Here is a 60,948-nt window from a genome sequence, read left to right as displayed (position 1 = left end):
TTAAATTGATAGAATGCAATAAAATAAAGTAGCAATAAGAAGTTTATTTCATTTTGGTTAAGTGTTCTAACTAAATCAGTGTGGCCCAATTAAAATTGCCTTTTTAGTTTTTTGTTTGTTTGTTTGTTTTGTTTTTCTCAAAACAAACACCTCTCGTTTGATCAATCTGTATCTTACGTCATTTGTGACTTTTGGGAAAACAAGGGCAAAATATCAACAACAATCCAGTTAAGCATCCTGTTCTGAAGATAGTCAAAGGACAACAGAAAATCTATCACTCTCAGGCATTCTTTTAACTGCTTGCATAAGCAATCTCTGATTGCTTTCAGTTGCATTGTTTATATGTGTGTTAAATAAGTGAATGAATCATTAAATTGATCAGTGATGTTTGAAAGACAAGTTGAAATGTACTCCATGCAGGGCCTTTGGCTAGTTGCAAGACATGGCAGTTTGTAAGAGCTTGCATGCACTGATACATTACTACATTTTAAGGTTTAGTAATTGACTGAGACCTGGTTCATGCAGTTAGCACAAGCTTGTTAGATTGGATCAGTGAAAGAGTTTTACTGATTTTAAATTTGATTGGCTCAGTTCATGGCCCCAAGTCAATTGGACTAGTCCCAATGTCCCCAATGTCTGGGGCCCCACAGTCTAAACATCCCAAATGAAACAACTGTTTGAAAGAGTTGCACAGTGCTACAAAGTTCAGTAATACACTGAAGTCTGAATGCTGGGGTTTTCAACAACACAAAATGTCACAGATCAAAACAAGAACAATTTGTAAAATCAATGAAATTTTATACAGGACAGTACAGTGCAGTATGGCTTTTTCCTATTTACACAGGTACAAAAGGTCAATGCCCAACCCAAGTCAGTCATATCTTTTAAATTTGGGTCATTTGCATTAAATGTTTCACTCTTAGATGTAGATGTACTGTCGGTCATAGTGACATCACAGTGAATATGTTTGAAGACAAAAGCAATCATTGCATCCACTCATCATTTTATCAGCGTTTGGCCATCAGCGTCATCACAGGTCAAAGATCAGGACATCTGAGGGCCTCGAGTTCTCTAACAGACATGCAAACAAAACCAAACCATCTAGCCTTGAATAAAGTCCAACTGGAGCAAAAAACGGGGAGTCCGATAGTAGGACGAAGTCTGGAAGGTTGCCTTGTATCTCCAGTTTGATCTCCAGCCCCGTGCTTTTTGGCTATCCTATTTTCAAGCCTGCTTTTCCTTCTCTCAGCCTGCAGAGATGGACCTGCTTCATAGTTGTGGGGTGACTCTAGCTATCCATTTACAGACAGAGTACCGGGACTATGTGAATGTGTTTCAGTGGGTCTCCTCAGTGGCGGATCTCCACACCACCTTCTTTGTGTTTTTTCCCATTTGGTTTTACCTGCGCAGAGATGTTGCTGTTAAACTCATATGGGTGGCTGTGGTTGGAGATTGGCTGAACCTGGTCTTGAAGTGGTGAGATGCACTTTGGTTTGTGTATTCTTACTTGAAGAGTTTCTTTTGGGAAACATCACTGAACTAAATGTGAAGACAATCGTGATATAGTGCTAGCAGCCTACTCATTATTCTTGTAAATGCTTGAAATGTTTGTCAAGGTTAAATTAGATATTTGTAACTCTTCAGAAAAAGTGGGGGAGACCAGGGCAGTTAAAAGTAACATAAGTAAAAAAAAAAAAAAAAGAAATTTTCCTTCATAACTCACACATTACCACAACTTCAAAAAAATAATATACTGTTTAGAGTATAATTTTGAACATACATATACTCTAAATATATATATATATATATATATATATATATATATATATATATATATATATATATTTAGAGTATATGCATTTTCAAAATTGGCCAAATGGGCATGAAAAGAGAGAACTGCAACGCTGGCAACGCTGTGTCTGGCTTGTTTACAGCACTCTGCGCATGCGTCAAGCATGAGTGAACGTGCTTCTCTCATGGACAAGCCATGGAAACTGCGGATGTCAACATTTATAGTGAATTAGGCAGCCTGATCTCATTAAATTTATGTGAACATGACAACATATTTTCATGAGCTGTATGACACATTTGACTAAAGTTTTCCAGTTACATGACCAGCTGGGTGTGCCAAAAGTGAGAAAAATGGTGTCGTATTGAGATGAGGCTTTAGATTGAATTTTAGATGGATGTTTTATTGATTAAAACATACCTCCCTAACCTAAAACCTTTACCTGAACCTAACCAAAAGTGTTTTAAAATATAAATGAGACGTTAAAAATGAAGCGAAATGCACATTATCTGAAGCAACCACATTGTGTCACGTCAGCTCCATTTCATGGCTGGACTTAAACCAAAGTCCAAATGCTCTATTAGGTGAGCTACTGCACAAGCCATTTGTCTTGGAATAAATTTAGATACTGTATGTTGGTGGGTCTGTAATAAAAGTGTTAAAATTTATAATTTTTCAAAAGATGAGTTAGAGTGTGTTGGTATCATAAAAAAGCAGAGTCTGAGTAATAGAGAGAAAAAAAATGCATTTATAAAGTCAAAATAGCCATTGAAGTCATGATTTTAGTGAAAAGAAATATAATGTCTTGGTTACTGTAGTAACCTCTGTACCCTGATGGAGGGAACGAGACGTTGTGTTGACTCCAGAGGAGGAGATGGCGGGCGAGTTGCGACAGGAGAGGAGAACATACGCCGCCTTGGCAATTTATACGCTACTGTGTTGTTGGACCAGAACTACACGTGCTTGCCCTGGATCAATGAGAATAGCCTCTGCAGGGAGAGCAGTACAGCCAGAAACTCTAGGCAGTTGATGTGCCAACACATCTGTGTAAGGACTGTGTAAGCCCCTGTTCAGAACTCGCAGGTCCAAAATTGGCCGCAACCCACCGCCTTTCTTTGACACGATGAAGTAAGGGCTGTAGAACACTTTCCACATCTCGGCTGGAGGGTCAGGCTCTATCGTGCCCTTGCACAGAAGGGTTGTGATCTCCGCCCGCAGGGAGGCGACGTGTTCGCCCTGCACCGAGGTGAGGGGGATGCCGCCGAACTGGGGTGGGCGCCTGGCAAATTGAATCGCATAGCTGAGTCAGAGGGCCCTGGCCAGCCACCGCGATGGTTTGCACTAAGGGGATGTGCCTGGGGGTGGGGCCTTGCAGCGGCGGGAGCAGACAACGGCACGTCGAGGAGCGTGCTTCGACCCGAGGTGGATGCGCTGAGGGGCACCTCAAAGCACTTAACTTGCTCCGCGTACCCGGCGTAGGGCGGTTTAGCGACTGAGGAGGCGGGGTTCTTGGGCCGTCTTCGAGACACGTCACAACTGGCAGGACATGGTTGTAGGCGTGGCAAGGTCGGGCGCGTGAAGGCGGGGGGCCGCGTTCAAGGGACTCTGGCTGCGAGTGCTCGGTGTCTGGCAGCCATGACAACAGCTGCCATAAACACCAATTATGTGACCCAAGGAGTGAGGAAACCGCTGTTTTTTGACAATGTTCGCTTGGGGTGCGACGAACACAAAACAAAAGGAAACAAAGGATTTACCTTCCGGCCCTCCACCGGAGGATGGAGTGGTCTGGGTACCAGCTCTGTAGTGGACATTTCTCTCTCTGGTTCATCTGTCTCAGGGGCGCTTAGGAGCCTTTCGGGTCCTCGTGCCAGGCTGTGAGGCAGGGGGCATCAGCTTCCTGCAGGGGGGGCTCTATGCTGGGGCTGAGAACTAGTCTCAGGCTGTGGCAGAGCCACCTGGGCTTTCGCTGCCGCAGGGGGACGCCAACAGCAAGCAGATGGGGTACGATGTGCTGTATAGCCTCCATCTGTTTCTTCACTGCTGAGAACTGCTGTGCAAAGTCCTCAACGTTGTTGCTGAATAGGCCGATCTGGAAGATGGCACGTTGAGAAAGCAAATTTTGTCTGCGCCCCTAATCTCGACCATATTCAGCCACAGGTGGACTTTGCCTGCCTGAGTGCTTGCGCCGCGACCTTTGTCACCAGGGAGGTCCACGAGGATTTACCTGGAGAGACCGCACCCACTGAACTCCCCAAATCACCTCCTGAGTGCTTGCGCCGCGACCTTTGTCACCAGGGAGGTCCACGGGGATTTACCTGGCGAGACCGCGCCCACTGAACTCCCCAAATCACCTCCAGTGCCAGCCTGGCCGGCCTCGTACCCGTGGGTAGAAGGCGCAGCCCGGGGGGGCTGCTGAAGTGGCTGTCCCCCAGAAGAAGGAAAGTCAAGACCACAACGTTGCCATGGTCATATCCTCACCATGAGAACACGAACATCCACAAACGCTGACTCAGCGTGATCATGGCCCAGACACGTGAGGCAGCGCCCGTGGCTGTCGGAAGTGGAGAGATAACGAGCGCATCCAGGAATCACACAAAGACGGAAAGGCATCTTTAAAAGCAATGTGTTGCACTAATAGAGGAAAATATACTCTTTTCAGAAATATATACTCTTTTAGTATTGCTGTAAAGGCGCCCAGGGGCAGAAGGCGAGAAAGCCGCTGGAATGCGCTGTATATCCAACAGCATATGCTTCTTTCAGAGGTGAATGGAACAGCAGTGGGATTCAGCTTGCTCGTAATGAGAGTGGGTATTCCAGCTCTTTCCAGGCATTCAGTTTGGCATGCAAATTCCATTCGCCAATTCTCATTGGCCTTTTCTCAAAGATTGAGGTGATTTGGGGCTCTCAAGAGCGACCCCTAGTGTCACTACATCAACACAACGTCAAGCAAGTGACAGAAGTGGAACACACGGTTGTTGTTGCGCCTCTAGTGTTAATTTCAACTGGAAACTGCAGGGAATTGTACCTGGAGACACGTATAACAAGTTTTGCAAAAATGTACAGTATCTAGATTCAGTCTGGTCTCATAGTGAATCTACCAATGCCAAATACAATACCATAGAAGAAAGAAAGTCATAAGAGTTTGAGACGGCATGAGAGTGAGTAAATGTTGAGAGAATTATCATTTCTGGGTAAACTATCCCTTAAAGTCTCTTACAGTTGTCTCCTGTTTCATTTGCCACTGGTCTCCCCTATTAAAGGTGTTTTTGTATTACCCCTTTTGTATAATAAACCGCCGCTGCAGATAGATCCTCGTCCTGTGTCTGCCTTCATCCACAATCGTGACAGAAAGACCGACCTCTAATGGATCTAGCAGCGGTTTTCCTCGAACTGGCCCGGGCAAATTTTCCCATCCGCGAGTACTCACGACTCTTCTCCACGGTCGCCATCCACACCGGGTTCGACGACGATGCCCTGAAGACCATCTACTGGGTCGGGTTACCGTCATCCTGGCGAGGAGAGGCGCCGGAACCCGGAGACCACCCGTGGAGGGAGTACGTGAGTCTCGTTCTGAGAAAACTCGCACCCGAGGAACCACCCCTCGTGATTCCGGTTGTCGAGCCTGAGCCCCTGCCTACCCGAATCGATGAGCCAGTGCTGCCAGCTTCTTCCGCCCGGAGGAGGAGGAGAAGGAAAGCCTCCGCTCTCCAGCTCACGTCTGCCACGGTCAGCGAGCCAGCGCCTATGCCTGCCACGGTCAGCGATCCTGAGCCCACGTCTGCCACGGTCAGCGAGCCAGCGCCTACGCCTCCCACGGTCAGCGATCCTGAGCCCACGCCTGCCACGGTCAGCGAGCCAGCGCCCACCCCTGCCACGGTCAGCAAGCCAGCGCCCACGCCTGCCATGGTCAGCAAGCCAGCGTTGCCGGCCTCGACCGTCCCAGAGCCAGCGCCTGTAGCCTCGACCGTCCCTGAGCCAGCGCCTGCAGCCATGACCGTCCAAGAGCCAGTGCCAGCAACCATGACCGTCCAAGAGCCAGCACCAGCAGCCATGACCGTCCAAGAGCCAGCGCCAGCAGCCATGACCATCCCAGGGCCAATGCCAGTAGCCATGACCGTCCAAGGGCCAGCGCCAGTAGCCAGGACCATCCAAGAGCCAGCACCCCTCGAGCCTTCCAAGTCTCTCGAGTCTTCCAGGGCTCCTCCTCCCGATCCTCCCAGGGCTCCGCCTCTCAAGTCTCTCGAGTCTTCCAGGGCTCCTCCTCTCAAGCCTCCTAGGGCTCCGCCTCTCAAGCCTCTCGAGCCTCCTAGGGCTCCACCTCTCAAGTCTCTCGAGTCTTCCAGGGCACCTCCTCCCGAGCCTCCCTCAGCTCCGCCTCCGGCCTCTGTCCTGTGGCCACCTCCCAGGCCCCCTGAACCGGCCCTTGCCTTGTGGCCAGCTCCCGGGCCACCCAAACCTGTCCCCATAGCGTGGTCGCCTCCCAGGCCACCTAAACCGGCCTCTGTCCTGTGGCCACCTCCCAGGCCCCCAGAACCGGCCCTTGACTTGGGGCCAGCTCCCAGGCCATCCAAACCTGTCCCCCTATTGTGGCCGTCTCCCAGACCACCTAAACCTGTCCCTACCCGGTGGACGCCCCCCAGGCCACCTGACCCGGTTCCCTTCACACACCCCCAGAGACTGCTTGCCTGCCCTCTCGGCCTCCCTGGTCTGCCAGTCTGCCCTCTCAGCCTCCCTGGTCTGCCTGTCTGCCCTTTGTGCCCCCGTGGACTGTCTCATTTCCCTTTTTGCCCCCGTGGAATGCCTAATTGCCCCTTTTGCCCCCATGGACTGCCTAATTGTCCCTTGTGCCTCCTTGGTCTGTCTCTGTGTCCCTTGTGCCTCCTTAGTCTGTCTTTGTGTCCCTTGTGGCTCCTTTGGTCTGTCTGTTTTCCCCCTTGTCTAGCCCCCCTCTCCTTGAACACTTGCTTATTTTTTCTATTCTTGTTAGGACCGTCTGGAATCCGGTCCTTTTGAGGGGGGGCTATGTCACGTTCCTGTGTTGTCTGCCCCGTGTTGTCTGTTTCACACGCCACTTCTCACATTCCCTGTCACGTTCCTTGCGGTCCGGTCCGTGTTTTCTGTTTCACTCAGCACGTCACATTCCATGTCACGTTTTCCTTGTTGTCCGCCCTGTGTTTCACTGTCTGTGTATAAACTACAATTCCTGGCCTCTCTCACTGCCTGCACTCTTCATTGTTCTCACCTGTGTCTCGTTTAGTCTTCATTGTGTTTGTGTATTTAACCCTGTTTGTTTCTCCTTTCCCCTGTTGGTCTTTGTTTAATGTAGATGCCTGATGCCCATGTTTTCCGTCGTTGTTTTCGCCTCTGTTATCTCCTTGTCTGCCGTCCATGTTCCTGTTAACTCCTTGTGTGCCTTCCGTGTTTTTGTTTACCTTTTTCCCATCGTGGATGTTTTTCTTTGTTCATGTTTTTGTATTACCCCTTTTGTATAATAAACCGCTGCTGCAGATAGATCCTCGTCCTGTGTCTGCCTTCATCCACAATCGTGACAAAAGGAGCATTTAAAAGAATGTCATTAAATTACTCTGATTTTCCTTTGTGCAGCTATTCTAAACAACATTTTATAAATTAAGAGAAAATAAACAAGAGTGAAATGATTTCTAATTATAATTACTTGTCATATTATTTTGTGGTATATTCATAAGGGTGCTGTTCGGTGAAAGGCCTTACTGGTGGGTGCATGAGACAAATTTTTACGGGCCTTTAAAACATCCTGAACTGCAACAATTTCCCATCACATGTGAAACCGGACCAGGTACTGTAATTAAGTTTATTTTTTTTTGCTAATGACCAGTTGGCTGTACATTATCTCATACTTATTTCTTTCTAAAGTATTATCTCCACATGAAGTCTTGTACTCTGTATGGTTATGCAGTTTAAACAAGGTTGCTCTTTTAATCTCCCATGTGGAAATGGGACTGTCCCCTGGTTATCATACTGTTCCAGGTCAAGGGCCATTTATGAATGAAGTCATTCATATTACTCACTAGTACTATTACACATTCTGCTAAGTGCCTATTAATTCATGACCTGAATTGGTACTCTAGGCCAGTTAAAATGGTATACTAATTAGAATTTTACCTAAATGGGTGTTGGTATATGCATTGGTAGTCACATTGTCAACAGTACACTCTTAGATAATTCCATTTAAGCCATTTTTTTCCCTCTAAAGAGGGAAAAAGACTCCTAGACTGCAATTAAATTAATTGGAGAGCAAATGGAGACATTGAATTAAATCTGCTGCTTCTCTTTTTTTTTTTTTTTGCTTATGAACAAAATACCCCAGTAATCTTATTTGGATTTCCTCTAAAGTTTCAGAATAGGTATCTGCAATGTCGAAACCGTGCACAGATTTGCAAAGAAACCAACGTGCAATATTACAATATGAACTAATTTCTCATTCAATTCTTATTTTCTTATTTTCATATTGGTGTTAATTTTTATCTGCCAAAGCTCTCACAATATCAACCCACAAATGAAAACAATGGTCACACTGCATATAATGTCTTGTTTACTTCCACGTGGTCACTATAATGTGGTTCTCGCTCTCGGTGGGGCACGTGGTGAGTTGTGATTGGATGCCATGGAGAATAGCGTGAAGCCTACACACACGTCAGATTTTGCCCATGGGCCGCCAGTTGACTAGCCCTGCCATAAACCAACCCCTATTCTTAAACCTAACCCTAAGCTCCCCTTTCAAAAATTATCCTTGGTTTTACCGCATTAACCATAGTATCGCCATAATATTTTGTAGTAAAATCAAAGTAACCACAGAATTAAACATGGCTACTATATTAACACCATATTGCTGTAGTAACACCATGGTTAACTGCATTAAAACTATGGCTTTTGCCAAAAAATGTGGTTACAACAGTATAACTATAATAAAACCATTTTTTTACCCTTGATTAAACCTTTCGCTCAACACCATGACCAAATCACTGCAAGGAAATCATACTTTAAATGTATTTTTATAAGTAGTATTAAAGGAAATATTAAGAGTGGAGACATGAAACAGGATGGGAAAAATTGTGGCAAAAGGCAGATTTGAACCCGGGTCATCCACACTAAAAAAGCAGATATACACCCCACGCCACTGCTGTGGCACTAGTGCTGCAGTTTGATTTCGACTATTGGTGTGCCTATAGCTGCGCTGTATTTACACCATGTGCATAAAGTCACTCCATTAAATTTCCAAGTCTAAAACTTTGCTTAGCTTTTGTCCCATGCTTACTGCCCATGTTTGTTTGGTTCTCATCTTTCAGGAAGCCCATCGGGTCATGCCATGGGCTCTGCAGGAATTTGGTATGTGATGGTCACAGCAGTGCTTTCCATTGCTGCTGAAAGAAAAATACCTGCTCTACATTATAGGTAGGTCTGAGGCGAGGGAACAGATCTGTGCCTGGATTATCTCAGGAAAACTTGTTGTTACAGTATATTACAGTATCTGACTGTAAATTTGCCTTCAGGTTTTTACAGTTGATGCTGTGGATTCTGCTGGGTTTGGTGGAGTTACTGGTGTGCATGTCTAGAGTCTTTCTGGCAGCCCATTTCCCACACCAAGTTGTCAGCGGAGTTATTTCAGGTAGGTATCTTCTTTATTTTATATAGCTTGTTCAATGATTTGGGAATAAAACTAAAAATATATTGACTTCTAAAGCCACTTTTCGTATTGTCTAATCAAACCTTTCTTTGTCTGACACAACAATGCAATATATTTCAGTCATAATTTTAACATGATCAGCTATAATATACCAACAGAAATAAACTAGTCCCCATAGGTTGCGTATTTTGTACGCAATTAGCATTAAATCTCTTAAACCCTCATACTCCACATTAATAATCGGTCAGCAGGCTGTGGCTTTCTTTGCTATAGCAATCGTGCAGCCACATTCACTGCCCCTACAACTCTTACTGCTTCTGACATATCTACTAATTGCAGAAAAGTGGTAGTATGACATTCCGAACACGGCCAACGTCTTGTTCTGCTTTTAGCACTGGCCACGTAATGATACTTCATCTGAGTCGTCTGGTAATTCTTAGGTAATCCTTCGAAAGATCAGCGGCTACTGGGTCAGAATTGAAGTAGTTTGAACTTCAAGCAGCATGTCAACAAACTTTCCATGAGAGCTAGCTAGCTAGCCAGCCGCAGTGACCACTCATCAGTGCCATGTATCATGTGTCTGGCTTTAAGGTGATAGTTAAGACTTCATGCGCTTCTGTGGTAATTATTCTGATTAAACATTTTAGACAATTGACAGCCCTACTAATTAGATTTATTAATTTTTGTATCTGTTTTTGGAGCTTGTCAGACATGGTCAAAATGACCTCTTGTTGTATGCCAAAGAGCTGCTTAAAGAACCTTATTTTGCATTTCCACTATTCCTTTAACCTTACAAAGCATCAATTCTGCATGTTGCAAAGAGTCTTGAATCTGTGGCTCTTGTGTGTCAGGCATAGTTGTGGCAGAAATATCCTCCAGAGTGCAGTGGATCTACAATGCTAGTCTCAAGAAGTACTTCAGCGTAACTCTGTTCCTGCTGCTCTTTGCGGTGGGCTTCTACGTTTTGTTGAAAGCTCTAGGTGTGGATCTGCTGTGGACATTGGCAAAGGCCCAGAAATGGTGCATCAATCCCGACTGGGTCCTTATGGACACCACCCCCTTTGCCAGTCTTTTGAGGAACATGGGAACCCTTTTTGGTTTGGGGCTAGGTCTTCACTTGTCGTGCTACAACAAACGCAAGAAAAACAGCAGTGCCACCTTCAGTGCAGGATGTATTTTTGTATCATTGGTACTGCTACAGCTTCTGGACTCAATGACGTTTTCCTATAACAACCAATTAATTTTCTACCTTCTGTCATTCTGCAAGAGCGCTGCTGCTCTGGTGGTGCCCACTGCACTTGTTCCTGGTGTGATATCTTGGCTTTCTTCAAAAAGCAAATATAAAAAGAACATGTAGCACAATATTCAAATGGTTCAAATAATTGAATGGTACATCATACATTAAGTTTGACTGACACAGATTTGCTGTGCAACTGCTAATGCAAATTTTTCAATACAAATGCAGTGGTCAAAAAAACTTTTTTAGTGAGCATGACTGTTGTACACTGTTATAAAAATACCTCAGAGAAGGCATGTACAGGATGGGTGGCAACAAAACGTTCATGTAAACTGCTGACCGAAGTCTCCTGATTTAAGTCTGCTCGGTGGTTCTCAACTGGTTTTGTGTAAGGAGACAGATTGTACATTAAAAAATCAAGTTGCAATCCAACATACTCTCCAAAATGTTTAGCATACAAAAGTAAATGAAAATTCCCCTAGTTAAAAAAATTTAAATGTATTAATGTTCCAAATTTTATGGCATGTCATGCAACTTTTGTGCATTGTCCAAAACCATTAGCAAAATACCTTAGTTTGATTGAATGCAAAGACTTCAAGTGAACAAAATAAGACTTGATAAGTAAAAAAAATGGATAAGCCAAATGTATTTCACTATCCTAAGGATGCATGATTATACAGTTGCATTTTATTATAAATGAAATGCATAACTTCTTTACAACACAGATTTCCTTCATATTATGGCACCTGCTTATCTTGTTATCTGTAAATGGGTTTAAAGCAGGCTAGCTTATATGCTAAACAACATTCATTCAATTCCCATGTTCAAAGGTCCCTCAGTCATGCTCTGCACAGAAGGTACATGTTTTGTAAATTTTTCCTGCTGACTGTTGTTATTGGGATCATTCATCTCTATTTTAGTTTCAGTACCATGAACCTCTAGTGCTTCCCAATCTAACAACAGAACAAAAAGCAAATTCTACACATTAGATTAGATTAATTTCCTACAGATAAGGTTAGTTTAAATTCACAAAAAACTTCCTAGAAGAACTTAATGATGAACTTTTATGTCCAGGCAATGTTGAATCACCCCTTTTTAATATTATGTAAAGATTAAGATTTTTTTTTGTTTATGTAAAAATATGTCTTTTTTTTTAATTGATGCATTAACCATTCCCATCAACTAATGTACAGTACAGTGTGCACTGTTTATTGGAAAGTGAAAACAAGCTGTTTTGAACAAGCTGGGTAGAACCTTAAAAATCATTGGTGTAACCTAATGTAGTCAGGCTTATTCAGTCATACTTAACAATATCTTTGATTTAAATAGAACGAGCTAATTTAGATGTTACCGCATAAAGCAGTTTTTATGTGACACGACATATCTTTCTTTTTTTTTATTTAATTTCTTTCTTTTTTTGTGTGTAAGTACTTGAAATACTTCAAGACTCTAAGATGTCTGACATAGACATTATACTGACAACGTTATAAACTTGGAACCAAACATCAGTGTTTACTGTAGCCTACTAAAGTAGGATATCTCCTGACATGGTTTTAAGATTGATACTCTTTCATTGAGTACTGTATCTTCAAATCATTATACATAACTTTTAAACTTTCCTTATGCATGCATGCAAAAATATCATTGTAAAATTATGTCTTTCACTTTTACTTATTTCAGACTTGCCCATAATGTGACATAATAAATGTTTTTAAGTGCTGATAATGTTCCTTTCAATTTCGCTTATGCATTTTAACTCATCACATGTGTTAATTTTTCACTGACAAGTGAGACCTTCCTACAGTACTGAAAATAAATGAATTAACCTATTTAATAATTTGTATTTTGTTTTCCCCAGATAAGTGAAGACATTTATTTTACTCCTTGGATAGCTTGATGAAAACTCTTTAAAAAGTTGATACTTAACTGAAAAATGTATGTGACCTCAATTAAAACTCCTGAACTAATAAATACAACGCCCTGGTTGTTTTATGAAATGCATTAATTTACTCCATGCAAACAACAAATTACAGTAGAACATGTGCATTTGCATGCCTTATTTGCAAGTGACCAAATAACAACCTATGCATTTTTGGGGACAGATCTGTGCTGTGTGGCACACTTTCAACATGTAACCTTCAGTTAGGAGTGAAAAACATTGATAAGACTGTTTGTGCAGTCTGTGATGTAATAGACTGCTCTCCCCTGTATAGATTCTCCAGGCCAATGCATACAAAAAATACAAAATGCTCTGCCCTTTGCTCTACATCACAAACTCACATGGAGGATCAAAATTTAAGCATTTATAAAAGACAGTAAAAGAAAACTGGGCAAAGCTGGTTAATATTTAAATGGAGGTTAATACACACACACACACACACACGCACACACACACACACACACACACACACACACAGCTGTCAGAAAGCGTGAGACAGAGACCCAATAGCAGAGGAACAGTTCATAGGATTTATTTACAACAATAGACATCAACTTAAACTGTGCTGGCGAAGACTGGCGATCCCAGCACCAGCTGCAGCTCCAAGGAATTATCTATCAAAGCTTCGTAAGCGCAGAGAAACTATGTACAGCAAGGTGGAAAATAACTACACATGACACGTGGGCAGTGATAGGTAACCAAAACATCTTTCATTTTCATTCCCAACATGAAAAGACAACAAATACACTAAACAATCTGATTTTGTTTCTTACACGTCAATGAAGATTTGCAAGGTGGTAAAGAATTGAATAAATGCAAAGGTTTAAAAGAAGGACGTTTATATATTAATAAGGCTACACTGTAAAAAAATATGTTTGGTGTAACCTAATATATGAAATTATTAAATATTGACTTAAATAAAACCAGTTGAAGCACATTTTTAGGTTAACTGACACAGCATTTTTTACAGTGTTCGCACTGCTCCAGCAAACACCAACAAACAGCAGTAGGGTAAACACAACGATTCAAGAACCGTTGGAAATATATGTTTGTTGTGGCAGTGTGAACTTGCCTTTATTGTACTCATCATATTTTAGAAAACGTTGAAGGTTCATCATGGGACATGGCACTCAGCTCAGTCACTCTGTAAAGAAAAAAAGTGTAGTGATGACATCAAAACAGATCTGAAATGGCTAAAGACTACACATGTTGTTCCAGACACTTACGAGATCATCCAGGTCATCCATGGCAGGTGGCTCTCCCTTCTGCTTCAAATCATTAATCATCTGCATTTCAACAGTCATTACATTGTTATACTACATGGATTTATTATGAAGTCATAATAACATCCAGTGGCATTAAGTGATATGATAACAGGTGTCTGAGTTTGCATAATCCACTATGAACAGATTAAATATACAGGTACTTACATCAATGTACTGCTCGTATTCTGCCATGCCCTCTTCATCCTCATTTTCCCAGTCCCTCCAGTTATCAAAGTCTACAAACAGCCACGCCGGCTGCAGGGGCGAGAAAAGAATGCTCAGATATATAGGCTATACCAGGTATATTATTCGATAAACTGGCCCCATAAAGTATTTGGAAAGTTAAGTGTATTATAATTAATTGCATCAGATAGCAAAATATTCAATCAAGTGGCATCAGGCCTGGAGTTATGAGTTTGAATCCAGGGTGTGCTGAGTGACTCCAGACAGGTCTCCAAAGTAACTAAATTGGGCCGGTTGCTAGGGAGGGTAGAGACGCATGGGGTTACATCCTCGTGGTCACGATTAGTGGTTCTCGCTCTCAATGGGGCGTGTGGTAAGTTGTGCGTGGATCGTGGAGAGTAGCATGAGCCTCCACATGCTGTGACTCTCCGCGGTGTCATGCACAACGAGCCACGTGATAATATGGATTGACTGTCTCAGAAGCAGAGACAACTGAGACTTGTCCTCCGCCACCCGGATTGAAGTGAGTAACCACGCCACCATGAGGACCTACTAAATAGTGGGAATTGGGCATTCCAAATTGGGAGAAAATAAATTAAATTAAATAAAAATCAAGTGGCATCAGCGACAAGTAATGCCAGACCTCTCGCCAAAACTAACTTAGCTGGCTTTTCTTAGCCATTCTTGCATTTAATTTGAACTTGTCCCAATGTATTCATTTTAGGGGAAGTGTAAAGTCACTTCCCCACTTTCCAGGTGTCCTAGCAGAGTAAACACAGGTGTAGTACATCACATTAACATTTGTCAACCAGTCTGACAACCAGAAAGTGTTTGAATGGTATGTTTTGTTTGATAATAACACCTACCAAACTCTTTCAGTGAAATGTTTTGCTTAAAAAGTGGGTGCCACTTGGTTTGATTTTTTTTTACCTAACGCAATGGAATTTGTGTCGCTTAAATGTGCAAATACTTTTTGGGCTCACTGAATTTGGCCAAATCTATAAATTTAAAAGAGCCTCATTGAGATATGCACATATTCACTCAGTTTTTGCTATCAAGTCAATTAAATAAAGTAGATATAGTTGTTTGTAATGAATTGACTTATATCATTTTGAAACTAAATTAGTTTAATTCAAGTCTTAATTTGTAATTGTGTAGTTACCAATTCTGCATGCACAAGATCAGGCATCAGTGAAGTGTCGATACCTTTGCTGGATCTTTTTGGAGTCGGGGCCATGCCACATTTTCCTTCCTTTTCCTTATCAACACATTAATAGTACGATCATAGACCTTCTCCCTCGAATCCTAAAAGAGCATCAACCACAAAGTTACTCAAAGCAACAGAAAACAGATATCTGGTGCCTCCACATAGCATCCTTTACACATGTGCTATATACAGTATGTGCAAACTTCAAAATGATGAGTCATGTGGGAACATGTAAATTAACTCCTTTTATCAAAGTAAAAAATACTATTTAAATGAATCAACCTGAATACATTATGAAACACCAACAAAACTATGTTTAAGGGTTAAAAGTTAGGGTTAGGCTTCAGGGTTGATCACAAAAGAGATGGTAAACTACTTACAGATTTTAATACCCGGTCGTAAAATTCAATCTCGTTGTAGATAATGTTGTCATCAACATCTTTACAGCTGAAAAGAATATTGTTTGAAAGATTATTATTTGACACATGCTCTTGATTGTTATTTTCTAAAAACAATATTGCCAGGGTTTTTAAACTCCGCCAAGAAGTGATAGGAGGTCAGCGGAAAATGCTAAAGGTTTGGCATCAAAAGTTTGAAAACCCCTATGTTAGTGTGGGTGCTGTAACTAGACAGCAACAAACCATATTATCCTAAAGAAGAAGAATGCATATATATATATATATATATATATATATATATATATATATATATATATATATACAGTGAGGAAAATAAGTATTTGAACACCCTGCTATTTTGCAAGTTCTCCCACTTGGAAATCATGGAGGGTCTGAAATTGTCATCGTAGGTGCATGTCCACTGTGAGAGACATAACCTAAAAAAAATCCCGAAATCACAATGTATGATTTTTTAACTATTTATTTGTATGATACAGCTGCAAATAAGTATTTGAACACCTGTCTATCAGCTAGAATTCTGACCCTCAAAGACCTGTTAGTCTGCCTTTAAAATGTCCACCTCCACTCCATTTATTATCCTAAATTAGATGCACCTGTTTGAGGTCGATAGCTGCATAAAGACACCTGTCCACCCCATACAATCAGTAAGAATCCAACTACTAACATGGCCAAGACCAAAGAGCTGTCAAAAGACACTAGAGACAAAATTGTACACCTCCACAAGGCTGGAAAGGGCTACGGGGAAATTGCCAAGCAGCTTGGTGAAAAAAGGTCCACTGTTGGAGCAATCATTAGAAAATGGAAGAAGCTAAACATGACTGTCAATCTCCCTCGGACTGGGGCTCCATGCAAGATCTCACCTCGTGGGGTCTCAATGATACTAAGAAAGGTGAGAAATCAGCCCAGAACTACACGGGAGGAGCTGGTCAATGACCTGAAAAGAGCTGGGACCACCGTTTCCAAGGTTACTGTTGGTAATACACTAAGACGTCATGGTTTGAAATCATGCATGGCACGGAAGGTTCCCCTGCTTAAACCAGCACATGTCAAGGCCTGTCTTAAGTTTGCCAATGACCATTTGGATGATCCAGAGGAGTCATGGGAGAAAGTCATGTGGTCAGATGAGACCAAAATAGAACTTTTTGGTCATAATTCCACTAACTGTGTTTGGAGGAAGAAGAATGATGAGTACCATCCCAAGAACACCATCCCTACTGTGAAGCATGGGGGTGGTAGCATCATGCTTTGGGGGTGTTTTTCTGCACATGGGACAGGGCGACTGCACTATAATAATGAGAGGATGACCGGGGCCATGTATTGCGAGATTTTGGGGAACAACCTCCTTCCCTCAGTTAGAGCATTGAAGATGGGTCGAGGCTGGGTCTTCCAACATGACAATGACCCGAAGCACACAGCCAGGTAACCAAGGAGTGGCTCTGTAAGAAGCATATCAAGGTTCTGGCGTGGCCTAGCCAGTCTCCAGACCTAAACCCAATAGAGAATCTTTGGAGGGAGCTCAAACTCCGTGTTTCTCAGCGACAGCCCAGAAACCTGACTGATCTAGAGAAGATCTGTGTGGAGGAGTGGGCCAAAATCCCTCCTGCAGTGTGTGCAAACCTGGTGAAAAACTACAGGAAACGTTTGACCTCTGTAATTGCAAACAAAGGCTACTGTACCAAATATTAACATTGATTTTCTCAGGTGTTCAAATACTTATTTGCAGCTGTATCATACAAATAAATAGTAAAAAAATCATACATTGTGATTTCTGGATTTTTTTTTTTTAGATTATGTCTCTCACAGTGAACATGCACCTACGATGACAATTTCAGACCCCTCCATGATTTCTAAGTGGGAGAACTTGCAAAATAGCAGGGTGTTCAAATACTTATTTTCCTCACTGTATATATATACACTCACCTAAAGGATTATTAGGAACACCATACTAATGTGTTTGACCCCCTTTCGCCTTCAGAACTGCCTTAATTCTACGTGGCATTGATTCAACAAGGTGCTGAAAGCTTTCTTTAGAAATGTTGGCCCATATTGATAGGATAGAATCTTGCAGTTGATGGAGATTTGTGGGATGCACATCCAGGGCACGAAGCTCCCGTTCCACCACATCCCAAAGATGCTCTTTTGGGTTGAGATCTGGTGACTGTGGGGGCCATTTTAGTACAGTGAACTCATTGTCATGTTCAAGAAACCAATTTGAAATGATTCGAGCTTTGTGACATGGTGCATTATTCTGCTGGAAGTAGCCATCAGAGGATGGGTACATGGTGGCTATAAAGGGATGGACATGGTCAGAAACAATGCTCAGGTAGGCCGTGGCATTTAAACGATGCCCAATTGGCACTAAGGGGCCTAAAGTGTGCCAAGAAAACATCCCCCACACCATTACACCACCACCACCAGCCTACACAGTGGTAACAAGGCATGATGGATCCATGTTCTCATTCTGTTTACGTCAAATTCTGACTCTACCATCTGAATGTCTCAACAGAAATCGAGACTCATCAGACCAGGCAACATTTTTCCAGTCTTCAACTGTCCAATTTTGGTGAGCTCTTGCAAATTGTAGCCTCTTTTTCCTATTTGTAGTGGATGAGATGAGTGGTACCCGGTGGGGTCTTCTGCTGTTGTAGCCCATCTGCCTCAAGGTTGTGCGTGTTGTGGCTTCACAAATGCTTTGCTGCATACCTCGGTTGTAACAAGTGGTTATTTCAGGCAAAGTTGCTCTTCTATCAGCTTGAATCAGTCGGCCCATTCTCCTCTGACCTCTAGCATCAACAAGGCATTTTCGCCCACAGGACTGCCGCATACTGGATGTTTTTCCCTTTTCACACCATTTTTTGTAAACCCTAGAAATGGTTGTGCGTGAAAATCCCAGTAACTGAGCAGATTGTGAAATACTCAGACTGACCCGTCTGGCACCAACAACCATGCCATGCTCAAAATTGCTTAAATCACATTTCTTTCCCATTCTGACATTCAGTTTGGAGTTCAGGAGATTGTCTTGACCAGGACCACACCCCTAAATGCATTGAAGCAACTGCCATGTGATTGGTTGATTAGATAATTGCATTAATGAGAAACTGAACAGGTGTTCCTAATAATCCTTTAGGTGAGTGTATATATATATATATATATATACAGTACTGTACTTGTGAAAAATGTTGCATAGTGAGGATATCTTCAAATATAAGGACATAAATAGTTTTCATTTATCAATTAAAGTCATAAAAGTCCAGTAAACATAAAAAAAGCTCAATAAATATTCAGTGTGACCACCTTTGCCTTTAAAACAGCACCAAGTCTCCTAGATACATCTGGACACAGTTTCTCTTGGTTGTTGGCAGATATGATGTTCCACAGTTCTTCTATCTATTCAGGCTGTCTCAATTGTTTCTGTCTCTTTATGTAATCTCAGACTGACACAATGTTCAGTGGGGGGCTTTTTGGGGGGCCATGACATCTGTTGCAGGGCTCCCTGTTCTTCTAGTCTAATCTTTTCTATTTGCAAAGGAATGTTTGGGAGTCTAACATTTAAATATCATATTGACACACTAAAGCTGGCGATATAAACAACCATCTTAAGACAAATGCTTTAGTGAAACATCTTAAGTGCCTAAGAGTTTTACACAGTACTGTATCTATTTCATGCATCAACTTATCAGCAATGTATCATGTTTCTCCTAAAACTCCTTAGGATAAATGCAATTAAACAAGAATTTGTAAGACAATTACAAATGTAGTAAGAGTATAGAGCTTCAAAATGAATGTGGATCGCAAAGCTCATATAATTTCACCATGGAAGAATTTGTTTTGTTAAAATGTATATTTGGCATTTGATTGCTGACTTTGGTGTCTTTGCAAATCTGAAAAGAGTTTGAGATACTGTTGAGATTCCTTCTGAAACTCTAGATTTAGAGTTATGTGTGAGATTGTAGGAGTCTCTTTTTCTCATGAGAAACATTTGAAAAGCAGGAGACTTTGGCAAACTAAGGTCTATTTAAGCTCCATGCATTCTCATTGCTGTCTAGGAGAAACTATTAAGATTAATTCTGTCATTTTTCTGTGGAACACTCTTACAGAATAACAGAAGATAAAAAAAAAAAAACATAAACATAAATAAATGAATTGTTTGATAATGATGAAACTTAATGTTCTTACCTTAGAATGATTTTAGTGTCCTGGATGTCTACTTGAACCTCTTTTGGGTTTTGAACCGCAAAGTTGATGGTGACATACTTTTTCCGGTCAAACCATAATGTTCTGGCTGGTTGGCTTAAGAAATGAAATAGTCCATTTAGAGAATTTAGACATATTTCTCATTAAATGACAAAACTTTGGATTGCTGTCCGAAAATCTAAACAACACACATATTGTTCTCGAAGTTCAGTTTTCCTTGTGAAAACCACATGTACCCCACAACACTTAGCTTCTACCATTTCTAATATTCAATTCACTTACCAGTTCTCCGGTCTAACAATCTTTGGCATCTTGTCTTTTTGTAGAGTTAACGTTGCCTTTTACTGGCAAATATCTGAGATGTCAATAGATAATGTGGTCTTCTGGACTTTCAGAGTTCAGAATTCACCGGAGAGAGTTCAGTGTTTCTGTGTGGCTGGCTGAGTGGTTGGCTCTATTTTTAGGATGGATGGCATCAGCAGCTGTGAGAGGAACATACCACTTCACCCCCCCTGCTCTTCCCATTTAAAGGTGGTGGTGGAACACTCTGGAAAATCACTGTAAATTCTGTCCTCACCCAGACCAGGATATCTCCTTTCACCAAAACACCCTCCCACTGCCTGCGGAGGAGGGCTAAGAATCTGCCAGAGGTCTTGTGAAGAACAGATGCAAACTTTAACACAATATATACTAAGGGCATAATGCATATTCAACATCACAAAACACTGAAAAAACAAAAATGGTTAATAGATTTTTTATTAAAAACACATTTCATTATTCAAAAGTGTAAAATGATCCTTTTGACATTCAGAAATTCACAAAACAAAACAAAATATACATTATCCTTGTCGTTTGATTGGTTGTACAACGAGATAGTCCCACCCTAAACAACAAATGGTGGTTCCACATATTGGAAATGGATTTTCCAAACATACAATTACATGTAAACACAACTCTTATACTGTAGATTGTTTAGTGAAAGCCTAATTTAATTGGGTAAACCCTAATAAAAGAAACGTATAAGTTATAAATGCATGCAGAAAGTTTTTGTTGTTGTTGTTGTTGTTGTTGTTGTTGTTTATGTTGTTGTGCTGACACCTAGTGACAAGTATGCAGCATAACGCAAAACCAAAAGTATTATGTTACCAACAGCTTTGAAGAATTGCACTTTTTTTGTAGTGGTCTGCAACCCGTTCCATTCCTAACGTGACCCATCAAACAGGCAGGTTTCGGTCCAGGTTCAGGACAGTTTTTCAAGCATGACTTCGGGTTTGTAATCAAGGAAAAAATAAACAGGCCTACCTAACATACTGTCACTTACAGACACTCAGGTGTTGTTCAAACAATTTACGTGTGTCTCCTCTGATTTCAATTGTTTTCATATGTAAACACAGGCTGGATAGGCGTTTTTGACCGTTGCACCACGTTTAGTCAAGTTAAAACGTTATAAAGAACTTTATGTTTTTTAAATTGCATCTTGAGACACCTGGGATGTAAAACGATAGTCCCGCCTTACAAGTAAAAGAGCCAATCATCTTTTAGATTCAGACATCGCCTGTCAATCAATTCGATATTGCGCATGCACATTAGCTATACAAGGCGGGAAAATGCATTTTTTAGAGTAATATGATGTAAAGACGCACACTTTATGATACCAGTGTTGTCAGATTTTACTGCTGGTTTGAAATATGTTCTTTGATTGTAATCTTGACCGTTTTTGAGGTTTTGGTCTTTCCCCATTCATGTAGATAGGAGCTGCACTTTAATGACTGAAAATTGTCTCCCGAGAGCATTCCAAAGATGGCCGACAGTGGACTGACTTGCTGGCAAAGACAAGTCTTTTAAGCAAGTCTGGTTAATCGGCATTACAGCTATTTTTATATGTAAACAAGCAGCAAACAAGTGCAGCACCTATCTACTTGAGTGGGGAATGACCGAAATCTCCAAAACGGTTGGTCAAGATTACGAGAAAAGAACGTTTTTCAAATCAGAAGTAACATATGACAACATTGGAATCATAAATTGTGCTTTTTTCGAAACATGCTTCATAAAGCTTTGAAACTTTTACAAACATTTGTTCAAACCAATGCTTCAGAGCGTGTATCAAACTGGCCAAGTCACATGATTTCAGCAAACGAGGCTTCATTACGTCACACTAGGTGCTTCTCATTTCTGAAATTGTGCATCCTTGTTTCCTTTCCTCGCTTCCTAACTCCACCATCTTAGGAAAGGAGGAAAGGGTGGAAGGAAATGAAATGAGACAGAGGAATCAAAGCAAGACGTGTTTTAAAATGAAATATCCTTGATCACTTGCGCATCACTTCAGGACGTGTTTTTTCGCAGCTGTAGTGCATCGGTGCGCTTGCTTTTATGTTATTGAAACTTTATTAATTAACATATTCATAATATATCCAAATAATTCAAGATGCACTGTTGAAGTATGTGAAAATTATGGTTTATGACCCCTCAAGTCATAATTACGACTGGGGAAACTCTGAAATTATTTTGAGACCTGAGTTTCTGAGATGGGAGGAGTTCTAAACTTTCAGCATGGCAGAGAAGAGTACAGTTTCTGTAGTGAATGACAGGTTTTGTTCATTTTTCTAAATACAGCTAATTGTTAGTGCTTGCCATTTTGGTCAAATTCATTTATGTATATCAGCAAACATTCTATGCATTTTGTAAATTTTTACACTGAGAAAATCCATTATCGCCAGCAAGCTAACTGAGTAATATGTATTATGGTGTCAAAATAAATGTTCCTCAAGAAATATGTATGAATGAACCTGGCATCATCCATGTTTCCTGTTCTTTTGGAAAACAAAGCACGTGAACACGACATATTTGTAATTACCACTTCAGAAGTGGGAAGTAGGATAATTCTGATAGCACATGAAGGCAGCATTAATCCACTTCACAAGATGGCCTCATAGGAAGACGAATTTGCTTTAGCTCTAGAAAACTTTGCTCAAATCCTGGCTATTTTAAACCTTTTCTGTTCAGAACTAACTATAGTGTGCTTTTAATACTGTCAGAACAATAGCCATTTTTTTTTTTTTACTTTTTTGTTAATTGGGGTTTGCTGACACAAATGGTTTTTGCTTGATAGCCACCAATTTTAAACCACGTTCATGCTACAAACTGCTGACTCATGAGCATGGAAGAAAAAGAAGAAACACATCTTGCTATGAAAGGAGAAAACTATGTGTGCTGAATTGGATGTTGAACAGCCTGGACTGGCGCCTTTACCTGATACACCTGAACCAAATCCTGCCAAAAATAAATAAATAAATAAACGAACCAAGTACGGAGATTCCTGTGGTTATTGAAGCTCTGCTCATGAGATTCATTCAGAGAATGGAGGCCATGCACGAAGAGACACTATGCTGAATTCAGAGGGTAGAAAAAAAAACTAATTGGAATACCAAGGTGAGCAGGGAAAGAGTTTGACTGAAAAACGGAAGGACTTGAAAATAAAATGGAAAAACTTGACAATGCTGACCTTTGTGAAAGGCGCAACTTCAGCCAGGTTTCGCCAAGCATTGCTGCAAAGCTGCCTGAAGGAGTTGTCATCGCTCATCAGCTGGGGGTGCGTTCTGCTTCTGAAACATCTTCTCATCACTCTCTCAGTGGGACAAAGTGTGGAAAGATGCCAAAACATCAGACATTCTCAAGGAAAAGAAGATTATGATCTTCTGTGATCTTCTAAATTTTTGTGATGGCTCTGTTCCTCCTGAGGAAGTACAAAGTGCTATCAAGTATCTGAAAAACAATAAATCCCTCTGAGTTTTTAGAGAGAGTATTGATAAAGAAGCTCTGCCTCCCACATTGACAGCGTATTATCACATTAATTCCCAAACCAAAGAAATATCTCATCAGTTCGGACAATTGGCAACCCATCACACTTCGTAATAATGACTATAAAATTTTGGCCATATTATCTGTTGTGGCAGAACGGCTTATGATGGGAGTTGGGCAGGAGAGCGAGAAGAGGTGCATAATTAATAAGCCTCGTTCTGACATCGGTGAATGAAGCATACCTGATGTGAATAATGCTTCGTCACTGCTGTCTTTCACCGCTGGCCCCCCGGGCCGATTAGACGAGTCGCCGGGGGATAATTGCACACATAGCGGCCGAAGGACTACAGGCCGGGCCATCTTCCCGTCTCACCTGCTCACCTGCCAAGTCAGGTCGCCAAGGACACCGCTGCCCCTCACGCCGTGGACACTGGAGGGGAGCATGTGTGGAGTACGGACCCAGCTCATGCCTAGGCCTTTCCAAAGACACTACCCTGCCCTTCACAGAGCCCAGTCTCACTGCGAGGAAGCCAGATTCCCTCTTTATTATGAACACTATTCCCCTTGGACACTTTATTATTCCCCTTTATTGACTTGTTATTTTATTATCATTTCCAATAAATGCCTCCCTGAGGCTTGATGCCATACCCATTGTGTCTGTTTCTTGCTCACCCCACCACACTGTGAAAAGACATAAAGTATGCTTGGATGCTTGGATAGATTTATGAGGAGTTGGCACATAACTAATAACATTAGATTAATTGATTATAGTGATTTTGTTGAACATAACTGTCATGTTCACTGTTGTCTTTTGTTTTTGTGCTTTTATGTTGAAGTTTAGTTTAGTTCCTGTTTCCTGTTTGGTTTTTGTAGTCCTTTTGTAGTTTCTTTTTATGATTGGTTTTCCACTGATTGTTCCTCCTTCCCTGATTGTTTCCCCAGGTGTCCCTCATTCCCTTGTTTGTTCCTTTCTGTATTTAAACCCTGGTTGTTTGTTCAGTCTCTGTCGGTCGTTGTTTGTGATGCTTGATGTAGATGCTTCTCCCTGTTCTCCCTGTTCTCCCTGTTCTCCCTGTTCTCCCTGTTCTCCCTGTTCTCCCTGTTCTCCCTGTTCTCCCTGTTCTCCCTGTTCATGTTCCCTTGATGTTCTCATGTTTTGGTTTCCTTTTTCCCCTCGTGGTTGTTTCCTTTGTTCCTGTCTTGTTTATTTTCATTTTGTTCAATAAAGAACCTGCATGTAGATCCCTACTCCTCGTCTGCCTCACCTACGAACGTAACAATAACAGTTTTTTTCTTTTTCTTTATTCTTATAAAGCTTTTGATTTGGTTGAAAACAATTACATTTTTAAATCATTGCAAAAATGTGGTTTTGGTGAATATTTTGGTATAATGGAAGAACACTTAATTATAACTGCTGTAGTTCAATTAAATATGGCACATTCCCTAGATTTAACTTGTCATGTGGAATAAGACAAGGATGTCCAATATCCCCTTATTTGTTTTTACTTGTGTCACAAATATTTGCTTCATATATTTTCAATAGTGGTCTCTGTGGTATCGCTGACATACAGATACTGATCAGTCAGTTGGCTGATGATACCACTCTTTTTTGCAAGATGCTAACCAATTTTCTTAGCACTAGAGTATAGTCACCAATTTTCCAAAGCATCAGGCCTATTTTTGAACCTATCAAAATGTGAATCGATGTCTGTCAAAGAGTGTAACATTTCTGAAATCTGTAATATTAAAAAACAGATCAGGTTTCATATTTAGGAATGAAAGATGATCTATAAAATTAAATCCATTGATTTAGAGCACACAAAAAAGGCTGTATTTGGAGCTCCAGCGAGATCTTTCTTTAAGGGGTAGAATCTTACTAGCTATGCAGGATGTTTTTATGATAAACCTTATTTTTCTGTTAGCAAAATACCATATTCATAAATACAAATTCTCCAAAAGCAAACCAACGTTTTGAGGTTCAAACATGAAAGCAATACAAACTATGTCTTTGTATGAGGACTTGGGACTCAATTTGCATTAAAATATTTATAAAGGACCCTGGTTTGCTGGGAAAAAATGCATTACTCTGTTGACTGTTTTGGTGTTCTAAAAAACTGTAATTATTAATGTTCAATGTTAAATGCTAAAAATGCGCCGAAGGGCGCAAAGACCTTATTCACGCTTGCGCCATCTTTGATGTTTAATGGGAATGACAATGATGCTCTGAGGGATAGACTTACAGTCTCTTCAATGGACTGTACTAGAGTTTAAATTGTTTTGTGATTGTTCCATTGACAAAACATTGATAAAATATCTGTCCAAAAACACTCAGTATACAAAGGACTCCAGAAAACATGAGTTATGGAAAATCAGATGTGATCTAGGAGCTTTAGTCAGCTTTAAACGGTAAACCATTTGTCCCATTGAAGTTTTGGGCAGTGTTCCATTTCAAATTTGTATCCCCTTCCCTCGCAAACTTCACTCCATCTCATGGACTCAGATGTATGTCACTGCCTACGTTGCACGAGTGTCCACTACTAGTGGAAGACATGCAATGGGTATACTGTAACTGGAACACCCTTAACCCTTGATCACTTGGAGCATGTTGAGGGCTGATGTCAATTTGTGGAATTATTTAGTGATTTTTTTGCACCTGAGAAAACAATGTTTTCAGAGATTGATTTCAGAGGCTTATGTTTAAATCTTGTACTGATTAATCAAGATTTACACAAACAAAAATTGTAATATAACAATGAACACATTGGCTATAATTGTGTGACTAACATGTAGCTACAATTATTATGCTGTTAAATCTCAATATAGCTTTTCTAAACTGATTAATTGATCTAACTTCACTTCCATCAAACATTAGAGTCGTGTGGGGTTTATGAAGTGCAATCTGCTGTCACGTCACAATTTGCATAATGGGATATGGAGCTGCCTAAAGCATACATCAGAGTAGACTCGCTCCCACGGTCAAAATCGAGGGGTTGAGGGTCTGTCAACAGAAACTTCCCTCACTCACTGAACGAAGTGGAACACACTTCCAAAATGGCGGTGGGGATTCCCCAGAGGGGAAGTGCTTGGGGGAATTAGCGAGTGGACGTTAAAAGTGAAGTGGAACGCAGCCATGGTACTGTAAGCCTATCCCTCACAGCTTTGATGTCATTCCCAATCAAAGATGATGCTAGCGTGAATAAGGTCTGTTGAGGGGCAAAGTGGGCGCTCAAGAGCACCCCACTGAGCACTAAAATGTAAAATGGGACACCTTACAGTCTCGTGGACTTCATGGAAATGCGCAAATGAAGGAAGGCCACTAAATGGCAAGTCCACATCAAGTGGGATAGGTGCCATTTGGGACAGGGCCGAAATATATTTTTATGCCACTTGTATGCCTTGAAAATAGCTGCGCAAGAGTGTTCCCAAGTTGGCCACCAAGTGGACTGGCTTGTCTTGAGACACATAAAATGGTTCAATTAAAAACGGATGTATTATTTTTATTTAATGTCTTCCACATGGTTTTCTTGTTGTTTTTTATTTGTAAAAATGACATTTGTATTTATCCACCAATGTTTTAAAAAATGAACTAAATAACAATAAATGTCCAGCTAATGTCACCTCTGTTAAAAAATTTGGAAAAGCTTGATACATAATAGCTGCGTCCTCGGTGGTATGGAACTGACCCTCCCCTAAACCCTGTTCACCTGCTGATGCTGTCAAGCTTTCAAACAGCATCTCTTCAGCCACAAACACAGTGAGAGAAGTGATCACACAGATTAAATTACCTCAATGCATTATTAAATTAAACCTTTGTGAACCATGCATTTTCACTATATAGTTGCCAAAAAAAATTCCAGTATCAAATTGAAGGCTAAATCCAAATCAAATGCTTAAAAGTTAAACATATTCTTTTTTTATAATGCCTTTTTTAGTCATGCAAGTTTTTTATTCATGCTTTATTTTTGCTGTATTGAAAAAAATGTCAAGTAAATATAATAGAAAATTATATTTAATAATAAAATTGCTTCTTTGCAAAGAACATGACAAGTCTACCATTACTTTTGATATTGTTTTAAATTAAAAATATTTTTTTTTTCAGACTTTTTATCAATTTCCATTGCAATGTATATTGCAATAAAGATATTTTTTTAAAGTAAGTGCAGTTAGTGTGGATTGGTTAAGTGCTCTTGCAACAGATGTGTTTTCAGCTGGTCCTTGAATGTTGAGTTAGTTTCATCAGATCGTTTGGAGGTTGGAAGCTCATTCCACCATAGAAGAACAGAGAAAGTGGATGATCTTGAAATAGACTTTGTGCCTCAATGTGATAGGACCACCAGGTGCCATTCCTTCATTTACCCCAGAGAGCGAGTTGGGACATGGAGGAGTGAACAGAAGGAAGAGGATGCTTTTCCACTGGCTGTCCTGAAGACCTTGATTGCAATGTGGGTAGCAACAGGTATCCGGTGGAGTGAAATCAAGGGTGGGATGAATAAGCTCTCTTTGGCTGATTGAGGACCAGACATGCTGCTGCATTCTGGACCATCTGCAGTGGCTATGCTAGCTGGGATGCCAGCCAACAGAGGATTACAGTAGTTCAGTCTTGAAATGACTAGAGTTGGACCAGGATCTGTGCAGAATGTTCAGACAGGAAAGGTCTGATTTTCCTAAAATGTGAACCTGCAAGGTGGATAAGTTGGGGCAGTAAATTTAAGCTGGTCATCTACCACTACTTCCAGAATCCAGGCTGTCCTGGTAGACATTAGTGTAGTCGAACCAACATGAAGGGTGAGGTTGAGGTCAACAGATGGTTTGGCTGGGATCACAAGGAAAAGCCATGTGCCTTAATTACTGATCCAAAAGATGTAGTATAGATTGAGAAGAGGAGGGGTCCAAGCACTGATCCCTGAGGAACACTAGTGGTCAGCTGGTGTGACTCAGACAACTCTCCTTTCCAGGTAACCATGTTACCGATTTTACCAACCTCTATATCAGAAATATCCTCATAGATTCATCATACATCATAAATAGATCATTTATTCTCAATTTGACTCAACAATAAATATGTCAAATGTGCAAATGAATAAATACACTGCATAAATTAGAAAGAAATGTATTTATACACATTGTCACTTGTTCTGCATGGCATTCTGTGCATGCGAAGAGATATTATGAGTGCAAAAAAGGTGTTTTGCATGCGCTTTGTAAAACTATTTAACATTTCACATATTGAAATATAATTGTTAAGTCAACTGTTTAATTAACCTTTATGAAATGAAAGTAATAGTTAATCTGCTGAACTCAAATGAATATTTCCACAAGACTTTCTCATCAATTTTGGTCCATACAATGTGAGTGAATTGGTGCCAACATTTTGGAGCTGGCTCCTGCCTGACCCTCTTTGTTGACTTGCTGTTGAGCCCATTCGTTAACTTTGTGGGTCCGATGTTATTGTTTACCAGGGCCTAGTTTATTTAGTATTTTACTGAACACATTTATGTACAGTTTAATGGCACGGTTTATGTTAAGGAATTAAAAGAAGAAAAAAAAAATAATATATAATAATATATATATATATATATATATATATATATATGCGTGTGTGAATTTTGTTTTTTCAAATTGCTTAAAAAACATACTACACAATGTTTTTTTTTTATTATTTAAAAATGCTGAAACTTTTTTTGTGAGCGTTAGGTTTAGGGGTAGGGTTATGGGATGGAATATATAGTCTGTACAGTATAAAAATCCTTATGTCTATGGAGAGTCCTCCTGAGGATAACTGCAATGGACACCAGTTGGGACTATTATACACAAGGTTGAAGCACTTTTTCTTCTGTTCTGTGGGTTATTAAGGATTTTATGGTTACATCAGTGTTGGATAGTGGTCTATAGAATTTAGCCTTGGGTACACACATTTTCTTTGCATGCCAAGATTTCACACTTTAATATAGGTCAAATGTTTCTATCCTCGTGGAATGTTAATGGGCTGAGGCACCCTATGAAAAGAAGGAAGGCGGCATCTTTTCTAAAGCTTAAAAAAATTATATACTTTGCAGGGTATGGGGTGGGCATGCATTTGGTAGTGCCAGTTCAAGGAAGAGCAGGAGAGTCATCACATTGATAAGTAAGCAGTTACAATTCAAATGTCTCAAACAGATCAAAGAATATTTAGGAAGAGTCATTATTATTTTGGCTGAAATACAGGGGCAAAATCTTATTTTGGCTAATATTTATGCACCCAATGCTGATGATCATAACTTTTTATAGATCTTGATTTAAAGCTAAAAGCAGCTGAGATCCTTCATGATGTGCATTTGTGTGGAGACTTCAGTCTTTTAATGTATCCAATCCTTGATTATAGTGATGCAAATGTGTGTAGACCCTTTAGAGCAATGCTGATACTTCAGAAGATGTGTAAAAATCTTTGTCTTCTGGAGACTACACCATTTTTTCATCAGTTCATAAGATTTACTTTGGAATATATATATATTTTTTATATCTAAGTCACTTATTCCATATTCCACTGACTGCTCAATTGGGAACATTTTAGTTTCAGATCATGCTTTGTAGTGTTAAGAGATGTTACCGCATATAGAGAAAAGAAAATCATATAGATGGCGCTTTACTACATCCCTACTACAGGACCCAGCATTTCAACATATTTTTAAGACAATGTTAATGCAGAAACCAACTGGTCCTCAGTTTCCTCTGATGGTGTGGCATAGGAGGCAATTAAGGTAGTTCTTAGGGGGCAGATCATACAATATGCCTCATTCATAAAAAAGATCAAAGCACAGGAATTCGTAAAAATGGAAAAGAGTATTAAAAGACCTGAAATAGAGCTGAAGCGCTGAATGTCACCCAATGGACTTAGAGCATTGACTCAGCTAAAGTATTGGTGCAATAATATTTATAGTCACAGAAGGTAGAGTTTTGGTTAATCAGGGCAAGACAGACATACTTTGAGTCGGGGGACATAGTAGGGATACTTGCCAGATACTTAAAACAGAGAGAGTTTTCTTCCACCATTCCTTCAGTGAAGTCTGCTGGAGGTAATATATTTATTTGCCACAGATATTAATAAAGGCTTTAAAAAATTATATTTTGATCTTTTCTGCTCCACATCTATGTCTACCGATAAGAATATTTGCTACTTCGTAGAGCCATTACAACTTCCTAAATTGACAAGTGATCAAAAAGACTTTCTTGACTCAGATATTACTTTGGAGGAACATGTTGAGGTAATTATATCCTTGCCAACAGGGCCAGGTGGTTTTGCAGCAGAATCATTAAATAAGGGTGAACTACCGCCAACCATGATGCAAGCCCTGATATGTCTCATTCTTAAAAGGATAAATACCCAATTGAATGCAAAAGTTATCATCCAATTTCCCTGATCCAGTTAGATATAAACATATTGTCTAAAATTCTGGCTAAGCAGAGTAATAACATCTATTATACATAAAGATCAAGAGGGATTTGTTTGTGGTTGTAGTTCTTCTGATAATATTAGACGTTTTATAAATAATATGTGGTCAGTAGCAAATGATCAGAACCTGATCGCTGCGCTAAGATTCAAGAATTCTGTTTAAGAATCCAGAATATTATTTGTGAGGTTTTAGATACTCAAATGTATATTGGGTGATGGGGCGGTTATTAAAGTAGGTGACAAATATACAAGAAGCTGGGTCCAAACCAGTGTAATGATTAGCAGACAAATAATTCTTAGAGGATGGAAGTCAACTGGCGCTCCCTCATTTCAAGAATGGTTCACTGAATTGGGCAGGTTGGCGGCATTCGAAAAGATTCCGGAAGGCTCTTAGTGAGGGCAATGTGGAGAGATATTAAATCTCAACAGCATCTGGGTGAATCAGTGCACTGGTTTTGTTTGCGCTCTCTTTGTCTTCATGACTTTTTTGCAGTTTATTATCTTTCAGTAACACACTAAAGTAGTGATTGATATATGTCCTCACAAAATCATACACACGTAAGCTGCAACAACAGCTGTGTTTACTTGTGGGGCGGAGGCTTCTCTGGAGGCCTGTCTTCCCAAGGGCTGCGGTGTGTGAGGGGAAAGGCGGCCCTGCATCCTAGTCACCCCCATCAACAGATCTAACTCGTGCTGGGTGTCCAGGAAGTGAGCCAAGTGGCGCATCATACTTGGCCTGTACCCTCCCTGATCTGCTCATGGACCTACGGGGCCACCAGTGTGTGCACACCAGCAGATAGAAGCCACCTCTTCATTACTTGTGTTTTAATGGCAGCGGTGAGGGTCCACTCACATCAGGTGTGCCTCATCATCCCCTGGACATATAAGGTTAATGAAATCGCACCTCTCCTCTTTGCAGCCCACTTCTGTTGTGAACCTGGCTGTAGGACATCCCTAAGAGGCGGGTGATGATGACGAGATGGAGGGGCATGTCGTTCCGCCACAAAAAGGCACAAGACTGACAGGCTCGAGGGGTGGAGTCAAGGTGGAGTCGTAGGGATGGAGGTGGGCCTGGACCGTGGAGCAGAGGCGGGCCTGGACTGGTGAACAGAGGTTTGCTTGTGACTTGGCCTGGAGCGGACTCTGGCGTGGCTGTGACATTGCCTGGAGCGGAGTCTGGCGTGGCTGTGACATTGCCTGGAGTGGACTCTGGCATGGCTGTGATATTTCCTGGAGCAGACTCTGGCGTGGCTGTGACATTGCCTGGAGCAGACTCTGGCGTGGCTGTGACATTGCCTGGAGCGGACTCTGGCGTGGCTGTGACATAGCTTGGAGCGGACTCTAGCGTGGCTGTGACATAGCCTGTAGCGGACTCTAGCGTGGCTGTGACATAGCCTGGAGCGGACTCTGGCGTAGACAAAGACTCTGAAATGACCTCTGTGGTCAGCGGCAAGGACTGAGACTCGGAAATGACCTCCGTGGTCGTGAACATGGTCAGAGACTTGGAAACGACCTCCGTGGTCGTGAACATGGTCAGAGACTTGGAAACGACCTCTGTGGTCGTGTACATGGGCAGAGACTTGGAAAAACCTCCTTGGTCGTGAACATGGGCAGAGACTTGGAAACGACCTCTGTGGTCGTGTACATGGGCAGAGACTTGGAAAAACCTCCTTGGTCGTGAACATGGGCAGAGACTTGGAAACGACCTCTGTGGTCGTGAACATGAGCGGAGTCTTGGGAACGACCTCTGTGGTCATGGGTATGGTATAAGTAAGATGAATAATCTGCCTTTGCAAACAAAGACTGAGAATACAGCTCAATTTTCATATCGCTTATGCACCAAATTACACTGAAAAAACAAGTGTTCAACCATTTCTACATCCATCTAGCATATTTGAAATAGATTTGAATCCCCAACATTAAATCTTATTTTTAAAAATTATTTGGCTGGGTATATATATATGATTCATAATTTTTAAGTGCACATCTTTACACTTGGGGGCAACAGGAAAAGAGAAGAATTTACTACTAATTTCAATCACTGCTTTCCTCTCAAATTGTTGGAAAATATAAGTTCTATATAAGTTTACTATATGAGATTTATGATTTTTATTTTTTATTTTGGGGAGTATGATGCCATGTCACTATAAAACATTTTTTTATAAAATCATATATTTTATGTATTGCCACTGAGTACTTTAATTGTTCTTTTACTAAATTCATCACTGGAATTGGGATACTTTTAATAATTTTGTCAAAAAATTTAGAAGAACAATTTAGATTGTATTTACAACTAAAATTACTATTCAATATATTACCAAAGTTATCCATGACATTTTACTGACCATATGCCTTTATGCCACAATTCATCAATAAACAAAGCTTTTCTGTTCACTAATATACATCTGTTATTCCAGATTGACATGGCACATGGGCTAAAGTTAAGTTTTAAAATGAATTTCCAGGATAATAGTATGCGCCTTGTTGGTGAAAAGCAGAGAGCTTCACAGGGAGTTTAGAAAGCTCAAAGTCACATTGTAATAGAAAACTTATACACCACATTTTTTAATAAGGTTGCAGGAATATCAAACCAGTATGAGGAATGATTGTAACCATTTAAGTTTGAGCACCTCATTCATAATGTCAAAGTCGACCATTTTAAGTCCACCTTCTTTATAATCTTTAATCATATAACTTTTACACATATAATGCTTTTTTCCCCATATAAAATCAAAATTGAATTTATTAATTGCCTTGAACTTTTTAGCAGAAACTGCTAGTGATAAATAATTCTAGAAAGACTCTAGATACTTTTGTCAATAGAATTATTCCAGATATCCTTATGTCTCTCTGCAGCCAAGTATTCATAATTAATCTACGTTTCTCCAAAGAAATGTAAAAAAAATAAAAATAATAATATTTAGCAAATTTTTCTAAATGATCAACATTCTTAGATAACCAGATACCTAAATATTTAACTTTGGTTTTTATTGGAATAGTATATATTATTATATTAGGATGATCGTGGATGGCCATTTACTCACATTTTGTCATATTCGTAAAACGCTATTTGATTGAACGTTACAAACTCGCCTCTTGTTGATTTCAGAAGAATCTATGATGATATAACATAAAAGATCTCTGGCCACGGATGTCCGTGGGCGAACCGACACCAGAGATTCATTCAAAATACTTAAACACATAGTAAGCGTCTCTACCATATGAGAGCGTAACTATCAACTTGGTTCACTCCAAAAGTATTATAAAGTGTAAAACATGTTGAAGATTATCAGACAATTCATCAAGCGTAATTTATTCAGTGTACTGAAGCATCTCGCCCACGGACATCCACTCGAAAAGAACGGCTTCTGGTCACCAAGCCAGTGTTCCGCATTCACGTTTTGTTTTACTAATTTTGAAGGCTCAACCTAGGTGAGGGGCTCGACTTTGAATCCGCCATGTTTGCCGTTGCCTGCGTCACTTCCGCTGTAGTTCAGCGTGGTGCGAGAGCGAACAATTGACGATAACACACATAAACAAACAAACGTTTCAACACACCATTTCTGTATTATATCAGACAACTTAAAACAAACGTATCTGTTTGACAAAGCGCGAGTTTATCTTTACGTGAAGGACTGAGGCTGTAGAGGAAACATGCCGCGGAAAAAGGTGAGAGAAAATGCGAGAATTGGGTCAGTGGCTTAACCGTCTCAGCGCGAGCTAGCTGAGCTAAACTCAGTGGTTTTCTTCATTTCTGGACTCAAATATTAAATGAACACGTTTTGGTCTATTTTTGGCTGCTAATCTTTTATAACAAGTGAGTCGAAAGTAGTCGACATGGTTTCGAAATGCATTGTTTTAAACTGCAAATTAAAACTGGATTGTTGAATGGAAATAAAGGCAGCGCGTAACATGAAAACATAACTGAGGCTATATGAGAGCAACATGTTTGTTTGTATATCCTGTGTTGTTGCCTCAGCCATTTATTCTATTATGCAAACTGACCTGAGAGGACACACAGATGTAAACAAGCGTTGCTGCTCTGCGTGTGCACATGACAACGTGCAATTTACGTATTTAATGGGTGTCTGTAATGTGTAAACATTAGTATATAATGTTCATTATATTGCGTTGGCAGTGTACATTTGTCTATCATGTCGGTGAAGCTTTGTAGATTTCGAAATGGGATCTTTGCTGGCTACTGTATTATCATTACTCTGCTCTACTTACATGTGCATTGTGATATAACTGCGTATATCCCTATTGTTAGAGAACAGGGGGCAGTAGTTCCGATGGGACTGCTGATTCTGATGACTCCGGGGATCATGAGAAGACCGACAGTGAAGCCAACCAGCGCAATAACACCCGCATGACCCGAGCATCACTGCGCATGAGCCAGAGCTCACAAGGTATAAACAGACACAGCTGAGGCAGTGTTCTCTCTAACTTTTGTTCTTGCTGAGCAAAACCTATTTTCATTGGGCGGCAGTTCTGTGGATAATGAGAGAGGTCAACAGAGAATGGCCAGACTGTGACAAAGTCTATGGTAACTCAGATAATCTCAAAAATGATATTATGAGATGTGGGTTGGTGCTGTTTTGATGGCACGAGGGGGACATACACAACATTAGGCAGGTGGTTTTAATATTGTGGCTGATCGGTGTAATAGGCTAATTATAACAAATAAATAAAGAGGAGTCTGTGGCATTCTTTTCACTATTGTTGCTTGATTAATATATACAACATAATAGAGGCAGTGTCATATCTTTTAGGCTGCATTAGTGCATCACCAATAGCGCTCATGCCCCGTGATAAATGCTGTATGTTTATGTGTTGTTTCACGACTCAGTAATGTGTATTTTCACATCGTTTACTTTACACACAATATTTTTCTCAAGCTTGTGGTCAGTACTTGAAAATGAAAATTGTATGGAATCAATCTAGTTGAAACACTGAGTATGCATTAAAATTTAATTCAAGAAAATCTCTTATTTGCCATCTGCGCAGAAGCAACATCAGAACTCAGCTTAGAGGAAACAGTGATCTTATTGATTGATTGATTTGGATCTCTGACGGTATGTTAAATGGCACATTATTAGTTTCAGACTCAGATGGCATGTCCACGGACCGCCCACATTCTGCTCTCTGACCTTGTGTGTATTGCACAAAAAACTGGGAGCGAGGAAAACAACGATGCAGTATTTTCATAATGCATAGAGACACAGTGCTTACAGTTTTTGAGAAAATGTACCTATGAATGGCTAACAGTTGTCTGTGCATATTAAACTGGGATAGGAGAAGGGATTTTAACACTGAGGAACATTTGAAAAGTGAAAGAGAAATTCAAGTAAATCCTGTTCCTTTCTAGATGCCCCACCAGATGTGAAGCAAGCAGCAGAGAGAGATGAGTCTCCCCCCAGGACACCCACGGGAAATGCCCCCTCATCTGAATCAGACATTGACATATCCAGCCCCAACGCATCCCATGATGAGAGCATGACTAAAGAACAGAAAGACTCTGGCAGTGATCCCTCTCATCGGCCAAAACGGCGGCGTTTCCATGAGAGCTACAACTTCAATATGAAGTGCCCCACACCTGGGTGTAATTCTCTAGGTAATTGCTCTTCCAATTAATTTCCTTTTGCCACTGATTAATAATAGAATTCACTGCAAATTGTTAGAAGGATCTAATTGTAAAAACAATCACTGTTCTTCAAAATATTATTAAATCATTTAAGGAGCATCATACAAAGAAATGAGCAGTACTTTTGAAATATATTTTTAAATCCTGTACACTAACATGATATAAAGTCATAGCAGTAGCTTAATAAAAGCTGTTTTATTTTACAAGGAGCAGGTCGCCATATGTGGAAAGAATGATTTTGGTATCTGAACAAAACAAAACAAATTAGTGGGTGAAGCTTTTCCATGTTTAAAATGTTGTTTTTTCCTGTATCATTCATAGTCAGATTTAAACCGAATGCTAAAAGCTATTCATTTATATTGTCTATCTATACTTGGCCTCTTTCTATAGGACATTTAACCGGGAAGCATGAACGTCATTTCTCGATATCTGGCTGTCCTCTTTACCATAACCTCTCAGCAGATGAGTGCAAGGTGTGTTAATGTAATTTATTTTGCTCTGTTAACCTGAGAGCCATTCAGTTAAGAAGTATTGAAATAATCATCCATCATGAGCATGTTAGATTTATCTTTCTGCATTGTTCTGCACAGCTTTTTCTCTGTTGTTTTTCTTTGACTGCTTGTCATTTTGATTAGGTGAAAGCCGTTGAGCGTGAAAAACAAGAGGAAGAGCGCAGTCAGGGGCAAAACGAGGAGAACAGACATGCTACTCGACATCAGGTGCTCACCAAACAGCTTTCCATTCTACATAAACATCATATAAGTGTGTTAATGTCTCTAAGTGCATTCATGCTTTTATACTTAAAATAAACAAGCATTCCATTGTGTAAAGACCCAGTGTCAGCAGCATGATGCCTTTAGAGCTGTAAGTGTTTGGTAGCTGGTACCTACAGTGGAGTTTGGTATATTATTTATGGTCAGTGCAGGAAGAACTTTATCTGGAAGAGACACTCGGTCTCTTTATAGCTGTTAGTAAATTGGAACCTTGTACTAATTTGCATGGCTTCTCCACAGGCTCCAACACCAAGACAGGTTCGTTATAAGGAGAAGGTCATAGAGATGAGGAAGAGGAGGGATTCTGGCCTAACCAAAGACCTAAAAGAAAAGTACATGGTGAGTTTGCTCCCTCGTGTTTTAAAATCTTGTTTTTTTTTCATATATTATCTATTTATAAGTAACTATATATTAAAAAGACCCCATACAGTTGAAAAAGTATTTGGCCCCATCCTGATTTCTTCTGTTTTTGTGTATATCTCATACACATTTTTTCAACTATTCAAACTAAATCTAACATAAAACAAAAGCAATCAGAGTAAACACAAAATACAGTTTTTAAATGCTAATTTTATTTTAACTTTTTTTTAAATTATTTAACTTTTTATTATTAAAAGTTATCTAATACCAACTAGACCCGTGTGGAAAAAGTATGTGCCCCATAGTTACTAAATACTCAAATCTATGAAACTACATTCATAATGTGGTTCCACTGGACTAGACACACCCAAGCCTGATTACTGCCAGCCCTGTTCAATCAAATAGACATCTAAATACAGCTTTTTCTGCAACATGAAGTTTGCTAAAATGTCTCACCCAGTAGCACATTATTAGGTTGAAAGAAATTCCAGAAATTATGAGGAAAAAGGTGATGGAAATACATTAGTCTGGGAATGGTTACAAAGCTTTTTCAAAGGATCTGGGATTCCAAAGAACCACAGTGAGAACCATTATTACACAGTAGGTAATCTTCCAGAAGTGGCTGACCTTCCAAAATTCCACAACAGGTAGTCACAATAAAGCCAAGGACATCATCCAAGGAACTGCAGGCCGCTCTCGCATCAATAAAGGTCACTTTTCATGTCTCCACTATCAGGAAAATACTGGGAAAATATGCCATCCATGGAAGAGTGGCGAAGTGAATACCACTGCTAACCCAGAAGAACATAAAGGCTTGTGTGAATTTTGCCAAAACACACCTTGATGATTCTCAAACCTTTTGGGAGAATGTTCTGTGGACTGATGTGTCAAAAGTGGACCTGTTTGGAAGACAGGGGTCCCGTTATATCTAGTGTAAATAAAGCACAACTGGATTATGCAGCAAGATGTTGATCCAAAGCATAGGAGTAAATCTATCTCTGAATGGTTCAAAAAAGCTAAATTAAAGTTTTGGAGTGGCCTAGTCAAAGTCCTGACTTGAACCCGATTGAAATGCTGTGGCAGGAGCTTAAACGTGCAATTCATGCTTAAATATCCTCCAATATGGCTGACCTAAAGCAGTACTGCAAAGAAGAGTGGGCCATAATTCCACCACAGCGTTGTGAAAGACCGAGCTCCAGTTATTGGAAGCGTTTCGTTGCAGTTGTTGCTGCTAAAGTGGCACAACCAGCTATTAAGTTTAAGGGAGCAGTTAGATTTCATATGTGTGATATAGGTGTTGGATAACTTTTTTGCTTTAATAAAAAATATTTATATTTAAAAACTGTATTTTGTGTTTGCCCAGGTTGCCTTTATGTTATCTCACCTGAAGATCTAAAACAATTTAGTATGAAAAATACTCAAAAATAGAAGAAATCAGTAAACGGACAAATACTTTTTCACAGCACTGCATTTAGTTTGATGCAAATGAAAACAATGCTTTAAAGGTACTATATGAAAGATTGACAACAAGTGTTTGAAATGGGAACTGCAATCCAAATTCAAAATATTGGAGAGTTGTCTGCCCTGCCCCAGACTCTAAGCTCATGTGGGTTGCCAGAATGTTGACGTGCAATTTAGCCAACTCTGCATCCGTTTTAAATGATTTCTGGGCTTTAAGCTGTCTCCATCTTCCAAAAGCATCTTTAGTATTTATCCTTGTTTTACTATACCTCTGGTCATGGTGGTTTTTAGATAGATGGTGAGGCTTTTTAGGTCGGGTGGAATCTGTTATCTCTGATTCAGATGGTTTGCTGGCTTCCATGGCTGCAGCACGCAGTGTTGTTTGCCTGCAAACTTGTTCAAATCTGCAAACCGGCGGTGTATAAATACTATTGGTGAGTGGACAGTGGGTGTAATTTCCGGCCCGGAATGGAAAATTCTAAGTAGAATATAGGCTGTAGCATTGCTATTGGAGAAGCCAGTATTTCAACTTGGCATGTTTCATAATTCTTTAATGACATATTATGGTCATTTTATGATTTAGTACAGTAATGAAGGGACTGGTGAGTTTTTGTTCTCCAGAAATTTGTAGTGAGCTACTTTCAGTGTTTTATCTATGTATACAACTGTGCAAAATATTGAACGGTTCTGTAGGAATATTCTTCACAGCTTTGTTTTTATTTGCGTGAAATCAAATGTGGTGTCTGCTGTGACTCTAGTAATACTTATATTTAGCACATCTTACTATGCACTAAATATAAATATTATTACAGTCACAGTAGACTAAATTAGCTTGAAGTTAGTTGTGCTAGGTGATTTAGTTTGAATTCATGTGCCAACGTTTATTTTTCTTTGTTGTATAAGGAGCACAGACAGACACATGGGACCACTCGCGAACCACTCCTGGAGAACATCACCAGCGAATATGATCTGGAACTCTTCAGAAAAGCGCAGTCCCGTGCATCAGAGGATCTGGTATGAACAGACATGCCTCTCTTTACTCAATCTTGAATTTGCAGAACACGTCCTGATGGACATATTTTACAAAACAAAAACATTTGTATATAGTAAAAAAAAGTCACACACTCATTACAATCTTATTTTCAGTATTTATAAAGATTCTGACTTTGCTTGATTTTAAGAAATGTGCTTGAATTTTGAATTTGTTCCTGGAAATACCTGACTTCTTTCCTCACATCATCCAGTTGCCTGAATTTGACTCTTAAAGACTTATACAGTTCCTGTATTTTACAAATATATATTATATATATTATTATAACAGTTAGTGATAAGATAAGAAACATTATTTCTAATCATACATTGCACGAATGAGGGAAGAACAACCGTGCAACTTCTCTCGTTAATGAGCGCTGCATGCTCTCAACCATAAATGCTTCTCTTAAAGAAACCGTACCAATTTAGCAGTTGTTATACATATAAATGCAAACTCGATATAAATCGCACAAGTGCAACAAATAGGCTTGTGCTGCATCTTTTGCAAGGGTTTTGTAATGTGTTTTTTTGCATAGTAGTTTTGTAGTTTTTGTTAAGTAGCACATAAATTATTATTTTTATATTATAATTATAATCTATTTTTATTAGGTTCGCCTTGTGAATATTTTTTTTATGAAATTTCAAACCACTTGTACCTGTTTTAAAATGCAATTTCATGACATCATATACAGGTGAAACTCGAAAAATTAGAATATCGTGCAAAAGTTCATTAATTTCAGTAATTCAACTTAAAAGGTGAAACTAATATATTATATAGACTCATTACAAGCAAAGTAAGATATTTCAAGCCTTTATTTGATATAATTTTGATGATTATGGCTTACAGCTTATGAAAACCCCAAATTCAGAATCTCAGAAAATTAGAATATTGTGAACAGGTTCAGTATTGTAGGCTCAAAGTGTCACACTCTAATCAGCTAAACACCTGCAAAGGGTTCCTGAGCCTTTAAATGGTCTCTCAGTCTGGTTCAGTTGAATTCACAATCATGGGGAAGACTGCTGACCTGACAGTTGTGCAGAAAACCATCATTGACACCCTCCACAAGGAGGGAAAGCCTCAAAAGGTAATTGCAAAAGAAGTTGGATGTTCTCAAAGTGCTGTATCAAAGCACATTAATAGAAAGTTAAGTGGAAGGGAAAAGTGTGGAAGAAAAAGGTGCACAAGCAGCAGGGATGACCGTAGCCTGGAGAGGATTGTCAGGAAAAGGCAATTCAAATGTGTGGGGAGCTTCACAAGGAGTGCACTGAGGCTGGAGTTACTGCATCAAGAGCCACCACACACAGACGGGTCCTGGACATGGACTTCAAATGTCAAACGTCTTACCTGGGCTAAAGAAAAAAAGAACTGGTCTGTTGCTCAGTGGTCCAAAGTCCTCTTTTCTGATGAGAGCAAATTTTGCATCTCATTTGGAAACCAAGGTCCCAGAGTCTGGAGGAAGAATGGAGAGGCACACAATCCAAGATGCTTGAAGTCCAGTGTGAAGTTTCCACAGTCTGTGTTGGTTTGGGGAGCCATGTCATCGGCTGGTGTTGGTCCACTGTGCTTTATTAAGTCCAGAGTCAACGCAGCCGTCTACCGGGACATTTTAGAGCACTTCATGCTTCCTTCAGCAGACAAGCTTTATGGAGATGCTGACTTCATTTTCCAGCAGGACTTGGCACCTGCCCACACTGCCAAAAGTACTAAAAACCTGGTTCAATGACCATGGTATTACTGTGCTTGATTGGCCAGCAAACTCGCCTGACCTAAACCCCATAGAGAATCTATGGGGCATTGCCAAGAGAAAGATGAGAGACATGAGACCAAACAATGCAGAAGAGCTGAAGGCCGCTATTGAAGCATCTTGGTCTTCCATAACACCTCAGCAGTGCCACAGGCTGATAGCATCCATGCCATGCCGCATTGAGGCAGTAATTAATGCAAAAGGGTCCCAAACCAAGTACTGAGTACATATGCATGATTATACTTTTCAGAGGGCCGACATTTCTGTATTTAAAATCCTTTTTTTTAATTGATTTCATGTAATTTTCTAATTTTCTGAGATTCTGAATTTGGGGTTTTCATAAGCTGTAAGCCATAATTATCAAAATTATATCAAATAAAGGCTTGAAATATCTTACTTTGCTTGTAATGAGTCTATATAATATATTAGTTTCACCTTTTAAGTTGAATTAATGAAATTAATGAACTTTTGCATGATATTCTAATTTTTCAAGTTTCACCTGTAAATTGCTAGAATGTGAAATTTGTACACACACTAATAATGTGTATGTGATTAAAAGAATCAAAAGCGACATATGGAAGTAAAATGTACAATCTTGCAAACTATATTGTGTGAAATCATATATATATATATATATATATATATATAATATATTTACATGTATACATACACACACACACACATACATATATATATATACATATATATATATATATATGTATATACATATACTACACATCATACACACACACACACACACATATATATATATATATATATATATATATGAGTATATAACTATAGCTCTGGAAAAAATTAAGAAACCACTGCAAAATTATCAGTTTCTCTGGATTTAGGTATGTTTTTGAGTAAAATGAACAGTTGTTTTATTCTATAAAGTACTGACAATATTTCTTCCAAATTCCAAATAAAAATATTGTCATTTGGAGCATTTATTTGCAGAAAATGACAACTGGTCAAAATAACAAAAAAGATGCAGTGTTTTCAGACCTCAAATAATGCAAAGAAAACAAGTTCATGTTCATTTTTAAATAACAAAATACTAATGTTTTAACTTGAAGCACCCCCAGATCATCACTGATCTTCCACCTGGTCGTCTAATGGTTAGACGGAGACTTGGAGAGGCTTACAAGCCACAGTGTCAAGTCAAGTCAAGTGGTTTTTATTGTCATTTCAACCATATACAGTTAGTACAGTACACAGCAAAACGAGACAGCGTTCTTCCAGGACCATGGTGCTACATAAAAACAACAAAGGACCAACACAGGACCACATGAGACAACACAACGAAATAAAATACCTATATATATATATACCTATATAAAGTGCACGTGCAAACATGTGCAAAAAGTACGGGACAGTACAACAAATTTCTGACAATGAACAGGACAATAGACACAGTGCAGCGCCGACCAGTACTCAGTAGTGCAAAAAGATGACAGTTTCTAAAAATGTAAACATAACATACTATGAGATAGTGTTCTATGCACATAGCAGTTATTGGGGTAGCAGACAGTTATAAAGTGACAGTAATTAAAGTGCAACTCAGGACACGTGTGTGTGTGTCAAACCAGTCTCTGAGTATTAAGGAGTCTGATGGCTTGGGGAAGAAGCTGTTACACAGTCTGGCCGTGAGGGCCTGAATGCTTGATACCTCTTGCCAGATGGCAGGAGGGTAAAGAGTTTGTGTGAGGGGTGTGTGGGGTCAGTCCACAATGCTGGTTGCTTTGTGGATACAGTGTTTTTTGTAAATGTCTTTGATGGAGGGAAGAGAGACCCCAATGATCTTCTCAGCTGTCCTCACTATCCTCTGCAGGGCTTTGCGCTCCAAAACGGTGCAAGTCCCAAACCAGGCAGTGATGCAGCTGCTCAGGATGCTCTCAATAGTCCCTCTATAGAATGTAGTGAGGATGGGGGTTGGGAGATGTGCTTTCCTCAGCCTTTGAAGAAAGTAGAGACACTGCTGGGCTTTCTTGGTGATAGAGCTGGTGTTGAGGGACCAGGTGAGGTTCTCCGCCAGGTGAACACCAAGGAATTTGGTGCTCTTGACGATCTCCACAGAGGAGCAGTCGATGTTCAGCGGAGTGTGTTCGCCTTGTGCTCTCCTAAAGTCAACAACCATCTCTTTTGTTTTGTCGACATTCAGGGACAGGTTGTTGGCTCTACACCAGTTCGTCAGCCGCTGCACCTCCTCTCTGTATGCTGACTCGTTGTTCTTGCTGATGAGACCCACCACGGTCGTGTCATCGGCGAACTTGACGATGTGGTTCGAGCTGTGCATTGCTGCACAGTCGTGAGTCAGCAGAGTGAACAGCAGTGCACTGAGCACACAGCCCTGGGGGGCCCCAGTGCTCAGCGTGGTGGTGGTGGAGATGCTGTTCCCGATCCGGACTGACTGAGGTCTCCCAGTCAGGAAGTCCAGGATCCAGTTGCAGAGGGAGGTGTCCAGGCCCAGCAGGTTCAGCTTTCCAATCAGGTGCTGGGGAATGATTGTGTTGAATGCTGAGCTGAAATCTATGAACAGCATTCGAACGTATGAGTCCTTATTGTCTAGGTGGGTGAGGGCCAGATGGAGGGTTGTGGCGATGGCATCGTCCGTTGAACGGTTTGAACGATACGCAAACTGCAGTGGGTCTAGTGAGGGGGGCAGCTGGGTCTTAATGTGCCTCATGACGAGCCTCTCGAAGCACTTCATGATGATGGGTGTAAGTGCGACGGGACGGTAGTCGTTGAGGCAGGACACTGAAGACTTCTTTGACATGGGGATGATGGTGGTGGCCTTGAAGCACGTTGGAATGACGGCGCTGCTCAGAGAGATGTTGAAGATGTCGGTAAGAACATCTGCTAGCTGGTCTGCACATCCTCTGAGCACTCTGCCAGGAATGTTGTCTGGTCCAGCAGCCTTCCGTGGGTTGAGACTATGTAGAGTTTTCCTCACATCTGCCGTGGTAAGAGAGCACCTGGTCGTTGGGAGGAGGGGTGGTCTTCCTCGCCATCACGTCATTCTGCACTTCAAACCGAGCGTAGAAGTCTTTCAGCGCATCTGGAAGGGAGGCATCTTTGTCATAGGCAACTGATGTTGTCCTGTAGTTGGTGATGGCCTGGATGCCCTGCCACATGTGCCGCGTGTCACCGCTGTCCTGGAAGTGACTGTGGATTCTCTGGGCGTGTGCGCGCTTTGCCTCTCTGATTGCCCGTGACAGTTTGGCCCTAGCTGTTCTTAGGGCTGCCTTATCGCCTGCTCTGAAGGCGGAGTCTTGGGACCTCAGCAGCGTGCGCACCTCCGCAGTCATCCACGGCATCTGGTTGGAGCGTGTGGTGATGGACTTGGAGAAAGTGACATCATCAATGCACTTGCTGATGTAGCTGGTCACTGATGCTGTGTATTCCTCCAAGTTGGTAGAATCGCCATATGTTGCAGCCTCCCTGAACATGTGCCAGTCAGTACACTCAAAACAGTCCTGAAGAGCAGAGATGGCTCCTGCTGGCCAGGTTTTCACCTGCTTCTGAAGCGGTTTTGTGCATCTGACGAGCGGTCTGTATGCTGGAATTAACATAACAGAGATGTGGTCTGAGTAGCCAAGGTGGGGGCGGGGCTCCGCCCGGTACGCGCCTGGGATGTTTGTGTAAACAAGATCAAGCGCATTCGCCCCTCTCGTTGCAAAGTCCACATACTGATGGAATTTAGGGAGCACTGTCTTGAGATTCGCATGGTTGAAATCTTCGGCGACAATAAACAGTCCGTCGGGGTGAGCGTTGTGCAGTTCGCTCATAGACCCATACAGTTCACAGAGCGCTTCCTTAGCGTTAGCTCTGGGGGGAATGTAAATTCCGGTTATGCAAACAGTGGTGAATTCCTGTGGTAGATAAAAAGGTCTGCATCTAACAGTCACAAGCTCCAACAGCGATGAACAGTAACAAGAGACTAGCATAGAGTTCTTGCACCATTCCGTGTTGATGTAAACACACAAGCCACCACCGCGAGTCTTACCGCAGAGAGCTGTATTTCTGTCGGCACGAAACGAGGCGAGACCGTCTAGCTGAATGGCGGCATCCGGAACTCTGTCACTGAGCCACGTCTCCGTGAAAACAAAGACGCAGCAGTCTCTAAACTCACGCTGCATAGCCTGCTGGAGTCGGATATAGTCCAGTTTAATGTCCAGGGAGCAAACATTTGAGAGCAGGATAGACGGGAGAGCCGGCCGGCTAGGGTTTGTTTTTAGCCTAGCATGGACCCCCGCCCTCTTTCCGCGATTCCGCTTTCTCGCACACCGCTTGCGACGTCCTCTCCCCCGGCCACCGGCATCAGGTGACGCCGAGGGCTGGAGGCCTGGTCTCCGCAGCAAGCCGAGTACGCGTAGCGCCTCCTGCAGGTCATCATGCAGCTTGGTTTTTGCATGAGTCTTATATTTCAGTAGTGTCTGGCGATGGTAGACATGAACACCGGTTGCTCCGATGTCCATGTGTTGCAAAAGTCAGGCTTTTTTAACAAAAATAGCACCATTGTGGATCCGGAGTGGCCGCTGCGTGCTACCGCGCCGCCATCTTGGATAAAGCAAAACACTGTGAAATTTGGTGGAGGGTCAGTGATGATCTGGGGGTGCTTCAGCAAGGCTGGAATCGGGCAGATTCGTCTTTGTGAAGGACACATGAATCAAGCCACATACAAGGTTATCCTGGAAGAAAACTTGCTTCCTTCTGCTCTGACAATGTTCCACAACTCTGAGGATTAGATTTACCAGCAGGACAATGCTCCATGCCACACAGTCATGTCAATCAAGGTGTGGATGGAGAACCACCAGATCAAGAACCTGTCATGGCCAGCCCAATCTCCAGACCTGAACCCCACTGAAAACCTCTGGAATGTAATCAAGAGGAAGATGGATGGTCACAAGCCATCAAACAAAGCTGAGCTGCTTGAATTTTTGCACCAGGAGTGGCATGATGTCACTCAAAAGCAATGTGAAAGACTGAAAGTTCAAATATAAGTATTGTGGTGTTTAAAAATGTTTATGAACTTGTTTTCTTTGCATTAAGATTGGCTTATGTTCAATAATATGGTCGTAAACAATACATTGTTTTCTAAAGCCGCTTTTTGTATTGCCTTATCAATGATTAACTCTTCTGCGACAAGAATGTAATGCATTTTAATTATCTGAATATTATTTATATATAATTTTTTAATATAATTATTAAATCATTATATATTGAATTATTGTTATATGAGGGGCTTTCTCAGCAAATATTTGTATATGCCATTAAATGTGGTTAATCGGGACACCATGTAATTAATTCGATTAAAATTTGAATCGATTGACGGCCCTAAAATAAATATATATATATATATATATATATATATATATATATATATATATTACACTCACCTAAAGGATTATTAGGAACACCTGTTCAATTTCTCATTAATGCAATTATCTAATCAACCAATCACATGGCAGTTGCTTCAATGCATTTAGGGGTGTGGTCCTGGTCAAGACAATCTCCTGAACTCCAAACTGAATGTCAGAATGGGAAAGAAAGGTGATTTTAAGCAATTTTGAGCATGGCATGGTTGTTGGTGCCAGACGGGCTGGTCTGAGTATTTCACAATCTGCTCAGTTACTGGGATTTTCACGCACAACCATTTCTAGGGTTTACAAAGAATGGTGTGAAAAGGGAAAAACATCCAGTATGTGGCAGTCCTGTGGGCGAAAATGCCTTGTTGATGCTAGAGGTCAGAGGAGAATGGGCCGACTGATTCAAGCTGATAGAAGAGCAACTTTGACTGAAATAACCACTCGTTACAACCGAGGTATGCAGCAAAGCATTTGTGAAGCCACAACACGCACAACCTTGAGGCGGATGGGCTACAACAGCAGAAGACCCCACCGGGTACCACTCATCTCCACTACAAATAGGAAAAAGAGGCTACAATTTGCAAGAGCTCACCAAAATTGGACAGTTGAAAACTGGAATAATGTTGCCTGGTCTGATGAGTCTCGATTTCTGTTGAGACATTCAGATGGTAGAGTCAGAATTTGGCGTAAACAGAATGAGAACATGGATCCATCATGCCTTGTTACCACTGTGCAGGCTGGTGGTGGTGGTGTAATGGTGTGGGGGATGTTTTCTTGGCACACTTTAGGCCCCTTAGTGCCAATTGGGCATCATTTAAATGCCACGGCCTACCTGAGCATTGTTTCTGACCATGTCCATCCCTTTATGGCCACCATGTACCCATCCTCTGATGGCTACTTCCAGCAGGATAATGCACCATGTCACAAAGCTTGAATCATTTCAAATTGGTTTCTTGAACATGACAATGAGTTCACTGTACTAAAATGACCCCCCACAGTCACCAGATCTCAACCCAACAGAGCATCTTTGGGATGTGGTGGAACGGGAGCTTCGTGCCCTGGATGTGCATCCCACAAATCTCCATCAACTGCAAGATGCTATCCTATCAATATGGGCCAACATTTCTAAATCAATGCCACGTAGAATTAAGGCAGTTCTGAAGGCGAAAGGGGGTCAAAAACACAGTATTAGTATGGTGTTCCTAATAATCCTTTAGGTGAGTGTATATATATATATATATATATATATATATATATATATATATATATATATATATGTATATATATATGATGCCTCTTCTCTGTTTTCATAATGTCTTTTTTAGTTTTCTGTTGCATTACAATTGCATGTTGTCAAAAGTCTGGTCGAGTAAAAACAAAAATGTACTAGCCAATGGCGATTCTTTCTCCAACATGTCCATTGAGGGTTGTTTGTTTTGGCTAACTTAGCTATTCGTACATAGAAATTTGATGTTTACAATTTTATTTTGTTGTCTGTAGGAGAAACTGCGACTACAGGGTCATATCACTGAGGGCAGTAATATGATCAAGACTATTTTGTTTGGTCGCTATGAACTGGACACTTGGTACCATTCTCCCTACCCTGAAGAGTATGCTCGACTTGGACGTCTGTATGTTTGTGAGTTTTGCCTGAAGTATATGAAGAGCCAGACCATCCTGCGCCGACACATGGTATGAAATCCAACTTAATTTTGAGGTTGTCATGATACCATGATTACATCTTAATGTACAATACCAGATAATGTATAACATTATTGAGTAGTGGCATGTTATCACATCTGTTGTTTTTGATAATATTATTCTAATTTTAAAATAATTTCACGTTATTACAATACTACTGTTTGAAAAATACTGTGGCACTGGCAGTATTTTGAGACTGTGGTACTGGATACTACCATGGCAAATTTATGGCATGCAACACTACTTTTTAGACATGTTCTCATTGTGTGTGTGTGTGTGTGGTCTGTGCAGGCCAAATGTGTGTGGAAACACCCCCCTGGTGATGAGGTCTACAGAAAAGGTGCCATCTCTGTGTTTGAGGTTGATGGGAAAAAGAACAAGGTGGGTAATGCACTGATTTCTGGTTAGCTTTGTGAAAAGAAATGTTAACTGATTATTTCGCCTTTTATATAAATAACTGCACATTGTGTCCCTGCCGTAACAGATCTATTGCCAGAACCTGTGTTTGTTGGCCAAGCTGTTCCTGGACCATAAAACACTGTACTATGATGTGGAGCCTTTCCTGTTTTATGTCATGACTGAAGCTGATAGCACAGGCTGTCACCTAGTGGGCTATTTCTCAAAGGTAAAGGTCAAATGGTGTGCTGGAGTTCTCTTGGGAAACTTGACCTGAAATGTGCATTAACTGTTAATTTATTACCTTGCATTTTCATGTAAACCATGCAGTTGGGTTGAAATTGGGTTATTTTTGTTCTGAATATGTGGTGGATATAGTGATTGGCCAATATAGAGAGCTGATCAAAGGGGCTAATATGTATATATGATAAGTTTTCAGAAACTTTCAGCTATTTGCAATTGTAGTCAGTTTTAGCTTATGAGATCTTTGAAGTCATTGGCTAGATCATAACACTTCAGAGGGATGATGAGATTTATCACATGGAATGGCTAAGCACTCTGGCTAAACTGCTTTTCGCTTTCATTTGTGCAGGAAAAGAACTCCTTCCTGAATTACAATGTGTCTTGCATCCTGACCATGCCGCAGTACATGAGGCAGGGCTACGGCAAGATGCTGATTGATTTCAGTGAGTACATACCTGTGTCTTACGTCTGTATCGATATTTGTGGGTGGGTACAAACAAGGTCTTTTTATAAAGACCTGCTCTTGCAGTTGGAATGTCTTATAAGTAATGACATTTTCAACTTTAAAGTGAACAAGTGGCTGTCTACAAAGAATCCTCTGTATCCTGTTTATCAATGGCCTGTATGATATAGCCCTATCACTGAATATAATTAGCATTAGTCATGAACATGTCAAGATCACAACTGCTCTGTTTCTATCTCCTCTCGTGCTGTCTAAATAGCAAGATATTTGAGTGTTTTCAAAATAGAAAAGAAATGCCCTTTCCTTTGGGTGCTGCATTTCCTTAACATCTGCTTCACAGACATTTTCTTTTGCTTGATTTCAGGTTACCTGCTGTCGAAGGTTGAGGAGAAGGTGGGCTCTCCTGAGCGTCCTCTGTCAGATTTGGGGCTCATCAGTTATCGCAGCTACTGGAAGGAGGTGCTGCTGCGCTACATGTGCAACTTCAAGGGCAAAGAGATTTCCATCAAGGGTAAGAGCAGCAGAGTTTTGTTGATCAGCACAGCTCCAGATGGGAACATTGTGGGCACGCTCACTGAGATTCCCTCTTTAAAATGTCATTCAAGTTAATAGGGCTGAAACGATTAGTCAACATTATCAACAACGTCAACAATAACAGGAGAACAGCATTTCAGCTCGCACTTGGTTGAGCAGAGGAATAAAGAACAGCTCACAGACCAGATGCATTCCAAACAGATTAAGGTGATGTAGATTGCAAAGTATGAGGGAATTGTAATACAAAAATTCTAAATAAGTAAATATAGAAGCAGTGACGTCTTTACATTTACATTTATGCATTTGGCAGACGCTTTTATCCAAAGTGACTTACAGTGCACTTACAGGGACAATCTACCCCGGAGCAACCTGGAGTTAAGTGCCTTGCTCAAGGACACAATGGTGGTGGTCGTGGGGATCGAACCAGCGACCTTCTGATTAACAGTTATGTGCTTTAGCTCACTACGCCACCACCACTTCATAACGTCTTGATGTGAAATAAAGTGCAGCGCGGAGACGCTTATACCTCACGCACGTTTTCTGCAGTTATATTATAATGTGATGGCTTGCGACGTATTGAATCATAATATATTTGTCACAGTTTGTATCTTATCGTGAAGAAAATTGCCGATTCAAGCTTATTAAGAAGAGGGAGATTGTTTTTTGTGAGTTAAAGATTAATTGAAGTGACCAAAAAGGGGAGTGAGTGTAGTTTTAGTCCAAAATAAAGTTTTAGATTTGTCTTTTTTGGTTTGTTTTCCAATATAAATATCTAAACTTCCTTATGTACATTTACTTTAGGAGCTATACTGCAGAAGAAAAAATTGTTATCTGAGAATGTTGAATATAATATTTAATTTTAAAATATCTAAAAATCTTTAAAACAAGATACATTTACCGGAGAAGCAACATATAAGATATTTAGACTTGCTTTTAGAGAATAGAAGTAGATTTTGTCTTTTCTGCACTGGCAGAAGTATAATCGAGTGAAAAATACTCTTATGTACAAATTTATGTACTTATGTTATGTTAGTTAGCACGTTTATAATAACCTTTAAGTCGAGGAACAAGCTGAATAGTCGGTTAAGAGTTAATGATTAATTATTGCAATGATCGCCTGAATAGTCAAAAAATCTTTCTAATAATTGTTAGATTAATCGATTATCAAAATAATCGTTAGTTGCAGCCCTACTAGCAAAGTGGATTTAATGTGCTTCCTGTGTGTTTAATTTCTGTTCAGAGATCAGTCAAGAGACCGCAGTGAATCCAGTGGATATCGTCAGTACTCTGCAGTCACTTCAGATGCTCAAGTACTGGAAGGGGAAGCATTTGGTCTTAAAGAGACAGGTAATCAGAAAATCAGCTCTGTGCTGATTTTGAATTCGTTTTTTAAACATGTTATAACCTATATATTTTATTGGCTGGGTAAGAATATTTATTTTCCAATGCATCATTCTCTTCATTTGAACGATGTCTACTGATTCTTTAATCCAAATATCAGTCTTTTATTCTATGCAGCAACTGTCTACATTGTGAGGAAATCACTCGCATATGAGACCAAAATGTCAGTGATTAGCCACTGGCTGGCAAATGTTCAGGTTTCACTCACCAGTGTTTGAGTAGCTAACTGGCGAAGAATATGTACAGTACAGTGCCTATAAAAAGTATTCACCCCATTGGATTTTTATATATACATTATGTATGTATGTATGTATGTATGTGTGTGTGTGTGTATATATATATATATATATATATATATATATATATATATATATATATATATATATATATATATATATATATATATATATATATATATGTATATGTATATGTATATATGTATATATATATATATATATATATATATATATATGTGTATTTATTTATTGAGTCATAGTGAGCTTTATTTGGCTTTTTTGGCACTGATCAACAGAAAAAGACTTTCAAATCAAAGTCAATACACATATTTAAATTATTTAAAATTTCTAAAAAATATTAAACAAAACGTATTTTGTTGCACAAGTATTCACCCCCTTTAATGCAGCTCAACTAAATAATTACTGTGCAACCAACTGGTTTTAAAATTTGCTCAAAATGGTGACCACCTGTGCACAGTCAAGGTGTTTCAAGTGATTTTAGTATAAATACACCTGTCTCTGGAATGGCATCTCAGTCAGTGTTTCCCAGAAGGCATGTGGGAGACTCTGAAGTCAGCGGGAAGAAGATTCTATGGTCTGATGAGACCAAAATGTAGCTTTTGGTCATCAAACCAGATGCTATGTTTGGCACGAACCAAAAGCTGTGCATAATAAAAAATACACCATCCACACCGTGAAGCATGGTGGTGGTAGTGGGGATGCTTCTCTGCATCAGGCCCTGGAAGGCTTGTAAATGTAGAGGTAAAATGAATGTTGCAAGAGAAAGGGAAATCCTGGAGGAAAACCTGATGCAGTCTGGAAGAGAACTGAGACTTGGGAAAATATTTTTTTTCCCAGCAAGAGAAAGATTCCAAGCATACCGCCAAATCTACACAAGAATGGTTTCAAAACAACAATGTTAATGTCCTGGAGTGGCAGAGTCCAGGCCTCAACCCAATTGAGAATCTGTGGATGGACTTGAAAAAGGCTGTGCACTCACAATCTCCAAGCATCGTGATAGAGCTTGTGCAGTTTTACAAAGAAGAATGGGGAAAAATTGCAGTGTCCGGATGTGCCAAGTTGATCGAGACTTATCCACCTAGGCTTAAGGCTTTAATTGCTACCAAAGGTGCATCTACTAAAAACTGACTTGAAGGTGGTGAATACTTATGCAACCAAATATTTATATATACATATATAAATGTAGACTAATTAGTAGAATTTAGGGGTGGGCGATATGACCAAAATATTATATCACAATATGAGTAATTTTATATCATGATAACTATATATGTCACAATATAGTTTTTTTTTTTTTTCTAGAAAACCAATACAAATTGTTTAACATAATAAATAACCATATTTTAAACCTGTTTTTGGAAAATGCAGTCAGTGATATAAATACATTTCATTTTCTCCATATCTAGAACTTGACAAACAGTCAAAGTTCTATAAAATACTTCTATAGGCACTGTATCTCTCTCTCTCTCTCTCTCTCTCTCTCTCTCTCTCTCTCTCTCTCTCTCTCTCTCTATATATATATATACACAATATAGTATCTGCAATTTATCATATATTATGGCATTATATTTATTGATGGAATACATGGAATTTGTGCATTTTAGCTAAAATCAAATAAATATAATGATATACTGTAATAATTAAATAAAATTTGTAAAATTACTAATTTAATAATGGACCAAGTTATACAGAGGGTCCCCCTGTATAATTCAGCATTAGCTGAGAGAGAATTTCTTGGGTTAAAGGAGTTAAAGGATTAGTTCACCCAAAAAATGAAGAATTTCTCATTTACCCTCATGCCATTCCTCTTCAGCAGAACACAAACAAAGATTTTTGCAAGAATATATCTGATCTTTGTCCATAAAATGCATGTGAATGGGTGCCACATTTTTGAAGCTCCAAAAATCACATATAGTCATCATGACTCCAGTGGATTAATTCATGTCTTATGAACCAAAACACTAGGTGTGTAAGAGAAATAGATCAATGTTTAACTTTTTTTTTTTTTTAATTCAAGAAGGTCGAGGTCACGAAGCCTCTTGCGTGTGACATAAGCGCATTGGCAAGTTCACGCGAGAACTGACGCCTGAAATACAAAAAAATACAGAAGCGCAGTGTTGCTTACAACAGAGGCGCATAGAGAATCATACTTGGATGCCTCATACAGCTAGTTTGGTTACGTCAACTGGAAAGGTCAACAAGGAGAGCTTTTTGAATCAGTTTAAATGCAAGTGAATGGATGAGATGCCTCACACTGAGCTCCTTGCTCAGACCACTGCATAAACTGTGTTTGTGTGGAAACAGTAATGCAGTCCATTGAAACAACAATAATAAGGTATCTATGGATGAATATGTATGCAGAAGAGGCTTACGTGCTTATGTCACGCTAGAGACAGTTTAAACTCCACCCTCGTCAATGTGCAAACCACAGGCTGGCCGGAAGTGAACATTTTTAGTAAAAAAAAGTTTCTTACACAGTGTTTCGCTTCAGAAGACATTAAAATCACTGGAATCGTATGGATTACTTTTATGATGGCTATATTTGCTTTTTGGAGCTTTTAAATATGTGGCATTTATTCACTTGCATTTTATGGACCTACAGAGCTGAAATATTCTTTTAACTGCTGAAGAAAGAAAGTCATACACAATCTGGGATGACATGAGAGTTGAATGATGTGAGAATTTTCATTTTTGGGTGAACAATTGCTTTAATAACCAGTGCAATGAATGCTCGCTGTTAGGACAATCTATTCTTCAACAGACTTTAAATTCCTAATTCACAGAGAAGAATATAATGGAAAAATATAATAGTTTTATTTATTTATTTTATTTATTGCCCTGCATTTGGTAGTGTTTTTACATTATCACTAAAAAAAGTACATTTTATTTTGTTGTTTCTAAATGGCAAAGGATCTGATTGATGAGTGGAAGGCCAAAGAGACCAAAAGGGGCAGCAACAACAAGACAATAGACCCCGGCTCTCTAAAATGGACCCCTCCCAAAGGAACCTAATGGACTCTTTTGTTGTATTCATGTTTCACAGCCTTTAAGACTTTTTATGATGTTAACTTCATCAGTTAACTTCAATGTCTTTTGCAATTACTTGAGCTGTTAATGTCATTTTGTATTTTTGATGTGCCCTTTGTAACTCTGAGATCACTCACTTTTGTTTTATACAGTGTTATTTATTTTTTTGAATACTCATTTCAGAATATTTCACTGGCCAAAGTATTTTCTTGCCCCAGTGGAAATGATTTTAATCAGTAGAATATAGTACAAAATATTGGGGGCCTTACAAAAAACATTTAGATTTAAATAGACATTCTTCTTTCTCTTTAATGAATGTAACAGTGTGTCCATTTAAATCACAAAGCACCTGTCATTTTTGATAATACCTTTTATTAAGTCACATTTGATATCTAAGGCAAGACTTTTACTTGCTTAAGTACTCATCTTACAACAATGTTATAAGTATAGCATTGTGTCAGTCAATAATAATTCTGTATTGATATACAGAAGTGATCTCTGTCTCCATAAAATCTGTAATACAGCATTGGAAACTTTGTTCTCTTAATCATTATCAGTAGTACTGCAGTTTGTCCCATTCCTCCTGCAAATCTGCTGTGTGAAAAAGAACATTGTTTCAGACTTGTTGGTTGTGGTTCATTTCATCAATTTCTATAAATACATTTTTGAACTTCCAGTGTTGTACCTGATTGTTTGTTTAAATCTGCGGATTTGTCCATTGCTGTACTTGTCTCTGGAATTGTTCTCGTTACAGGACCTGCAGTTATAAAATCAGATTACCTATTGCTACATAATTCATAATAGTATAAAGCATACTTTGCAGTGTACAGGTAAAAACTATACTTTAAGTTGCTAACGAAATATTTACTAAATGAATTACCAGCACTGAAGACATTAAACAGGCTGCAAAACCTTGTTTTGCTGATATAGGCAGAGTAAACATTAGGTGTGTCTGAATAAATTGCATTAAGACTTACCTACAAAAGATCTCTTCCCCATGAGTCCCACAAACATATCCCCTTTATGCCCTGTGAGGAAAGTTGCACATTGTAAGAGACTTGAAACAAAAACAGGTCTACGCACCAACAAATACAGTATTTTTGAAATATATACGCTTTTTAATTTCATAGAGATTTTCCATGAAATTCAGTAATCAAAAAAAACAAAACAGTTTTTATTTAATTTTAAAGATTACACAATTCAATTTGGTGGAAATTTGTTATTAACTTGAGTAAATGTCTTGTTTTGTACACAACTGTCTTGTACACAATTAACTTGTGTAAATATATATATATATATATATATATATATATATATATATATATATATATATATAATTATTTTATTTGTTTTGAGTGTAGACTTGATATTAAAAAATAACTCCTATCTCATGGGACTTGTGCACATTATAAGGGTATTATTAAACTGATGTAAATTTACAGCACAATTGTTGTGCTTTACTCACTTCTTCGATCCAATCTCACAGGCTGGAGGGTCTCTAGTGCAAAAAAGAAAATAAGTCACATTTTATTTTTTTTATTATTACGTACAGTATATGTAGGGTCCAATATTCTGAGACAATTGGTGAAGAAGGTTATGCGTTTGTGTGTGTGTTTCAAATGTTTGCATTTTTCTAATTTAATAATAATAAATAAATATAAAAAAAACTTTAGAAATGAACAGAGAAGAAACCTTACCTCTTGTTCAAAGGAATTAACGTCACACAATGTCACAAATATTCTTGCATTGGATTAGGAATAATATGATTATTATTTAAAGTTATTGATATTCCTAGTTTGGAATATTTATGTTTTAGGTTTCTTGAAGTCCTTAAACTTTTATTTCCATGTTAAAATTCTAATTTTTTTAACAGATTATTATTGTCTGTACAATTGTTTTTTTTTTTATCTTTGAGCATTTGAAAACTTCTTGGACTCAACTGTGTAAATACTCTGTTCTATTGCAACAGTGGAAATAATGACAAAAATGCCTTGTGAAGAAATGTATTTATACATATTATATGTAGTGTATTTCAAATTTCTTTATGTATGTCACATTTACTAAATTTTCTACCACCAGAATGATAATTCTTTATTTTATTTTTATGAAACTATGATAAAGTCTTACCAAAAGATTTTGTCTTATCGGAGCGTTTTCCCATCAACCCATAGAACTGATCAGATTTCGATCTCTTGAGAAGACCGGCCACTTGACTGGCTAGTCTCTCATCCACTGGTTCATCCTGTAATAATAGCGAACCATTTTGATAATTGATGTTAAAAGATAATTTCATATCATTTTAGTCACAGAAGAAGAAAAACAACTGATGTTAAAATTTCTCTTCTCTCTGTAACAGCATTAGAATGACGAAAGAAATACAGTTGAATTTATTGATCATCAAGGTCAACCTAAATAATAATAATAATGTAAAATAATGGAAAGTGCATTACTCACCCCCCAGTTATCTGAAATCCAATGCTCTCGGTTTACAGTGAAAGAAAGTCCTTGAACACCGTATACAAGTGCAAGAATGGAGAACATCAATGTTGTGAGTTTCCAAATCTCCATATGGAACAAAAGAAGTGTAGTTGAATACAATTATAATCTGAAAATGAGCTCAAAAATACCAAAACAAATGAAAAATAATCAAAAATTCTCAGATGAGAGATTTTTTATTTTTCTCTCCAAGTAGCAGGAGATTTTATTCTGAAATCGGAGGTCTTTGTGTGACGTTCCTCAAAGTGGTGGCTGCATTTATAGACATACGGCTGCCAACCCCCTCCCAGCTCTGAGATACCAAAATGACACTCGTCATCGCCATCTTTTTGCCATAATGAATTAATATAATAAAATGATCAGAAAACTAGCACTTGACTTAAGTGATCTGTAACTCCATTTGTTGTAGGTTTTAACCGATTTTGATTAATTGACACATTACACAAAACAAATGCAAAATAATTTGTGAAATAACATTCATTTGTATTCATTCAGTCCCAGTGCATTGGCCTTTTATGGAAGATTGGCAGATTACAGAAGCACTTTATACTTTACAGCACAGATTTAATTAGTAATTACGGAGAAGTACAATGTAGACTAAACAAACGTATAGCCTAACTATGTAAATGTGCCCATATGTTTGAAATCACATTAACAAAATGTTTAAATTTCTGACCTTTTAATCTTTCGCTTTGTATTTAGATTTAAATGCTGACTAAGGTGTCCCTGTAACAGGGCATGGCAGGGTATTGACTAAATCACAAAATTCTTAAGTAATCCTACAGTAAATTCCTTGCATATTTAAGGTCACTATTGATTTATTGTAAACAAAAAGCCAATTGTATCCAAATACGCCTGGATCCACTAAGTCATGTTTTAACACTTACTTGTACATGATCTGTTGAAAGGTGGTTTAGATTGCTTAAAGTGACAATCCTCATTTTTCAGATGTTAAAACACTTTCTCCTATCCTGCTTAATAAGCAGAGACAGCTTTAAGTAAGCGATAGGTTGGTTTCTCCAAAAAGATAAAAGAAAAACAAAGTAAATACGGACTCTGTTGGGCTTTCAAAACATTTCTCTGTTTGTTTGAGCATCTCAACCAGGGCTGGACTGGGAAGAGAAATCGGCCCGGGATTTTACATAGCAACTGGGGGAAGGGGGGTGTTCGCTGTTCGGGGTGTTCACGACGGCTCATTTTAGCTTATTGCGGCCCATTCGGCCCGTTTCACGGCCCGATTCCGACCTACCGGACCCCTCGGTTCTCCCGATGGCCAGTCCTCCCCTGATCGGCCCCAATGTGCGTCGGCCCACTGGGAAAATGTCCGGTATGCCAGATTATCAGTCCAGCCCTGATCTCAACCAGTCAAACACAGCAACATTGGCTCAATCAATGACATGAGTTTGGGTTAGGACTCTCTGTTTGTTGACCTATGGAAGATGGGGTTCGGAAATCCGTTTGACAACAATCATTATTTTTGCCTTTTGGTGATGCTAGTGGTGAATAAATTACTCAATTCAGCTTTAAACGATTTTCATTCATGAGTGTGTAAAATATATTTGATATTTTCTGCTCAGTGTTGGTGATGTAAGTCTATTTCAGCTGTTTATTGCTTAAACATTATAGGACAAAGCTTTTTTAGATTGGGCTCATTGTAGGGTTGAAATGTGAGGATTTCCTCTCTAGGGTCTTTGAAAGGTTTGAGATTATTTTTGAATGAAAAATAATCAATAAACAGCAGTGAAGGTGAAATCATGAAATGGTCAGTATATTTACTAGTCCATTTTTATGGCAGATTTAATTAGATTCAAATAAACGTGTGAAAATACATGAATAACTCTATCCTGCTTGAGTATAGACTGGTAAATCAACATAAAATATGGGGGATAAATCGCTTACGTAGATGTCTGACAATCCTGCCGGAAAGCATTTATTGTTTTTTTTTTAAAGCAATTAAAATTCACTTATTAAGTCCTTCAAAAGCTTGATTGTTTACAACAATTAGATCTGCTAAAAAGAAATAAGTGTTTTGTTTCCAAATGACTAACGTATCAGGCATTGCAAAAACACCTCTCATAGAAACCTAGATGACACGCACAGGATTTGTGCTCTTTGATCTCACCACAGGTGCTTAACAAAGCAAGAAACCAATTTTCGATAATTTCACCTGAACGCCACTCGTGCGCTTCCAAGCCCACAGAGGTCTAACGTTGAGTGCTGAATCAAAAAGAATCATTTGCATATGAAAACTGCTTCATTCAATGGGGTCCTACAATGCTGACACCATATTACCATGTTATACTCAACTGTTTGGCCATATTAGGCATAGATTGGTGAGATAAGATATACTATTGATACTTTAAATGTTGTTTTTCAACATTTGTATAATGATCAGTATAGCCTTATTTTAACACGCTTTAACCCTAAAAAATTATTTGATCATGTTTTAATTGAATTGTAATTAGATGTTATGCTGTATGTGTAAAAATAGTAATAGTAATTTTAAAGTTGACCACTATTTTGCCTTCAAATTCTTTTCTATGTTCCTCTTACCTAATCAGAACCCAGTAGAGAGATTTTATAATGTATTATATTTATTATTGCAATGTATCCCTCTGTTTTACTAAGTACACTCTGTACTGTAAGTATGCACTTTTCAGAAAGGTGATTGTCATCCAGTATACAATTAAGCAAATCCTAGTAAACAACTTGAAGGACTGTACTTCATTGTATGCACCAATCAGAACATTAGCATTTGAAAATTCAATTCATTTTTTCATGTTTTATATCTGGTGTCTCTGAGAGTCCAAACAGATGTGATGTAACACTTTTACATAATAAAATAGAACATTTAAAGTGTGTTATTTCCAGTGCTTGAAAATGATTTACTGTAATATAATTCCTTCTTTTTTTTTTC

At 39.5% G+C, this 60,948-nt stretch overlaps 4 protein-coding genes across 4 annotated transcripts; 2 read left to right on the top strand and 2 right to left on the bottom strand.

Annotated features, from left to right (window-relative positions):
- The first annotated feature begins 1,119 nt into the window (after nucleotides 1–1,119).
- g6pc1a.1 (glucose-6-phosphatase catalytic subunit 1a, tandem duplicate 1) lies at nucleotides 1,120–12,674 on the top strand. The gene is made up of 5 exons (XM_052112472.1): nucleotides 1,120–1,476; nucleotides 7,495–7,604; nucleotides 9,115–9,220; nucleotides 9,319–9,434; nucleotides 10,304–12,674. Exons 1-5 carry the CDS (start codon nucleotides 1,259–1,261, stop codon nucleotides 10,807–10,809), a joined length of 1,056 nt encoding a protein of 351 aa, XP_051968432.1. The 5' UTR covers nucleotides 1,120–1,258; the 3' UTR covers nucleotides 10,810–12,674.
- A 471-nt stretch (nucleotides 12,675–13,145) lies between these two features.
- Nucleotides 13,146–20,436, bottom strand: ptges3l (prostaglandin E synthase 3 like). Its single transcript, XM_052112473.1, has 7 exons — nucleotides 20,179–20,436; nucleotides 19,879–19,992; nucleotides 15,664–15,730; nucleotides 15,283–15,381; nucleotides 14,059–14,148; nucleotides 13,855–13,914; nucleotides 13,146–13,772 (listed from the first exon to the last, which is right to left on the bottom strand). The coding sequence occupies exons 1-7, from the start codon at nucleotides 20,205–20,207 to the stop codon at nucleotides 13,764–13,766; spliced, it is 468 nt and encodes a 155-aa protein (XP_051968433.1). The 5' UTR covers nucleotides 20,208–20,436; the 3' UTR covers nucleotides 13,146–13,763.
- A 14,184-nt stretch (nucleotides 20,437–34,620) lies between these two features.
- On the top strand, nucleotides 34,621–56,766 carry LOC127633929 (histone acetyltransferase KAT7-like). The gene is made up of 14 exons (XM_052113308.1): nucleotides 34,621–34,792; nucleotides 35,394–35,532; nucleotides 36,492–36,737; nucleotides 37,158–37,240; nucleotides 37,403–37,486; nucleotides 37,781–37,879; nucleotides 40,265–40,375; nucleotides 49,014–49,205; nucleotides 49,506–49,595; nucleotides 49,699–49,839; nucleotides 50,203–50,296; nucleotides 50,681–50,827; nucleotides 52,091–52,197; nucleotides 55,419–56,766. The coding sequence occupies exons 1-14, from the start codon at nucleotides 34,778–34,780 to the stop codon at nucleotides 55,518–55,520; spliced, it is 1,650 nt and encodes a 549-aa protein (XP_051969268.1). The 5' UTR covers nucleotides 34,621–34,777; the 3' UTR covers nucleotides 55,521–56,766.
- On the bottom strand, nucleotides 55,996–58,234 carry si:ch211-131k2.2 (protachykinin). The gene is made up of 6 exons (XM_052113309.1): nucleotides 57,990–58,234; nucleotides 57,663–57,777; nucleotides 57,001–57,033; nucleotides 56,513–56,563; nucleotides 56,221–56,292; nucleotides 55,996–56,129 (listed from the first exon to the last, which is right to left on the bottom strand). The coding sequence occupies exons 1-6, from the start codon at nucleotides 58,101–58,103 to the stop codon at nucleotides 56,089–56,091; spliced, it is 426 nt and encodes a 141-aa protein (XP_051969269.1). The 5' UTR covers nucleotides 58,104–58,234; the 3' UTR covers nucleotides 55,996–56,088.
- Between the last annotated feature and the right edge of the window lie 2,714 nt (nucleotides 58,235–60,948).

This window comes from Xyrauchen texanus, chromosome 40 (genome assembly GCF_025860055.1).
Source record: "Xyrauchen texanus isolate HMW12.3.18 chromosome 40, RBS_HiC_50CHRs, whole genome shotgun sequence".
Classification (NCBI taxonomy): Eukaryota; Metazoa; Chordata; class Actinopteri; order Cypriniformes; family Catostomidae; genus Xyrauchen; species Xyrauchen texanus.
Note: the sequence above shows the minus strand (reverse complement) of the source record. Positions and strands in the feature narration are given on the sequence as shown.

Coding starts and splice junctions, on each gene's coding strand:
- g6pc1a.1 (XM_052112472.1), top strand. CDS start 1,259: ATGGACCTGCTTCATAGTTGTGGGGTGACTCTAGCTATCCATTTACAG. Junction 7,605..9,114: donor CACATGTGAAACCGGACCAG/GTACTGTAATTA, acceptor CTCATCTTTCAG/GAAGCCCATCGGGTCATGCC. Junction 9,435..10,303: donor TGTCAGCGGAGTTATTTCAG/GTAGGTATCTTC, acceptor CTTGTGTGTCAG/GCATAGTTGTGGCAGAAATA.
- ptges3l (XM_052112473.1), bottom strand. CDS start 20,207: ATGCCAAAGATTGTTAGACCGGAGAACTG. Junction 15,731..19,878: donor GACACTAAAATCATTCTAAG/GTAAGAACATTA, acceptor TATTCTTTTCAG/CTGTAAAGATGTTGATGACA. Junction 14,149..15,282: donor TCCAAAAAGATCCAGCAAAG/GTATCGACACTT, acceptor TCGCCCCTGCAG/CCGGCGTGGCTGTTTGTAGA.
- LOC127633929 (XM_052113308.1), top strand. Junction 35,533..36,491: donor CATGAGCCAGAGCTCACAAG/GTATAAACAGAC, acceptor GTTCCTTTCTAG/ATGCCCCACCAGATGTGAAG. Junction 36,738..37,157: donor ACCTGGGTGTAATTCTCTAG/GTAATTGCTCTT, acceptor CTCTTTCTATAG/GACATTTAACCGGGAAGCAT.
- si:ch211-131k2.2 (XM_052113309.1), bottom strand. CDS start 58,103: ATGGAGATTTGGAAACTCACAACATTGATGTTCTCCATTCTTGCACTT. Junction 57,778..57,989: donor GGATTTCAGATAACTGGGGG/GTGAGTAATGCA, acceptor CTATTATTACAG/GATGAACCAGTGGATGAGAG. Junction 57,034..57,662: donor CGATAAGACAAAATCTTTTG/GTAAGACTTTAT, acceptor TTTTTGCACTAG/AGACCCTCCAGCCTGTGAGA.